Here is a 71,034-nt window from a genome sequence, read left to right as displayed (position 1 = left end):
ATGTATGTATGTATGTATCAATTTAATTTATTTATGTATTTATTTGCTCAATGTAAGTATAACTTTTCTTCCCCTGATGTAATTTTTGACTCAGCAGCTTACTGCCTCAGTCTGCTACCCTAAGCCTAGTCCTGGGAGCTTCCAGTCTCCACACAATCTAATCTAGGCATAGAATCTTTTCTGTGTTCTGGTCTCTTGCTGGCTGGACAACTCAGTTGTTCTGGCTCAAACCTTCTCTCCATGCTGGCATATTCAATCTGGCTTCTCTCAGCTTCTCCTAAATTGCTCTACTTGTCCTCATACTACATCTAGCAATCTGTTTTAGTCTTCTATTTACTTATTCTCTACCTCCTTCTGTCTTCACCTGTGTTTAGTGTGTTCTCTCTTTAACCCGTCTGTATAAAACTCCCCCTCCTCTGCTTCCTCTCCTCTGCATTGCTTTCTCTTAAGTAGCTTCCCTTTTCTCTCTTTTATGAGAGTTGGGCACAACTTATTCTTTCAAATCTTTATCTGATTCATCCTTTTGTCTACCACTCAATTAGGCATCACTTTCAAGCATGGATGTTTCCTTCTGCAAACTAACTTTCCGTTCATGTTTGAGATAAAAGGTATGTACTAAGGGCATGTCTGTATTCCAACCAGGGATTAAAGGTGTGTGCTAAGGGCTGAGCCATAACACAACTAGAAACAAGTTTATTTTTTTCAATAAACACAATCTCTGGGTTCACAGTGTGATCAGATATCCTGGAAAAGCTCATAGTTAAAGTATGGAGTGTCTCTGGAGGTCAGTGGACTACTTGTGGAGTTCTTTTTCTCCTTTGACCATGTGAGACCCAGGAACCAAACATCTGCCAGTTGAGTTTTAAAGTGATATAACAAATTCAAACACTCAAAGGACCTCAGTCTAAAAAAATGTCTGAGAAAACTCTATATGCATGATATCCCAAATTGCTAGTATTTATGAAAACATCTTGGAATCACAGGACGGAAGACCATTCCTGGCTATATACATAAGATGAATGTCCATCAGCCATTGGTCAGAAAGAGACCAATGAACATGAAGCCATAAAAGAAAGGAATAGCATGTTCAAAGCAGCATGCAAGGAGGGAAATCTACTAATGCAATTTTCTCTTCAGAAACTAAGACACATTCTATTACTAAAAAAGAAGAAGCAAGTTATATCTAAGACAGGCCGATATTTCTTTAAGGGCTTAATTTTTTTAAAATATAAGATAAATAAGCTGAGGATATAGCTCAATGTTTATGAAAACTAAGCACCAACTTCAGTGAGAAAGAAATCATAATTTTAAAAGATACTTCTGAGAGAATTGTTCAGGTTTATTTTAAAAACTCATCCTTCAATAAATTGAAAATCTAGAAGAAATGAATAAATTTCTAAACTTTTATATACAATTGAATAGGAATATATAAAATATGAACAGAACAATAAGCATTTCCGAGATTTAGATAATGAAATATTTCCCAGGAAAGGAAAAACCAGAACTGGATGGAGTCCCTCACATCCAGCAATCCTCAAGCCATTCCACAAAATAGAATAAGAGCCAAGGCTCTCATTCTCAATGTTTCTGGGCAAATATTATTCTTATATCAAAATCAAGCAAGGACAAAACAATAAACATAAATAGAGAAATATGACAAATATTCTTGATGGACATAGGCATATAAACAGCACAATGCTTACAAAACAAAGTCAACAGCACATTAAAAAAAATCATTCACTATGATCAAGTTGGCTTCCTTCCAGGCATACAATAATGATTCAAAATTTGCAGATAAGTAAGTTCAATATAGTACACAAATAGGATCAAGGGTCATACCTAAAAAAAAAAAAAAAAAAAAAAAAAAGCTGTGTGCAGCAAACCTAGAGGCCAATATCATGCAGTGTAGGAAAAACATTTTGTCTAAAATCAATAATAAGGCAAAGATATCTACTTTCACCATACATAGTGATTATTGTATTTGCACATTTCTCCAAAGCAATAGTAAGATAAATAAATGAAACTCAATACATAGAGTAAGAAGTAGACTAATTATCTTTATAGACCATATGATCGTATACTTGAAAACACTACAGATTATACCAAAATCTTTTTGACTAAAGGCAAACTAAGCAAAGAAGTCTATACCAAGTTAGCATACAAAAACCAGTAGCTTTTTGATACAATTATTAAAGAATTAGAAAGATACAATTAGAAAGATATTATAAAAACAATTCTCATCAAGATAACATCAAATACAATAAAATTCTTAGGAATAAGCTTTGTCGCTTTGCTTTGCAAAGAAAAAAGAAATTAAGGAAAACTCTAGAAAAAGCATAGTCCCAATTATCATGGTTTCATAGATTAATATTGTGAAAATTGCCATACTCCACAAACTAATTTACAGACTTAATGCAATTGCCATTCAAATACCAATGATACAAGGAAATAGGTAATCATGATTCATACTTTCAAATTATGCTATAGAACCCTAGTAATAAAATCACAATGATACTGACATCACACATACATGCAGAACAATGGAATTAAATAGAGGGGCCAGAAGTAAACTCTCACAGCTATATATGCATGAGATTTTCAACTAAGACACCAAAAATAAATGCTAGAAAATGATAGCATATTTTGAAATGCTCCTGCAAATACTAGTTATTTAAATGTAGAAGATTGAAACTAGGTACCTATCTTTAATTCTGTACTAAAAGCAGAACAAGATATGTAATAGACATTAATGTAAGACATTAGGTTTTTAAACCGCTATAGGAAAGCGATGATGAGACCCTTCAAGAAACAGGAATCAGCAGTGACCTTCTGAGCTCTTACAGGTTGGGATGTAATTGACACATGAGATTTCAAGAAACTGAAAAATTTTTGAATAGCAATAGTGATAGCAGAGTGAAGGGACTGCATGCAGAACAGGAGGAAATTGTTGGCAGTTATTCATTCAAATGCAAACAACCAGCCAAATAGACAAGACTCAAGCACACATGTAATCTAACTAATAAATGGGCCAATGAACTGAGCAGCTATGCTATTAAAGAAGTATAAATAGTTACTAAATATGTGAAAAAGTATAACATATTTAGACACTGGGGAAATGAAAATCAAAGCTCTGTTGAGATCTCATTTTATTCAGTGAGGCTGTTTGCCATCTCTAACACACACACACACACACACACACACACACACACACACACACACTTAAAAAAATAACCCAACAATCTATGTTCACAAGGAAGGGTTTTTTAAGTTTTAGGGTCAGAGATTAGACTCTGGCAGCCTTAAGAAGCCAGTTTAGTTATCTCTCTTCAGTAGGTCAATTAAACAGATAAGTAATAGCAAAAAACAAAAACAAAACAAAACAAAACAAAAAGATGAGATTTATTTAAGAACACTGAAATCTAATAACCCACTAATATCCTTTTGGGGATTCTTATCATGAAGTTTAGTTTGAAGCAGAAGCAAAGACATAGGCATAACTAAGTAGGCCTAATGAAGGTATAGCCATACCTGTCACAATGGTGATCATTGTCTCAACTCCAGTCTTTTCAGTAAGGTTTTGTGACAAGTTGTCAGAACTGTGAAATATCTTTCTGAATGACAAATTGTTGTTTCGTCTGGCATAAGGATTCAGAGTTCATCTTCAATCAGAATGAGATTCCAGGCGAAACTCCAATTCCTTTATAAACCATTGTTCTAATAATTTAATAATCAATGGGGGGAAATGGTGAGGGTAGAGGTTGATACATGTGCCTCTTTAAAATATGTTAATTTCTGCCAACATCTTTATAGAGCTTCCATCAGTTATAGATGTCATATTAGAAGATACTTGAAAAATGAAAAACAAAACTTTTATACAATAAAGCTACAACATTCCTGAGGGTTCTCCCAAAGGAATGAAAGTTGAAATGCAATTAAAATGGCTATGAAATACCATGAAATAAATGCTTATTGCATCACCATTTATCATAGCTGTTGTGCTTTTTCTCCCAAGAAATGTACCGTAGATAGGAAACTGACAATAGACCAAAGTTCATTTTGTGAGCATTTTTAATTCCACCAAAGTCCAACTTGGCCAACCATAAAGTTTTCTGGTCTTGCTTATCTTATATGGCATGAATAAGTGGTTATCTACAAGTATATGAAGGATACCAAAACAGCTGGATGAATGCAAAGTTATAGCCTGTCATGGACAATGGGAGCTGTCTGTTCAGCTAAATAGACCAGGATAAAGTACACCACCAATGCATTTCACTCCTGAAGCTTTCCACATCTCTCCCCAGGGCCCAGCCCTTGCTCCCTCCCTCTCCCATCTCTCTCTCTGTCTCTGTCTTTCTGTCTCTGTCTCTCTGTCTCTTTTTGTCCGTCTCTGACTCTCTCTCTCTCTCTCTCTCTCTCTCTCTCTCTCTCTCTCTCTCTCTCTCTCTCTCTCTCTCTCTTGCTTTCTTGCTCTCTTGCTCTCTTGCTTTCTCACTTTTTCATTGACTTCTGCCCTCTTTGACACAAGTGGTCCAGTTAAGACCTAGAACTCTGGGGCTGGAGAGATTGTTCTTCAAATAAGAGAACTGGCTGCTTTTGCAGAGGGCTCAGATTTAGCTCCAGAACCCATGGTGCACCTCACAGCTGTCTATAAGCACAGTCTCAGGGGATCCAACGCCCTCTTCTAACCTCTGAGGACCCTGCATGCAAGAAAACTGAGGCAGAGAAGCAAACTGGTTCTCTGGATCTCAGCAAATTGAGACCATAGTATTGAAATAGTGAGGGTCTTCAACCTTTCCATAAGGTGTGTGTGTGTGTGTATGTGTGTGTGTGTGTGTGTGTGTGTGTGTGTGTGTGTGTGTGTGATATCACTGCACGTAGGAAATCTGCTGCTTGCTTTTAGTAAAAAGGTTATGCTTTGTTGTACCAAGGTCAGGTATTTCTTGTTCTGGTCAGTTGCGTACAATGTACCTGGTGGAGCTCTATAGCTGTTGAACTGCTAACTTTTGTAGGGTAAGAGCCATTGGGGGACAGAGGGACTTACTAAGAGTCTTTGGGTATATGGGGAAGTTCAGAGGGGAGAAGATAGGATAAAAATGTATGAGAATAAAAAGGACGAAAGGAGTGATCAGGGGAAGAGCCAGAGTGGGAGGGAACTAAAAGTTCATTCCTAGAAGGCTGCTTGTGGTTCAATTATGTGTCTAATTCTCTCATCTTTGGGCCCCATCTCAAACGAGTTGGGATTTGTTGACGTGGAAATAGAATCTTTCTAGGAGGAGGGCAAAAATCCCATTCTTGGCAGTTACAAGTTCTAGTAATAAGATCTAAGTAAAGAACTTAGGCAGCCAAAGACGTGAGTTGGTTCTAAAAAGATGTCAAGCTGGCCTGAAATTTCTCTAAAGGTTTTTAAGAATTGATAAAGTATAGGGTTTAATTGATGTAGAAAAGGCTTCAGTCTGGTTGTTTTAATTCTAAGTCCTGAAAACAATGTCTGGAGTGGCAGAAAGAGGCGGGAGTAGGACAGAGTCAGATCTCCACTTCAGAGGTCATACAAACTTCTTTTAGGGGTTCAGGATACAGATTTTTGTTTGAACTGGAAAAAGAAACAATGTAAAAAGGGCAGCCATTATAGTGCCTCAGAGGAGGGTCCATCGAAAGGGCACAATAAATCTTTAAAAAGGTAAAGATTCAGAACAATAGCCAGGAGGTAATTGCTGTACAACTTTGTCAAGAACATAAACAGAAAATGTTTTGAGTTGTAAGGTTAAATACAGTTTTACAACTGGCTAAACCATGTACCAGAGTTTTGTAGAAGCTTACAGTAACTGTATTTATAAGTTTGTTACATTAGACATCTGCATAAGGAACAAGCAGGTGAAAGCTTTGTAAAAGAAGTCAATTTAATTCAGTGTTTAGTTGGCAATTTAAAAGTGAAATAAAATCTTATTGCATCATTTTAAACGATTGTCTAGCAAACTTTTTAAAGACACCATGTGGATAATCCTAATAAATACGAGAAACTACACATATGATAACACAATGTTGAGAAGTCTCCTTTAATCCTGGAACATGGATGGTTAGGGTGTAGACCATGGAATTAACTTTTGCTTTCTTTATTTTAATGATGGGGGCTTTTTATTTATGTATTTATTTATTTACTCACTTTACATTCCAGTCCCCCTCCCTTGTCTCCTCTCAGTCACATGCTTATTAATCTTTACTACTTTATGTCCTCCCCTTTTCCTCAGAGAGGGGTACCACCCCTATCTCTCTGTTTTTTGACACATTTAAGATGTGTATGTAGACTCTAACTTCCTCCCTTGGGAAAGAGAATCCATCCTCCAATCAAGTGACATATAAGGACTAATTCAACTTTTCTATAGATACAGAGGAGTTTCTTTCCTAGTTTGGCTCATATATCCGGAAATGGTCACACCCATGGAGCCAGAGACTGGAGTAGCAGACATCTTGGTGAGTGGTTGGAGTGTTATTTCCCCATGAATTCTTATTCTGTAAATGAGGCTAGCATGCCACTTACTCTGGAAGGATTCCATTCCATCCAAGGGAACTTCTTGAGCCTGGAGTTTCCTTGCTGTGCAAGTGTATTATAAATTTAGCCCACTTTACTCAATCATTTCACTTTTTACAGCCTCTTCTTTTGGTATACCTGATTTTGAATGTTATTTTATATTTAAAAAAAACGTTAATTAAACTTCAAACTTGTTTTGAGTTACTTGCTTCAGGCTTAAATTTTGCAAGATATGGCAAAGATTATATTATGTAAGATATAAATTGGTCTCTCTCTCCAAGCTTGTCTCTGTAAATGAATTACATTTGTACTTAGCATGACTACAAACACAGTTCTGGGCACATTAAAGACTTTGATCATGTATGTGATTGATCATTAACTTGAATGTCTTGATTATCTTTAGCAGTTTGTAATAATAACTTTTCTAAGATTAGGATTTTGCATTTTTATCTGTTAAGTTTGAGTCTTTTAAAATTATGGTATTAAATTAAAGTTCTTTTAGTATCAAATAAAATTCAAACCATAGGTACCATCCATGGAGAGGCTGGGAATCTCATTTTAAAATTCTTTGATAATGTGCTTTTACAAAAGTCACAATTTTATATGACTTACTTTCTCCAAATAATTAAATCTTAATAAAGTTAACATAGATATTTAAGTCAGATTTTTAAAAACATTACTAGACCACTATAAGCTTAGGAGTTTATACATGGCATTCTGCAGCAAATTAAGATTATCTGTATATGGACTTTTAAAAACAACTACCACTTCTTTTTTTGTGATAGGATTTAAGAATCAAGAAGATTGGACTAGTTTTCAGAGAGCCAGATACCTATAATTATATTTATGGGTCATTTTAGCTTTTATACATACATTTATCTCGATTTAAAAAAATACCATTAGACATAAGAGTAACAAATAAACTCATGTGTTTGAAAAATTTTTTTCTAAGGTGGGGTGCTAAATAATATTTAGGAACATTATTCAGTACATATGTGGACCATCGCCCTAGTTTTAGAATTTATCTCATACACCCAGAAAACATTGAAGTCTCACAGAACTAGAGCAAAACCACATATAACCAACTGGAAGGAATGAATGGATACTCTGGTGAAAGTCTACCAATGGCATTGTCTATCTCCTCTTTGTTTAAAGGAATATTAATATTTAACAAGTTTGGCTGTAATTATCTTCCCCTCCTGTCTTTCATAGCATTGATTGCTTTATTCCAGACTCCCTCCAGTTTCAGCAGGCATTCCAGGGAAAACATAGGCCACTTCAGCCAAGGAAACAGAAGACTTGAAGATCTTTCTGTCTACTGTTGTTCTTTCAAATCCGGTCCCCTCTGTCTCATCTCCAGGTCTGTAGCAGACCTTCTTCTGTGGATTCTCCTCATTCTCTGCCCTTATTCCCAGGGAACTAAGGGAAACATGGTGAAACACCCTTCTTTCCTACCTTCTCCAGCCCCTCTGGAATCCATACTGTCACTTCCCAATACCAGAAACACATTTTACCTGGAACCCCTAAACTGAAGTATGCAGAAGCACTGGAAAGCTAGTTTACAGCTGTGTCTACTAGCTACCCATGGCTGCTGATGGTACAGAGGCTAGAGGAAAACCTAATACTTCAACTTTCCTAAACCAATGTATTTTCAACCTGCATTATAAATACTTACTCTTAGGCCCATAAATAAGTATAGTTCTTACCTCTTGACAAAGAAACCTCTTTTGGCAGCACACAGAGACCAGTATAGAAATCCACAGCTGGTCAAAATCCAGAGAAAAACTGGCTGTGAGATGCTCATCTGAAAAACAACTGTTACAACTAAGTGCAGTCATTTTCCCTCAAATGGTTTGTATACTAGGTGTCAGGCAGAAACAAAAATGGTGGGAGGCTGGAACTTTAAAACAAAAGGAGAATGATTTTTAGAGATCTCATTCACAATTATTTTCACTATAATATTTGAAGGGGAAGGAGACCCATACTTTATACCACTTCCAGTGAAGTTACAAAAAAAGGGGAGAAGGGTCACAGGTGGAAATTTCCACTAAGTGTCACAGTGAATTGCTTTCCAAAGATTCTAGTTCATTGTGGTTACAGAATACTTGGTCTTGGGACCCACTGTACCTGTGGGGAGAGAATGAGGCTCCTATATTTCTATCTTTATTATATTTATTTTGTCAAGATTAGGCAAGGCCATGCTCTAAAGGACTCCATACTTTGTAAACAGTAGTATGGAGTCCTTTAGAGCATGGCCTTGCATTTAGACTGAAGGAGCACATAGGTATATTAATATAATACCAAGATAACCAAGCAATCTTGGATAACACTTAGAGATTCTTTTCCTTGGTCAAAGTTCTGCAGAGTAACTCAAAGGCAGGTATTGGGTAAGTCTCTTTTAATAACACTGTGGATGACTCAGACAGGCTCTAAGGTTTAGATCTTGACAGCAACAGAAGCCCATGAGAGCAAGGAAATATCTTGTTTTTAAGTTGCTAATGAGCCAGGCAGTGGTGGTGCACGCCTTTAACTGCAGCACTTGGGAGGCAGAGGCAGGCAGATCTCTGAGTTTGAGGCCAGTCTGGTCTACAGAGTGAGTTCCAGGACAGCCAGGTCTACACAGAGAAACCCTGTCTCGAAAAAACAAAACCAAAACAAACAAACAAACAAAAAACAAAAACCCTGCCATGCTAGGTAACCTAGGGAACAAAGCAGGGGCTTCTGAGCTCTTTTACTAATAGAAGGAAAGACCCAGTTTACAGAGAGCCTGGCTACTTCCCTTCGATGCCTCAGCACCTGGTCCTATGCAAGAAACAGTTTCAAATGTCCATGAGATAGCAAGCAAAAGAAAATTATTGAACCCACCAAGCCAAGGAAAGGGAGATATAATCTCCCTTACCTGGATTCCCATAAAGAAGTGGAGACCAAGTCCTGAAGTTAAAATGGTTTTCACCAAGAGTTTGTGTCAAAGAGCATCAGCCAGGGTATTCCTGACTGTTTTGTAGTTTTCAGGTAGGCTTCGTCCCTTGGCCTATTTGAATGATATCAGTCCATCTATTTGTTTACCTGTCTGAATCTGCCATCCATCCATCTAACCCATTTTTCATCTAGTTGTAGTAGTACCATTTTTTCCCTGCAGCTGGACTCCATTCTGAAACTTCACCCACAAGCCTTGATTTACAGTCTTCCCACTCACAGCCAGCATTGCTTCTCAGGCTTTCCTAGCTTTGTTTGGTTTGTTATTGTATCAGTGTAGGGGCTCTTACATTCCTATCAGATCCCAAGCTTTGACTTACCAGTCCTTTTTGAAACTCCTTGACCATCCTGGCCTCTTAGCCCTCTGTATTACTCTAATACTGACACAGAGATACATTTACTATATAGTATGAAATGTATGATCTAAGAGTTAACCTTAGGCATTTTCTATATATACTCTGACCTGGGAATGGAATTTCAGGCTATCTCAGACAAGTGCTTGCTTGCTATCATGGTTTGTGCTGCTGTTTCTCAAGGTCTTGCATGAATCATCTTTTCACTGAATCACAAAATCACCAGTCCATGGTGATTTTTGTCTCTGAAATATTTAAATCTCTGGAGCCCAGCTTCTTGAGGAGCAAATGATTTGGGGGTGATATCCTTTATTAGGCAATATTGTTGTTTTAATTATAAGGAGGTCAAAATTTATTTTCAGTGACCTACTTTATCATTGTTAATTGCCCTCACTGATCACACCCAGGAAAGTTTCTTTCATTTAATACTCCCCATTGAAAAATGTTTTGAGTTAGAGAAAGGGCTGAAGGAGCCGAAGGGATTTGCAACCCCTAAGGAAGAACAACAATATCAACCAACCAGACCCACCACCACCACCACCACCCACCCACCAGATCTCCCAGGGACTAAACCACCAACCAAGGAGTACACATGGAGAGACCCATGGCTCCAGACGTATATGTAGCAGAGGATGACATTGTCTGGCATGACTAGGAGGAGTGGTCCTGTGAAGGCTTGATTTCACAGTGTAGGGGATGCCTGGGCAGTGAGGTGGGGATGGTGGGTGGGAGGTGGAGCACCCTCATAGAAGCAGGGGGGAAGGATAGAATAGGAGGGTCCTGGAGGGCACTCCAGGAAAGGGGATAACATTTGAAGTGTAAATACAAAAAATACCCAATAAAAAAGATAGAGAAAAGAAAAATTTGTTTTGCCAAGGCCCAGTAAGTTCAGGCTAGTAACCAGAACAATGTAATCTTAAAGGCCAGTTGCAAATGACACTCATAGCCAACATAGCCAAGTCCTATGAGAGCATGTTTCTGTACAAATGTTTAGTGGAGAATGCTAGGTAAAAAGGTTAATATGGATGCAGGAAATCTTTCCTAAATTGGAATGCTTCCAGAATTTGCTTTACAAGGTCAAGGGCCAACTGCTCTATGTGAATCATAGAAACTGCTTCCATTGCACCTGCTTAGCCTGTCTGCTGGGAGCCATCCTGACATGCTGACTTTCAAAAGAGCCACTTAGAGGCAGAGCAAGGCAAGGCAGCTGCGGATCTGACAAATAGGAGAGCCTTTCGGTGGACATCTATACTGCCTTCACCCATGAATCACCACAACTCTTCTTTACTCTTTTTAGGACATACAGATGAATGCACAACAACGAAAGGAGAAAAGAAGCACGCAAGGTAAATTTATAACTTTTTAAATAATTTTTATGAGTTACATATCCACTTAATCCATTCCCTCATGATCTCTGCAACCATGTTCATTTCTGGACGAATCATTTTTTTCTCTGCAAGTCTTCAGTGGAGAAGCTGTGTTATTGAGCTCACAAGCGGCTTTCTACTTACTGAACCCATAACCTGATTCAGTTTTCTTAGTCTCATTGCACACACTCTCTGTCACCTTAATTCTACCGCCTCAAGTGGGAGCAGGCACCAGTGTCTCCCATGCAGATGCCATTGCTTCATACTTTCCCCCTTCAACATCACAGCCTAGGAATTGCACAAAGGCGGTGACTGACTGGGGAAACGGTTACAGCCATTCTGAACTGCAGACTTAGCTTCTCATTGACTGGGGGCTTGAAGGTAAATTTTTGGAAAAGAGAAGTGATAAAAATGAACAGCTCAAACTTGGCCAGTTGCTCTCCAAGACAAGCACGTTTTCCTATAAGACAAAACAAAACAGAACAAAACAAACAAACAAAAAGTTAATTTATTCAGCTGTCATTGGTATGTCCAGGGACTGGTGCCTCTAACTACCATTCAGAGTTTCAGTGGGTGCTGGAATTTGAGCCCCATAAATTGCGTACTTAGATCTAGCATCTGCCTTGCCTCCTCCAAACACAGGAGGTGAAATCCAGGATCACAAATTGAATACTCTCACAGATCTGGCCATCCTGGGAGAGCATGACACAGAAGACTAGGAGAAGGGAACTGTGTTGAATGGGAGGGTGTGAATAACTCAAGTGCTTTTCACACTCACTTAGCAAACATAAGCAATAGGGCAGATAATGGTGCAACAAAAATCAGAAGGTAGTTTTTAACCTTTAAAAGCAGATACTACAGGCAAAACTGTTTAGTAACTGTGTGTTATAGTAGGGCTGATATCATAGTTTATGCCTGCATGTCCAAGCAATGTATTTAAATCATGTCTGTTCTCTTCATCTTCATCTTATTAAGAATGTCTAGACATATGATTGGTAACTTGCTAAAAAGAGAATAAAAATCAACTACATTGTAAATTCCCAAGATTCTTCTAGAAGAATTCCTCTGTCAGGACAAAACATGACCTGGAAAATCAGAAACCCATGCTCAGCAGCAGGCTCCATCAGGCACTACTGTGTCACTCTGACTAACCCACCCATTTTCAAAGGGCTAAATCTTTCTTGCTTGACAAACATGCAAACAGTCTGTTTCCTGCCACGGCTCCATGACTGGCAGTATTCATAATTAGCCCATAGGGACAAGCATGCATTTAAAAGGATATAGACAAGGGATACTCTCATTTGAAAGCTTTAGAATAAATCAAATAACAGGCCCAAGGTCAAAGGTCAAAATAATTCTTCCTTCCACATGCTTTATGTCAGTTATGCTGCAATGACAGACAGCTAACTACCACTGCCTCGTTAAAACTGTGGTTGGGCCATTTCATGTCACATAACACACTTGAATTTCATCAGTACTAAAATGAAAGCAATGACCCAGGCCTTTATCAAAGTTCTTCCCAAGCACTTTGATGTATTAAGGTGCAGAAGATTCTTGTTAGCATAAAGCAGCCTGAGCTTTGGTCTATAGACAGGCAGGATTTGAGGTTTCAAGAAGGATTGTGCCATCTGTTCTAATACTGCACAGGTAATAACCCAATGCCTTCTTATAGTTGCCAAGAGAAAAATAGCTGATATCTGAATTTCCTTCCTACGAGGATGCTGCACATAGGAAGTGAAGAGAAAGTAGGTGAAAAAGTCGACTTGTACCAAAGGTGAGGCAGAAAATACTGACATCCTGTAGCAAAATGCTAATTCAAGAAGCATTCAGCATGTAGGCTTCTACATTCTGCTCAATTTAACTTGTTTTTATTATACCACACTAGTGTGAAGATCTTTAGGCAACTGAACTTTTTTCCCACTGCATCAGAAAGAGATTGTGAAAGCAAGGGAGATCTCATTGCCCTCTTCTGTAAGTTCCATTTTATGTGTACTGGTTCTACAGTGCTATTCTAATCAAACACTGTAATAATTTCCCTCCCCTCAAGTTCTGAGTGCGTTTGTGGCTTGAATAGGTCACCATAACACAGTGGAAGACATGATGGGACAATTTGTAGCCTGGATCTTACCAGGCCAGTGTGTTTGCGTCCTTCCTTTTGGGATATTATCATTACCTTATAAACAGATGTTTGCCAAAGGGAAATATAGAAATAACACTAATTTTTTTCAGGTGAGGTCATGGAATATTTTCATGTAATCACCTCATCTTTCACACATGTAAGATCACTTATCTCAGCTGTATATTATCTCATGTGAATCATACCTATAAACTAATAGATTAAGGTCACTTGTTATGGAGCAAGATACTGGTACATATGATCTCAGTGAATCTTATAGTAAAAGGAACTGTAACCCAGGAGGTGAGTTACAATCTAGTTGTAATTGAGATCTAGTCTAGAAATGGCCCAAGCATGCTAATACATATTCTTGGCATATACTGCGTTTCTCTATAGGAATAAAGAAAATACCAATCAATTTTCTCTCCAATTAAGAATGAACAGGCTGGAATGCATGAGATTCAATGCTTGCTAATGAAGTGTGTAATTAAGAGGGTATAAAATAAGTCCTAATAGCAAGCACTATTAAATTACTTTGTGTTGGTTTTTTTTTTTTTATTTTTTAAAGCTAATGAAGATGGAAAGATATTTTCTTATAGAAGTGAAGTAACTATGGTAGAAGTGAAGTGCCTATGGTAAGGTGATATTCAAACTAGGAAGAAAACAATCTACATCTCTTGCCTCAGAGCTTTTTTCTGTCTTTCAGTCATGAGTGTCTTACAGTCCCTCTCACCACAGTTACAGCAAACACCAGATAAAACATCTTGTGGAGAGCACAGAGAGACTTGTCAGAAACTGAGTGCTGTGACATAAAAGTTAAAATTATTTAACTTAAAAGACTAGCATGTTTATTTCTTATACCACCTGTTCTATGAGTGAGTTATGTTAGGTGAGAAATTTTATATTTTTTACCATATAAACCCATCTCCTAGATTATAAATAAGAACCTAACATTACAATATAAGACCTTGCCAGAGACTACGACTAGAGCAGAATCTCACTTAGTTAAGACAATGTCATTTAGAATTATTGTCTGTGTCCATTTTGATAAATAGAAAACCCTGCTGCTTGGCATCTTTCCACATCTTTATTAAAGTTCAAGTTTATTTCTAAGTGAGAGAGAGCATGGAAAAGATTAAAAATCAATAAAGATGGCAGCTATCCAGGATTTGTAGGGGTTTTTTTTGTTTGTTTGTTTTGCCTTTGTTTTTGTTTTTTTAGCTAGTTTCTTTGTTTTTAACAAGAGTCAAGGGGCTGAGTCTCTGTGCTTGGTGTTGGGATAAACATATCAAGGGAAACTGAAGCAGTAGTTGTCTGAAGCTGTGATGTACAAAGTATTCTGGCATTCAAACACTGCAATATTAGGCTACATACTCTGAGTAGAAATGTAATCACCAAGCCAGCTTTAAATCCTGCAAACTATAATGCTGATCTGTCTAGAAAACACGTGGTTGCAATGTTGCAGAAGTAACCAAACACTACCTGATTAGATTTGAGGCCCACTCCATGATATGGAATCCATACCTGACACTTCTTGTATAGCCATGAACAGTAGACTAAATAGGCCATAGATCTATAAACAAAAGTAAATACTACTGTACTGTTAAAGGAACATAGCAATAATATGACTCCTTATGATACTCTGCTATCCCTATTGGTAAGTGTCTTCCTTGCCCATCATAAGGGAAACATTCTCTTGTAGTAGGTGGGAACTAACATAGAAACTCACACCTAGACAAAGTGAAAAGACTAAAAGATTTTGACACACTCAGTCCTAAATCTTCATCAAATCCCTTCCCTTAGGGCTCAGGGCTCTATGTGGAAGTGGAGCCAGAAAGATTACCGGGGGAAGAAGGGATGAATGAATCCCAGGAAACAGTGCCTTCCAAATTACAGGACTGATATATTTATAAATGCATAGAGTTTATGGTAGCACACTTGTGGCCTGCACAGATTCAAGCCAGCCTGGGTCCCAGCACTGGGAGGAGGAAGTGGATATAGGCTCTCAGCCTTAAACGAAAAGCTATCTACAATGGCAGCCTCTTGCAAAAAACACATTAGTTTGTTTCAATGAAGTCTCATTGGATATATTAATCAAACTTGACATTAGGTTCCATACCAACAGTAGGCAAAATTAGCTCAATGGTATTTTTTTTTAAAGATTTATTTATTTATTATATGTAAGTACACTGTAGCTATACTTCAGACACTCCAGAAGAGGGCGCCAGATCTCGTTACGGATGGTTGTGAGCCACCATGTGGTTGCTGGGATTTGAACTCTGGACCTTCGGAAGAGCAGTCGGGTGCTCTTACCCACTGAGCCATCTCACCAGCCCTCAATGGTATTTTTGTAAACATTTTGTTTCATATTGCTTTGTTTAGGTTTACTTTTTCAATGCCTTATTGGTCTTTGCCTTATATAAGTATTTTGCTTGTATAATATGGTTTCCTATTTTGGGGAATTTTGTGTGTGTGTGTGTGTGTGTGTGTGTGTGTGTGTGTGTGTGTGTGTGTGTTTGTGTCTGTGTGTCTGTGTGTCTGTGTGTCTATGTGAGTGGGTGTTTCTTTTGTTTATTTTCAGTTCTTTGTTGTGTCTCTGTGTATGTCTGTGTGTGTATGTGTCTCCATGTTTTCTTATTTTCTAAAGAGAGTAAGAGAATGAAAGAACATAGAGTAGGTGAGAAGTTAGGGAGGACAATGGACAATGGAGGAATTGGGAGAGAGGAAACTTATCATAATATATTATATAAAAATTTTAATTAAAAAAAGGAAAGATCCACAATGGACAGGCTCATCTGGAAACATCCCAACTACAGCAAAGAATTATAGTGAAGAAGGAAGGAAAGTATGGGGAGGGGGTTTGAATTCTCTCCTGCAAATCACAACTCACCCATTGAGAATGGCAGAAAGGATTCTCTCTTCTTAAATTGTCCATTCTCGAGAAAATGCTCTGGATTGAATGTATCTGGGGTGGTCCACTCGCTAGGATCCCTGTGCAGTGCAGTTAGGTTGGAAAGAACCATAATACCCTAGAAATGGCAGCATAAAGTAAAGATTCAATGAAGACTTCCACCCGGATATGTGATTCTCAAACTTTATAATGTGAGATACTTGACAACCTGAACTTTCTCTTCTCTCCAACTGATTTACTATTGCCTGATATATTTCACCCATTTACAAATGAAGGTAGACTACACTTCATTAAAGGATGTAGCTACTTTACTAAAGTAGTTAGTATAAGTCTGATAAGAGGGACCTAAAAGCATCCAAGGGACAACAATGAACCCGGCTTCTTAATTAAGACCATAGCAGATGTATGATAGGATATATCATTCATCACTGATTCTACATTATTTTCCATATATTATCAAAGAGATTACATCCTATCTCACTATAGTTAGTCAAAGACCCAGGGATGTATCAAAAAGTATCCCTGTCAAGGCACTTGCATGGCACAATATCCAGAGTCACCAAAGTGAGCCATTCCCTACAGTAGGGAATGCTTAGCCATTAACAAAACTGGTCCACTCTTAAAATGTCTCTTGATTTCATCGCTGCCATTTCAGTTTTCCACTACAACCTTAGTGCAGATTGCCATCCTTTCCTTCTAGACTCTTGAAATCACTCAATATTTATGACTCTGTTCCCAATGTGCACACTAAATGGACTGTGCATATGACTTAGTTACATTGTCCTTCCATTCATTCAGTCTTGAAAAGCAGGCTTCTCATTCTCTTAAATAAAAGACTTATCCTCTGTGCTACCAGAGTCAATGTGTATTGTTCTCCTCTCATTTGTCTCCCACCATAGTAGTATTTGTTTATGATATCAACCGGGCCACGTTCTGATGCTTCTTGTTTTGAAAAGAATATTCCTTCCCATTTTGGCACGTGCTTAATTCTTAACACTCTTTCAGTTCCCAGCTCCATTATCTCTTCCTCCAGACGCACCACTGATGCTCTTTAGCTATTGCTCCTCACCCCAACTTGTCAGCATCACAGAGAAACAGAACTCTCCTCCCAGTAGTTCTCATAGTTTATAAGCAGGATCACCTATTATTCAGGTATCTCTAGTCCAGACTCAAACTTTGTGGGTGTTTAGTAAACATTCCCTTGATTAATAAATAACAACTTCTATTCTGAGTATAAGGTTATGTGATAAAATCTATTTTTATTTCCAAATAGAGCTTATAAATTGGGTTGAATGAATTTTATAGAAGCTGAAGGTATAATTGGGTAGGAAATGTGATATGCTTGTACTGTGGTAGAAAGTGAAATCAGCATTGGAATAGGCCTGTCTGTTTCGAGGCCATGGTTCTCTGCCTCCTTTAAACAGAGTCATTTATAATTCTTAATACCCAGAGAGATGATGTTATCATCTGAAAAAAAAAGTTGGTTTGGTTATTTGAAGATAAATCAATGGACAGAAAAACACAAAGAGCATTGGAAAAATTCAGACTAAACTTCAAGCCATGAATTGCTCTATAGTAAACATAAGGATAGCTCTCTGCTTCAGCAGCAAAGGTCCTTTGCCACTATTAGAACAGAAAAATGCGCCGGACCTAAAGCTCTACTACAGAGCAATTGTGATAAAAACTGCATGGTACTGGTATAGTGACAGACAAATAGACCAATGGAATAGAATTGAAGACCCAGAAATGAACCCACACACCTATGGTCACTTGATCTTCGACAAGGGAGCTAAAAACATCCAGTGGAAGAAAGACAGCATTTTCAACAAATGGTGCTGGCACAACTGGTTGTTAACATGTAGAAGAATGCGAATCGATCCATTCCTATCTCCTTGTACTAAGGTCAAGTCTAAGTGGATCAAGGAACTTCACATAAAACCAGAGACACTGAAACTTATAGAGGAGAAAGTGGGGAAAAGCCTTGAAGATATGGGCACAGGGGAAAAATTCCTGAATAGAACAGTAATGGCTTGTGCTGTAAGATCGAGAATTGACAAGTGGGACCTCATGAAACTACAAAGCTTCTGCAAGGCTAAAGACACCATCAATAAGACAAAAAAACCACCAACAGATTGGGAAAGGATCTTCACCTATCCTAAATCAGATAAGGGACTAATATCCAATATATATAAAGAACTCAAGAAGGTGGACTACAGAAAGTCAAATAACCCCATTAAAAAATGGGGCTCAGAACTGAACAAAGAATTCTCACCTGAGGAATACCGAATGGCAGAGAAGCACCTGAAAAAATGTTCAACATCCTTAATCATCAGGGAAATGCAAATCAAAACAACCCTGAGATTCCACCTCACACCAGTCAGAATGGCTAAGATCAAAAATTCAGGTGACAGCAGATGCTGGCGAGGATGTGGAGAAAGAGGAACACTCCTCCATTGTTGGTGGGATTGCAAGCTTGTACAACCACTCTGGAAATCAGTCTGGCGGTTCCTCAGAAAATTGGACATAGTACTACCGGAGGATCCAGCAATACCTCTCCTGGGCATATATCCAGAAGATGTCCCAACCGGTAAAAAGGACACATGCTCCACTATGTTCATAGCAGCCCTATTTATAATAGCCAGAAGCTGGAAAGAACCCAGATGTCCCTCAACAGAGGAATGGATACAGAAATTATGGTACATTTACACACTGGAGTACTACTCAGCTATTAAAAAGAATGAATTTATGAAATTCCTAGCCAAATGGATGGACCTGGAGGGCATCATCTTGAGTGAAGTAACACAATCACAAAAGAACTCACACAATATGTATTCATTGATAAGTGGATATTAGCCCAAAACTTAGGATACCCAAGATATAAGATACAATTTGATAAACGCATGAAACTCAAGAAGAATGAAGACCAAAGTGTGGACACTGTGCACCTTCTTAGAATTGGGAACAAAACACCCAGGGAAGGAGTTACAGAGACAAAGTTCGTAGCTGTGATGAAAGGATGGACCATTTAGAGACTGCCGTATCCAGGGATCCATCCCATAAGCAGCTTCTAAACGCTGACACCATTGCATACACTAGCAAGATTTTGCTGAAAGGACCCAAATATAGCTGTCTCTTGTGAGACGATGCCGGGGCCTAGCAAACACAGGAGTGGATGTTCACAGTCAGCTATTGGATGTATCACAGGGCTCCCAATGGAGAAGCTAGAGAAAGTACCCAAGGAGCTAAAGGGATCTGCAACCCTATTGTTGGAACAACATGATGTACTAACCAGAACCCTGGAGCTCTTGTCTCTAGCTGCATATGTATCGAAAGATGGCCTAGTCGGCCATCAATGGAAAGAGAGGCCCATTGGACTTGCAAACTTTATATGCCCCAATATAGGGGAATGCCAGGGCCAAAAGAATGGGAATGGGTGGGTAGGGAAGTGGGGGGCGCTATGGGGGACTTTTGGGATAGTATTGGAAATGTAATTGAGGAAAATATGTAATAAAAATATTAAAAAAAAAAAAAAAAAAGAAATGGTGTAGAAATAGGAGTTACAAAAGGCAACAGGAAGTAAATCAGCCCAGGTTATCATCAGAAACAGAATAGTGTGGTCAGAAACAGAAACAAATGTCTTCAAAGAAGTCTTTGTACAATGGAGAATATTAGTTATATAATGACTAGGTTTCAAAATAAAATTTGGAATATGTTCAAAGTCAAAAAAAAAAAAAAAAAAAAAAAGAACAGAAAAATGCTGAGACATCCATTCATTAGCAAACAAAGCCAGCTTCCATCTAAATACATCTGATCTAGGAATCTTCCTTTCTAGACTCCTCATAATAGATTTGAATATCCATTAAGACACATAGAAGCTTTTAGCAAAAAAAATAACTTCTCTTCCCATTGAAATGGTTTCTTAGGTCAGAAATTCATGTCAGTTTTTAAGACTATGTGCCCAAGATAATATGGCAGAGATAAACTGGAGGATCTGAGGCTGGGAAAGTGATTACCTTTGGCAAGTTAAATCCAGCCAACTTGGTGTCAACTGTCACTTCCCTGGGAACATTAAAGGGGATGATATTGCCTATTCTCTGCACCTCGTGGATGACAGCATTGGTGTAGGGCATGGAGTCTCGGTCTGCTAGATTCGGCTGTCTTGCTTGGCCAATCACTCTGTCAATCTCAGCCTGCATTTTTTCTGAAAAACAAACAACAAAACAGAAAAATTCTATGAATTTTAAAACTTTAATTCTTTTTTTTTCTAATGATATAGAATCTGTCTCTGAATACTCACCTGTTTTTATTTCATTTTAGTGTCCAGGATATAAAGAAATAAAAGTTTCCTCAACCCTTCAAATCGCTGTTTTATAAAACTGTCAATTCAATAACTTCCTTTGAGCTTCAACATAATCATAAAATTTGATACACACTGAACTAATTGTCTCATATATGCTCATAGTTGTATCTAATCAGGTTTCTACAAAGAAGCGGTTTCTATAAGCAAGCATCATCCATTGAGTGTCTTAAAAATCAATATGAATGCATTCCATAGTTCTAGAACTTGGAATTTCACAGATCAAGGCACTATATGTTTTCTTGCCTGATAGACAACAACTTTCTGTCTCATAGGTACCAAAGCTTTGCTGTTATCTCATGCCACCAAGGAGAAAGGAATCTCTCTGGTACTTCTTTTGGAAAGGCATTAATCTCCTGAACAATCACAATGAGAATTAGAGTTGAACATGAGTTTGGCAAGGACAGAAATGTTCAGACTATATAGCACATCTATAAAGTCTAATTTCATAAGGAGATATATCTGTGTGGACTGTGGAGAGCAGTCTGTTACTGGACACAGTTTTCTTCTGTGATTATTAAGCATAAGTCTGCTTCATCTTGAGTGTGTTTTGAGATTTACACAAACTTTTTATAGTAATAAATGATTGATTGATTCTGCAAGCTGTCTGTCAATATGACTCCTCTTTCTCAAGAGTAATAGAGGTTTAACTAATTTTATTTGATTGCCTGGCTATAAATTTCATTTTAAATGAATTTGAAACTTTAAGCCCTTTACTATTACTCTACTTATAAAGATTGATTTCATACAAAGTTTATGTAATATAAAATTTATTGCTATTACAATGATGATTTTTGAGGCAGGATTCTACTTATACGGCTATGCTCAACTTGGACCTTCAACACACCAGTTTCAAATTTGTATTAATTCAGGACACTATGCTAAGTTAAAGAATATGATCCCAAAATTATAAATTCTCAACTAACTGAAAAAAGAAATAGTCAAGTATTGAGAAAAATAGTGTGGGCCACCAATCACAGCTCTTCTCACCATTTTTACATGAATAATGTACTAGCCTTTAATATGTTCTTATTCTTGTACACATTATTGCTGGAACATCATCTTGTAAAAAATTTTATGTCCATGCTTCAAATACTATTTTCCCTCTTTCTGCATTCTTGCTTCTGTGTGGGGTAGTATTAGACTGATTTTTTTTCAGTTAGTTGAGAATTTATAATTTTGGGATCATATTCTTTAACTTAGCATAGTGTCCTGAATTTATGCAGTGTCAGAGTTTATGTTTCAGAGCTGTAAGGTAACTCAGTGGTTAAGATCACTTGTTGCTCCTGCCAAAGACCAGAGCTTGGTTCCCACACACATATGATGGCCAACAGCCATCTGTAATGCAAGTTCCAGGAATTTTGATGCTTTCTTCTGACTTCTGCATTTACATAGTATACATACACAGGCAAAGCACATATACACATAACATAAAATAAATCAAAAAATTAGAAAGAACTTCTTATCTGACTATTTTTTTCTCTCAGGCATATTCCATGCTTTATTTATTCAGGGAACTTGGGTGCTCTGGTTTTTACCATCTCTTGACTACTGTGCATGTTGTAAAATGAACATAGTTGTAATTGTATTATTGAAATCTATTGATATTTGATGTCTTATTTTTCAGGAGTCAAATCTATAATCTAAGTGAGTCCATATTAATTTAAAAAAAGAGTAGTCTTAGGACAGCTAGATAGTTGACAGGCTTGAACTACCTACTGACCTGAATGAAACCTTAGGATCTACATGGTGAAAGGGACAATTGATTCCTGGAAGTTATCCTATGACCCCTGCATTTATGCCATGGCATCTCCCACATCCCTTTAAATACAGCCAAAAAGATAAGTGTAATATTCATGAAAATATATTTTAAATGATGATTCAATATGTATGCATACAGTTAAAGATAGATACATATTAAGTGTACATTTTACATTCATAAAGAAAAGAAGTTCACTTTGGGGAGATAGCTCAGTCGGTAAAATATTTCCTTTGCAAACATGAGGATCAAAGTTTGGTCCCTAGAATCTATATGAAAAAGTCAGATGTGATGGCAAAAGCTTGTAGTTCTAATATGCTGGAGATGCAGAGATAAGTGGACCCCTGGGGCTCAGTGGTTATTTGCTGAATCTCAGGCCTATGAGAGAACTTATCTTTTAAAAAGAAAAGTAAACTATGTTTCTGAAGAAGTTGGTTTGTGGCCTCAACATGTATATACACATATATACATACATACATTCACAGAGAGTCACTTACCCAAAGATGAAATAAAAATTATGGACAAATTTTACTTCATCATATTGGCAGAACTCTTTACCTTTTTGGTTTTCAAAATGGACTAAATTGATTTTATAAATAAATAAACTGTGAACCACAATTTGAAAACAAAATATCTCATGGTATAAAAAGAAAAATGGTCCTAATCAGCACCTGGTAAGCTCTTCTAAAATATAGAGGAAGAGAAATTATGAGACAGAGCATGCTTTGTCATGGACAAAAGGCAGTGGAGAGACAATAAAACAATGTATAAATCTCAGTGATGAGGAGCATTGTTCATCTCTGGATGAAGAAAGTGGCAACAATTTGGCAGCCAGTAAATTCCTGGAGAAATGTGAGATACCTTAGAAAGGTGGAGCCTTGTAATATCCTTCTAGATTTGGCAGAAATTGGAACAATAAATTTTTGGTAGATAGAAGACCCATTGTCATGACTTAGATGCAAGAATAAAGACAGCAACAATATAAGACTGTAACACAGGAATGCTACAATGCAGGGTGGGTGGGGTTGAGAATGGGCAGAGAGGAGCATGTCACATGACTCCAGAAACCAGATTAGGGCATTTGCACAATATCCAGGGGAAATAAGAATGTGTTGCTAAAAAGGAAGGAGGAAATCTGTGGATGCTCTTAGGGTAAAGTCATTCTTAGCTGGAATTTACCACAGTGTCATTTCCTTTCTTTGCTTTCTTCTAGGCTCAGTTCTTTGTGAGGTGAACCCATCATGATCCTGACAGAACATGTGGGGAATGTCCCCCTTTCTAAGTGCACATTACCTCCCAGGCACTCTACCTTTCCCCACCCCTCCATGCCATCTTCTGGTCCCATCAGAACCACAGCTTCCAGAAGCATCATTCCACCTGTCCAGGTGCATTCATCACACACTTACCTTGGACTTCTGGGTAGAGGGCCATGCAGAGGAAAGCCCAGCGCAGTGTTGTAGATGTTGTCTCTGTTCCAGCAAAGAAGAGGTCCAGAGTGCTGCAGATGAGGTTTTCTTCATTGAAACTTGTAGTAGTCTTGTCTGGGTACTGGAAAAGAGTGTGTGTGTTTGTTTGTTCAGAGGTTTTGAATTTACAAAGATTCATATAAAGTGATATTCCCTTTGACTGCCTCCTGAAACACTTTCTTGCCCCAAGTACAGCAAGCTGACCAAAGCACTATAGCATTTGGGTGGATAAAAATTGGGACCTAGCCGGGCGTGGTGGTGCACGCCTTTAATCCCAGCACTCGGGAGGCAGAGGCAGGCGGATTTCTGAGTTCGAGGCCAGCCTGGTCTACAAAGTGAGTTCCAGGACAGCCAGGGCTACACAGACAAACCCTGTCTCGAAAAACCAAAAAAAAAAAAAAAAAAAAAAAATTGGGACCTAGCAAACACAGATTTGGATGCTCACAGTCAGCTATTGGATGGATCACAGGGCCCCCAGTGGAGGAGCTAGAGAAAGTACCCAAGGAGCTAAAGGGATTTGCAATCCTATAGGTGGAACAACAATATGAACTAACCAGTACCCCCCTGGAGCTCATGTCTCTAGCTGCATATGAATCAGAAATGGCCTAGTTGGCCATCAGTGGAAAGAGAGGCCCATTGGTCATGCAAACTTTATATGCCTCAGTACAGGGGAACGACAGGGCCAAGAAGTGGGAGTAGGCGTGTGGGGGAGTGGGTGGGGGAGCGTGTGGGGGACTTTTGGAATAGCATTGGAATGTAAATGAAATAAATACCCAATTAAAAATGATGGAAAAAATCACTGCAACTATTTTATTTTCTGACTAAACTCTGTAAAACCTTTGACCTGTGATAAGAAAATGGGATAGAAAAATTATATTTGCCTTCTAGTATCAGCCACATTACTAAGTCTCTTCCTCTGAAGAAAAAAAAGTACAATATTGCTTTTATCAATATTATCCAAGACAAATGAAATAAAAGAGAGGAACCCAATTTATCCATGCTTACACTACTAATCCAGTAATGTGTCCCAGTAAGAGGGCTGGTGACATTGAGGCTGTATAATTTGTGATATGGTTTAGACCTATAATGAAATTCCAGAATTACTAAAGGCTTATGTTTTGGATTCTTGGTTTCTAGTCATCTGAAGTATTTCTGGAGGTTCTAAAACATTGGGGGGTAGGCTATAGCTGGATGCATCCAGTCACTAGGGGCAGGACTCTGAAAGTTATCACCAGGCCCCAGATCTTGCCTTGGTCCCTGTGTCTTAATGTAGCATCATGTTTTGCTACCTTCAGCTTAGCTTGCCTGGCTTTCCTTCTTTGTAGTAATGGACCAAATTCCTGACACTGTGAGCCAAAATAAATCTCTTTTGTGTTGTTTTTGCCAGGTATTATCATAATGATGCAAAAGTAACAACCACAGCAAACTGACCACTGTCTAGCCTCTTGTGCATTACGGGATGCTTTTTAGGGGACCTCATCTAACCATTAAGGTTAAACTTCAGCATTCAGCTGTATTATGTTTTGCCTTGCAGTGGTGTGTGAGATGCAGTCAGTAACTGGCCCTAGACAAACTTGTAAAAAATTGGATTCTGAAGCTTAATTGGAGCTTTCATTTATGACACAGTCATTCACATATGGATAAAAGCTAAGAGACATATAAAGATAGTATCTAGCATCATTGCAGTCTCCCAACAAATGTCTTAGAACTCTATTTTTAATGACCCTAGTAATCCTAAATAAATGACACATATACCTCATAAGTACTATATCCTTTTCATTTAATTTCCCTGTAGTGTGCTATGTAATTTTCCACAGATGTATATCTATTCATTTCTGTGCATATTGCTTAAGACTCCATAGTTAACATTGTACATGAGAATTATTTTTATAAGAGCTCAAAGTTCAGAATCAAAGAGATGAAATATAAAGATGGCAGCAGTGATCAGGGAGAAATAGATGCTACAGTCTTGGCATTGAAGATGAAGGAAGGAGACATAGCAAAAGGTATCTGTGTCCTGTAGAGTCACAATTGAGTTCTCATTACTTCCAGGCAAAGCTTTCCTGGCCAACAGGTATACAAGGATCATATAGTACTGTGATAAAACACATCTGTGCCATGCCAAACAAATAAGCTCAGGGAAACATGTTGTAGGATCAACTGAAAACCATTAAACTGCTACTTCTTCTGCAATCAGAAAACAACACAGCAGGCATCTTCCCCACCTTTGCCATTTCTGTGAGGAAAGCATCAATGAAGTCTCTTGGCTCATCTGGATCCCAGTCTCTCCGGTGATTGTTAACAATATCGGAAACAAACAATTGCAATTTTCTCCAGTTTCTGAAAAGCGTCTGGTGTGATCCAGGAAGATACTGAAGTATCCTTGGAAAAATATTGTAAAGCTGATTGGGAAAAATAAGACAGTCATGGAGACACATGGTGCCACATTTCAAAACAGGCTTGTCTTTCTCTTTGTGTCTTACAGTGGGATAGTCAAGCCAACTTGACTCCTGTTTCTCTCTCTCTCTCTACAACCAAAAAACCCAACTAATTGTATATATTCTTGTTAAAATAGAAGCCAACTAAAAGGCATGAGGGTAGTAAGGTAGACACGGCAGAACTGGTTTATAAAGATCTTGCATTATTTTACAGAGGGATAAAATAGTTATCCCAGATGCTGAACATTTAAAGCTGTCAATTTTATTTAGATTAATTTATTTTGTTTTAAGTTGTGCATGATTCTTGGTGCCTGCAGAAGCCAGAAGAGAGTATTGAAGCCCCTTAAACTGGAGTTGTGGATTGTTGTGAGTCATTGTTTACATGCTGGGGAGTGAACTGTGGTCCTATTCAAGACCAACTAATACTCGAAAGTGCAACTGCATAGGCCATCTCTCTAGCTCCTACAATGATCAAATTTTAAGGCAAGGACTAATGTCATAGAAAAATTTAAAAGTACTTTCAATTTCTACTTGGGGATGTTAAATGAGAACATTTAATAAGTTAAAACATAGGAAAACTCAGATAATTATAAACTATAAAATACTCACAAATTAATCCTCACAATTTAATAATTTAAAAATATTTACTTTATTTATAATTATGTGTATGAGGCAAAATTAATTCATGAGTTCAGGTGCCTACTGAAGCCAGAAACATTGGGTTCCCTGGAGTCACAGACTTTGTGGCCATCCAACCTGAGTGCTGGGAACCAAATTTGGGACTTCTTCAAAATCAGCCTGTGCTTGTAATTGCCAATCGATCTCTCTAGTTTTCTCACACTTCATTATTTCCAGTAATGGGAAATAAGTGTACCAATAAAAAGGGAACAATTATCAAATCTGGTACAGCATTTATAGCTAATTGCCGATGGTTTAAAAGGAAACTTCCAAAACAGAAGCACGTGAGAGTTTAAAAAATAAACACAGAAGGTGGTTTTCTAGATGAAGACTTAAGGAAAGCAGAGCAGCCCATGCATATCAGATGACAATATCTTGAATGGGGAAAAGAGTATTAGGCAAAAAGAACACTCCTAATTAAGAAGAGAGAACATTAACTTTATGTGTATCCAAGTGTGTTGTAAAAAGTGCAAAGTTGGAGTTCTGCATAAGACGGTATACTACAAGTTGCTCCTGAGAGCCAGTAACAAAGACAGACAAGACAAGGAAAGCAGACATTATCCCACAGGGAATTAGATAAAAAGCTTGGGGACCTCCTGGAAGGAGTGAAAGGATCCTCAAAAACGATGAAGACCAAACAGGTCACTTTGATCCAGGGAGTTCCCTTAAGGGGGAAGCTCAGAAGGCTCTTCTAAGTGTCTGGCAGCAGAAAGCTGGCAACCTTATCCACAGGATAAGCCCACAATCCCTGTAAGTGAAGCTGTTCTTCGTACTGATTCCTTTTGTTAATGAGTCAGTGGAGGAGAAAAACCCATTTTGTCATGATATCCAATTTGAAGGGGAGCAGCTGGGTGGCAGTTTGACAGAGAATGCATTGCTAAAAACTGAGCCACCCAGAGGTCTGAAATTATGGAGCATTCATTGGTCAGAGAATCTCAGAGTTGTCTCTCACTGTAGCCTTTGGGAAGAGTAGATTCAGAGAGATAGTTATGGACAGAAGTGAGACCTAATACAAGTAGGCCTAAGTGAGGCTGACAGCAAGAACCAAGATCAAGCAGAGAAGTGGATAGGAAGACTCCCTGCCCTCAGTGGACAGGAACAAAGCCCCTCTGTTGAGTCAGACCCTGGAGTTCAGCAGCTCTGAGTCTGAGGTCAGCATGTTAATGCATTCTGTCTTTCACTATCGTTGAACAAGAGATCTCTGAATATACAAGTCAGGAAGTTAGGAAGGAGATCTGGAGACCTAAGTAGAATGAAAATAGAATCGATGTACACTTGATAAAAAAGCAAACTGGGGGAAAATGGAAGCCAGCTGGTTTACTGAGATGAAACAGTAAGTAAAATAATAGTGGCAAAGGTATGAAGTTATTATGATGACACCCATTGTTATTTAATTAATCTAAATGAAAAAAATTTAAAACTATAAAGTTGACAGAACTCTATCATACAAAAGATAACTCTTATATTTTAGAAGGCAATTTTAGCCTATTAGATGGAATAACCAGCACAGATATAATAGAGATGTTGGGAATTTGCTCTATAGCTCCAGATCAGAAGCAATAGTAGTAGGACATGTTTATTAGTGATGTGTGACTGGACATCTACTGACCCTTGTTGGAGTTGATTCACATGTGTGCTGTGGTCATAATTACATTTTTTCCTACTGTTACATAATCTTTCAGTTTTCAAAATTAAAGCACTTTTGAACACTAAAACAGTTAAAAATTTTTATTTTATTTTATTTAATTTATTTTTTATTAGGTATTTTCCTCGTTTACATTTTCAATGCTATCCCAAAAGTCCCCCATACCCACCCCCCCAATCCCCTATCCACCCACTGCCCCTTTTTGGCCCTGGGGTTCCCCTGTACTGGGGCATATAAAGTTTGCAAGTCCAATGGGCCTCTCTTTGTAGTGATAGCCAACTAGGCCATCTTTTGATACATATGCAGCTAGAGACAAGAGCTCCGGGGTACTGGTTAGTTCATTTTGTTGTTCCACCTATAGGGTTGCAGTTCCCTTTAGCTCCTTGGGTACTTTCTCCAGCTCCTCCATTGGGAGCCCTGTGATCCATCCACTAGCTGACTGTGATCATCCACTTCTGTGTTTGCTAGGCCCCGGCATGGTCTCACAAGAGACAGCTATATCTGGGTCCTTTCAGCAAAATCTTGCTAGTGTATGCAGTGGTGTCAGCGTTTGGAAGCTGATTATGGGATGGATCACTGCATATGGCAATCACTAGATGGTCCATCCTTTCGTCACAGCTCCAAATTTTGTCTCTGTAACTCCTTCCATGGGTGTTTTGTTCCCATTTCTAAGAAGGGGCAAAGTGTCCACACTTTGGTCTTCGTTCTTCTTGAATTTCATGTAATTGATGGGAGGACAAATGGTTCATTGAGAACACATAATTAAAACACATATAAATGTGTACACGATCTCACGTATATTTATTCCAAGGTAGCAACATGACTTCTAGGAAACTTACATGGGTAATCTTAGAAGTTAATTTTCCTTTAAAACTGTCTTACACATATAGGAATGTGACTGAATGACCAGTAATCTGTGGGAAATGTTTAGAAGATACTAAGAATTGAAGGAACAAGAATTTGGACATCGAGTTCCTCAGCTGGGGGTAACGTTTGAAGAGCAAACTTTACGTTATAGTATTGCAAGATCGACAACATGAAGTATTAATTGAAATAAAAATAGGAACGACTTTTGAATTTTTAGTTTTTTTTTTTTTTTTTTTTATGTACTGATGCAAATTCAAGACAAATGAGTGGCTGGGTTCAGATGAACACTTGTACCAGAATATACATTGCAACATTATTAACAATATCACAAGTCTGGAATCAAATCAAAAGCCCAAATATAGAGAAAGGATTGTTACCAGAAAGTCACACATTTTGCCAATCCTAATCTCAGTTAGCCAAAAACACAGAGAAATGTCAAAAACTTTGAGCTAGAAATAGAGTTAATTTTCAACAACAGCAACAGCAGCAACAACAACAACAGCTTTCACATATAAATGGTCATTCTCCAAATGCTGGTACTTTGTTTAAATATTATTTTCATGTACAAATTTTGCATATTATCAGAACATTGAAAGCAATAGAGAGATCTGAATACACACCTGTTTTTTTATTAAACTCAACTTTATATTATATCTTAACTGCAAAAGCTCTAAAATATAAAAGAGGAACCTATCTGTTTGTATTAATCCCATTCTAATATCCTTCCTAAGATACAAGAGTGCTTACTTGGCACATCATTGATGATTCCAAACACATGGCCTCATCCAGTAGCCTCAGCATCTCCTGAAACCGACTGTCATGGTAGTCAAAGCGCTCCCCAAAGGTAATAGAGCAAATTATATTGGAAACTGCATTGCTGATATTGAAGTGAGGGTCAAAAGGCTGTCCTGGAGTTGGGAAAAGAGAAAGTTGGGACAATTAAAGATATCTATGTTCATATTCTTCATAAAGAAAATAATCTCTCAGCTTCGCTTCCCCCACATAAATACTGGAGGATGCAGAGAATGAAATAATTGATGGGTTCTGGCCACAGCACCCACACAAGCTGGTATGAACCGAGGTTTCTGTCAATGGCTGAAAAGTCAGATTGGTGACCCAGATTTAAAGTCAGCAAAGCGATTATTAACCCATTTTATTTGCTAGGCTACAGTACTCTAGGTCAAGGTCATAGTTATAAGTTCACTGTTCAATCTTCAGTGTCTAGCCCAGAGCAGGCCCAAGATAAACACAAAAGCACATAATAAGAATTTGTCTAACAAACATAAGGCCACAGCCTCTTGTATTCACAGTGTGAAATGCCCACCTCCCTCATCTCTTATGGCCTCCACAAGGTAGTGAGCCTCCTCTTGTATTCGCTGCTCTAAGCTCCTCTTTCCTAGTCCAAAGTTCCTCAGTGTCATCAGGGCAAACCTTCTTTGTTCCTTCCATGTCTGGCCACTGGAGAAGATCAATCCTGGAAAGAAGAGATTCCACATTACAGCATTGTGAGTCTTATTTAAAATTTTCTGATGAATTGGATGTGAATGTGTATGATGAAAAGAAGGGTCAGTAAGTCACTTAGAAGCTATCCAGAGAGACAATCCCAAAGCAAGGGAACAAATATTTACTGGTCACCTACAATAGCACTCATCAAGCATTCCTTGTATATTATGTGATTTAGTACTTTCAGAATATCCATGTGCTTATTAACAATTAATGTAGGCCCATTTTACCCGATGAAAAAGCTATAACACAGGGATAAAGTATAGTTTATAAAGAAATATAGTTAGTAGGTAGCAACTTTTTTTCACATTTCAGTTTCTCCAGATTTGAAGTCCGTACTCTGATCACATAAGTCTAGAGGTTAATGCTTGCTGGAAATTGGTTTTTATGGTTTGTCTTAATTCAGCTCCAAAAGCTGTGCTTTTAGACATGTTGGTCCCCGCCCACAGCTGGCTTCGATTACCTTACAGCCCATGACTAGGCATGGAGGAGACAAGGGAGATTCTTTATTGCAAGCAAGGGACAGAGGGAGAGAGGAAGAAGGGGAGAATAGCCATGACTCAGAGCAAAAGAGATCAGATTTAAGAGCTTCATGAGAGAGATCATCCAACAATGTAGGTGGAAAGGGAATGTGGCCCTCTGTGGGGGGCACGGGGGTGCTGCCCAGAAGGTAACAGGGTAGCAAATATAAAATATAGACTTAGAGGTGTTAAGCCAGGAATACCAGAAGGGAGTGTGTGCAAGCCCAGAGAAGCTTTAGAAGTGACCAGCTATTGAGTTAGGAAGGCTTATTAAAATTTTCTCTGCATGTGTGTATATTTTATTTGAGAATCCAAAGAGGTCTTGTAGGGGTGGGAGTGGAGGTGCAGTGTGTGTGACCTGCTGGGATCTAGAGCCAATAACTGATTCAGCGCCACGCATGTTAAGCTAAATAATAGGAATATACTCATGGATAAGACAAGACACACGATGTAAGAAAGTTTTATGGACAATGTTCTAGCCAAAACATTATAAAGTATTGTTTTAGTAAAGAATGGACAAATGACTCAAGAAAGTAGGAAGGATGAGGATCCCACGCACGGAGTCTAGAGGCAAGGAGGAAGATCAGCATCCATCAACTACCGAATCACATGCCAAGCTGCCAAGCTTCCATCAGGTTTGTAACATTAAAAGAAATCCTCAAATTCTTTTAACTGTCCCCTTGAAATAGGTCAATACACTTGAAGTTTGATATTGACCTTCTGATTATTTTTTAAATGATAATAAGTATTCACAGCGGCCTGTTATATTATTGGTCAGAGGCGAAAGGCCCCTCATGCCATCAGTTTATTGATGGAGTATGAGGAGTTTTAAACAAGAAGAGTATCATCAGGAGGAAGGTTGACCCATTTATTTTTCTATGCCAAAGGGTTGGAGTGGGAAAAGGGAAATGAGAACATAGTGTGTCTGGCTGTACTTACTACCAAAGCATCAAGAGTTGGTGATCAAGACACATAGTTTCTCCCAAATCTGAAAAGGATACACGGTAAGTCCTCCTATGGGTGTTTTCATTCAGGAAATCCTGGCATCCTGCTTCCTTTGCAGATGACAGGTGGTTTATGGGAATGTTGCCAAGTTATAGACAGGAAACTTTACCATGTCACAAAACTTATAAAACACACCACATATTGATCAAGAAACTTACCATTTTTGTTAAAGAGATGTTTTCGGAGAAGAGTGACTGGGCGATTCATAAAATTGTGCTCCATTTGAGTAAAGATTTCTTTGATTAAGGGCATGCCAGTTACAACCACTGAAGGTATGTTAGCAAAATCCAGGCTTAGAACATTCCCGTATTTCTTCACAAACTGAAAAATATTACAGTAGTCACAATTGCACGTGCGATGTGTGTGTGTGTGTGTCCAGATATGGGAGGCATGTGTGGAGACAGTGGAACTAATGATGAGATGTCTGTGAGGACTGTGTGGGAGGAGAGGGAAGCAAGCATCTTCCTCTGTGGAAATGTTTAGAAATTTTTACACATAATGCATTAAGCTCAATTTTGAAACACACTAAGAATACAAATTTCCCTATAGAAAATCCCAATGAATTAGCTGTGCAGCTACCCTATGTCCCTAGGAGAAGGCATGAGGATATGTGTAGCAACAAATAGGGAAATTCTCTATCCTGAGGTATCCTGAATTCTAGTGAAGGCAACAATACAGTTTATTTGACAGCCCAAAGATCAAGGAAGGTAGATATGTGTATGTCTACTGTAGTTTGGTAAACATCCCTGTTTAGCCAGAGAATAATGCCCTCAAACATCTTTTATGCACAGAAGATTCCTGTATAGCTAATGTAACTAATTCTGCATGAAGTATGTGCATTTGTGTGTGGAGGTAGCATTTTGATGTGATGGAAAAGTTTCTTCTCTTCTCTACTTTCCACTTCTCCTCACTACTATTAGAATTTCCTCCAAAAATTTCATTCATGTATTCAGTCAATATGAATTAAATTAGCATTAATGTGTTCCTAGACTAGGCTATGAGACCATTCCATTCTGAAGCATCCCTGGAGTCCAGTAAAGGTCAGAGAACTATGTTCATAATCTGCCCAAAGATGAAAGTATATCTTTAAAGTTTGCTGTAGCAAACATGGAATTATTAATAAATAAAACTATCTGTTTAACCGGAAGAGACTGGGCCCGCTTCATACCCTGCTAGATATGGAAAATGCAATAAAGATCACAGGCTGGGGCTGGAGACTTTCATGTACCTCTGGAGTGAAAAGAGCATGACGATTCTGTGCTTCACTGTCTATGGAGTCTTGGGGGAGTTTCTCTATTTTTTAAATTAGAACCTAGTTATTAAAGGTAAATAAGTATCCCTCTCACATTGGATTCTGTAAGGAAGAATTTTAGGGACCCAGCCACCCTACACATTATTGAGAAATTAGCAAGCTCTATATGCAAAGAGTAAAGATGAGAAAAAAATCATGATGATGAGAAGAAAAGAACAGCTGAGTAGTACTCCACTGTGTAAATGTACCACACTGTATCCATTCCTCTGTTGAAGGACATCTGGGTTCTTTCCAGCTTCTGGCTATTATACATTAGGCTGCTATGAACATAATGGAGCATGTGTCCTGCATACTCACAGCCATCTATTGGACTGAGCACAGGGTCCCCAATGAAGGAGCTAGAGAAAAGACACAGGAGTTGAAGGGGTTTGCAGCCCCATATGAGGAACAATGTGAACGAACCAGTATCTCCAAAGCTCCTAGGGATGAAATCACCAACCAAAGAATACACATGGAGGGGCCCATGGCTCCAGATGCATATGTAGCAGAGGATGGACTTGTCAGACATCAATGGGAAGAGAAACCCTTGGTCCTGTGAAGGTTCAGTGCCCCAGTGTAGGGGAATGCCAGGACATGAAAGCAGGAGTTGGTAAGGTGGTGAGCAGGGGGAGGAGGGGTGGGATAGTGGTTTTTCAGAGGGGAAATCAGGAAAGGGAATAACATTTGAAATGTAAATAAAGAAAAAATCTAATAATAAAAAGAGAAAGAGAGAAGGAAAGAACAGTGAGTCTCTTGTCATGAATAGTATTTACTCTGTAATGGGTTGCCATTTCTTATGTCTTATTATATCAACTACATAACTCCTCACCATAATGAACATTTTCCATCTTCCCAAAAGGCAAACAAGTTGTAAGTAAAGTAGTGTAGTCAAGAAGGCAAAGCTGTTGTCTGACAGAGGGAATCCCCAAACATTATGAAAGATGTGAGGAAAAAGACATGATCCTGAGATATACAATGACCTCACAGTTTAGTGATGCAGGCATGAGTGTGAGAGATGGAGAGTTCAGGTGGAAGAAGAGGGAAACAGAGAATCAAAGAAGTGAATGTCCATGATGATGCAGCATGTGCCACTCTGAAAATTGAGCTGAATGACTATGTATGAGCAGTATCAAAGTTTCTTCCCCATGTATACTCAAGAGTTTCTGAAGACCCCACTTCTGCCTTTTGTTCTTCTGAGTCATGTCTAGTTCCAACAGTGGTTTCAAACAAAAGGGCTCCAATCCTCATTTATCATGTTTGGTCACAGAGCTCCAGTCCTATATGAACCATTTCAAATAAATGTAATGTTTTGGTTTCATCTTGGAATCTTATATACACATTACAATACAGCCTATATACAGCCTTTCTTTAACTTTTAACCAAAAGTCCAGTTTTAAGTTCATTCCACCTCTAACAAACTTTGTCCAGTGTCTCTACTAAGGACAGACTCAATAACTGTTTGTTATTTCTTCTAGATGTAAGTAATGTACACATAGAAATGTAGATCAGTTTTTAACTCTGTTTTCATGAATGTGTCCATGAGTGTTTTAAGCTTTTCAAAAACGATTTATTGGCTCATTTATAATATTGACAAGCATGTTCTAGGAATAAGTGAAATTTTAGTTTAAGTTAAGGGGGTCCTAACTGGCAATGAGTGCCATCTGGATCGTATGCTTATTCTTGAGGGAGAAACAGAATCTAAGACAGTGAGTTACAACCCCTTTCACAGTGGTTGCCCGAGGTCATCAAAAACAATTATGAGCTGAGTGGAGAGGGAGCACCTAGCCTGAACATCAGCAGCAGACATCCTGGTTCCGGGACCCCGCCAAGTGTATTCTGCACAGGTAAGAGTACAGAATACAGAAGCTAAAAGCTTCTGGGACGGGGGGAGCCACAGAGCTTCTAAGGCAGCCCCCTTTTCGGGCCCGAGACAGCTGGCCACTTTTCTGGCCAGTGGTTAGGGATCCAACCTGCCCAAAAACGCTTTGCCTGTGCATCAGCAGCAGACATCTTGGTTCCGGGACTCCGCCCAGTGTATTCTGCACAGCCCCAGAGATTACCAGATGGCGAAAGGCAAACGCAAGAATCCTACTAACATAAATCAAGACCACTCACCATCATCAGAACGCAGCACTCCCACCCCACCTAGTCCTGGGCACCCCAACACAACCGAAAAGCAAGACCCGGATTTAAAAGCATATCTCATGATGATGGTAGAGGACATCAAGAAGGACTTTAATAACTCACTTAAAGAAATACAGGAGAACATTGCTAAAGAGTTACAAGTCCTTAAAGAAAAACAGTGAAACACAACCAAACAGGTAGAAGTCCTCAAAGAAAAACAAGAAAACACATCCAAACAGGTGATGGAAATGAACAAAACTATACTAGACCTAAAAAGGGAAGTAGACACAATAAAGAAAACCCAAAGTGAGGCAACACTGGAGATAGAAACCCTAGGAAAGAAATCTGGAACCATAGATGCGAGCATCAGCAACAGAATACAAGAGATGGAAGAGAGAATCTCAGGTGCAGAAGATTCCATAGAGAACATGGACACAACAATCAAAGAAAATACAAAACGAAAAAGGATCCTAACTCAAAACATCCAGGAAATACAGGACACAATAAGAAGACAAAACGTACGGATAATAGGAGTTGATGAGACAGAAGATTTTCAACTTAAAGGGCCAGCAAATATCTTCAACAAAATTTTAGAAGAAAACTTTCCAAACCTAAAGAAAGAGATGCCCATGATCATACAAGAAGCCTACAGAACTCCAATTAGACTGGACCAGAAAAGAAATTCCTCCCGACACATAATAATCAGAACAACAAATGCACTAAATAAAGATAGAATATTAAAAGCAGCAAGGGAGAAAGGTCAAGTAACATATAAAGGCAGGCCTATCAGAATTACACCAGACTTTTCACCAGAGACTATGAAAGCCAGAAGAGCCTGGACAGATGTACTACAGACACTAAGAGAACACAAATGCCAGCCCAGGCTACTATACCCGGCCAAACTCTCAATTACCACAGATGGAGAAACCAAAGTATTCCACAACAAAACCAAATTCACACATTATCTTTCCACGAATCCAGCCCTTCAAAGGATAATAACAGAAAAAAAAAACCAATACAAGGAAAGAAATCACGCCCTAGAAAAAGCAAGAAAGTAATCCCTCAACAAACCAAAAAGAAGACAGCCACAAGAACAGAATGCCAACTCTAACAACAAAAATAAAAGGAAGCAACAATTACTTTTCCTTAATATCTCTTAATATCAATGGACTCAATTCCCCAATAAAAAGACATAGACTAACAGACTGGCTACACAAACAGGACCCAACATTCTGCTGCTTACAGGAAACCCATCTCAGGGAAAAAGACAGACACTACCTCAGAGTAAAAGGCTGGAAAACAATTTTCCAAGCAAATGGCCTGAAGAAACAAGCTGGAGTAGCCATTCTAATATCGAATAAAATGGACTTCCAACCCAAAGTTATCAAAAAAGACAAGGAGGGACACTTCATACTCATCAAAGGTAAAATCCTCCAAGAGGAACTCTCAATTCTGAATATCTATGCTCCAAATGCAAGGGCAGCCACATTCATTAAAGACACTTTAGTAAAGCTCAAAGCACACATTGCACCTCACACAATAATAGTGGGAGACTTCAACACACCACTTTCATCAATGGACAGATCATGGAAACAGAAACTAAAGAGGGACACAGTGAAACTAAAAGAAGTTATGAGTCAAATGGGCTTAACAGATATCTACATAACATTTTGTCCTAAAACAAAAGGATATACCTTCTTCTCAGCACCTCACGGGACCTTCTCCAAAATTGACCATATAATTGGTCACAAAACAGGCCTCAACAGATACAAAAATATTGAAATTGTCCCATGCATCCTATCAGACCACCATGCACTAAGAATGATCTTCAATAACAACATAAATAATGGAAAGCCAACATTCGCATGGAAACTGAACAACACTCTTCTCAATGATACCTTGGTCAAGGAAGGAATAAAGAAAGAAATTAAAGACTTTTTAGAGTTTAATGAAAATGAAGCCACAACATACCCAAACCTATGGGAAACAATGAAAGCATTTCTAAGAGGGAAACTCACAGCTCTGAGTGCCTACAAAAATAAACTGGAGAAAGCACACACTAGCAGCTTGACAACACATCTAAAAGCTCTAGAAAAAAAAAAGAAAATAATTCACCCAAGAGGAGTAGACGGCAGGAAATAATCAAACTCAGGGGTGAAATCAACCCAGTGGAAACAAGAAGAACTATTCAAAGAATTAACCAAACGCAGAGTTGGTTCTTTGAGAAAATCAACAAGATAGATAAACCCTTAGCCAGACTCACTAGAGGGCACAGGGACAACATCCTAATTAACAAACTCAGAAATGAAAAGGGACACATAACAACAGATCCTGAAGAAATCCAAAACACCATCAGATCCTTCTACAAAAGGCTATACTCAACAAAACTGGAATACCTGGACGAAATGGACAAATTTCTAGACAGATACCAGGTACCAAAGTTAAATCAGGATCAAGTTAATGATCTAAGCAGTCCCATATCCCCTAAAGAAATAGAAGCAGTCATTAATAGTCTCCCAGTCAAAAAAAGCACAGGACCAGATGGGTTTAGTGCAGAGTTCTATCAGACCTTCAAAGAAGATCTAATCCCAGTTCTTCACAAACTATTCCACAAAATAGAAACAGAAGGTACTCTACCCAACTCATTCTATGAAGCCACAATTACTCTGATACCTAAACCACAGAAAGATCCAACAAAGATAGAGATCTTCAGACCAATTTCCCTTATGAATATAGATGCAAAAATCCTCAATAAAATTCTCGCTAACCCAATCCTAGAACACATTAAAGCAATCATCCATCCTACCAAGTAGGTTTTATTCCAGGGATGCAGGGCTGGTTTAATATAGGGAAATCCATCAACGTAATCCATTATATAAAAAAACTCAAAGACAAAAACCACATGATCACCTCATTAGATGCGGAAAAAGCATTTGACAAGATCCAACACCCATTTATGATAAAAGTCTTGGAAAGATCAGGAATCCAAGGCCCATACCTAACCATGATAAAAGCAATCTACAACAAACCAGTAGCCAACATCAAAGTAAATGGTGAAAAGCTTGAAGCAATCCCTTTAAAATCAGGGACTAGACAAGGCTGTCCACTTTCTCCATACCTATTCAACATTGTACTTGAAGTCCTAGCCAGAGCAATTCGACAACAAAAGGAGATCAAGGGGATACAAATTGGAAAAGATGAAGTTAAAATATCACTTTTTGCAGATGATATGATAGTATATATATGTGACCCTAAAAAGTTCCACCAGAAAACTCCTAAACCTGATAAACAGCTTTGGTGAAGTAGCTGGATATAAAATTAACTCAAACAAGTCAATGGCCTTTCTCTACACAAAGAATAAACAGGCTGAGAAAGAAATTAGGGAAACAACACCCTTCTCAATAGTCACAAACAATATAAAATATCTTGGCGTGACTCTAACTAAGGAAGTGAAAGATCTGTATGATTAAAAACTTCAAGTCTCTGAAGAAAGAAATTAAAGAAGATCTCAGAAGATGGAAATATCTCCCATGCTCATGGATTGGCAGGATCAACATTGTAAAACTGGCTATCTTGCCAAAAGCAATCTACAGATTCAATGCAATCCCCATCAAAATTCCAACTCAATTCTTCAACGAATTAGAAAGAGCAATCTGCAACTTCATCTGGAATAACAAAAAACCTAGGATAACAAAAACTCTTCTCAAGGATAAAAGAACCTCTGGTGGAATCACCATGCCTGACTAAAAGCTTTACTACAGAACAATTGTGATAAAAAATGCATGGTACTGGTACAGTGACAGACAAATAGACCAATGGAATAGAATTGAAGACCCAGAAATGAACCCACACAGCTACGGTCACTTGATCTTCGACAAGGGAGCTAAAACCATCCAGTGGAAGAAAGACAGCATTTTCAACAAATGGTGCTGGCACAACTGGTTGTTATCATGTAGAAGAATGCGAATCGATCCATTCCTATCTCCTTGTACTAAGGTCAAATCTAAGTGGATCAAGGAACTTCACATAAAACCAGAGACACTGAAACTTATAGAAGAGAAAGTGGGGAAAAGCCTTGAAGATATGGGCACAGGGGAAAAATTCCTGAACAGAACAGCAATGGCTTGCATGGTAAGATCAAGAATTGACAAATGGGACCTCATGAAACTGCAAAGCTTCTGCTAGGCAAAAGACACTGTCAATAAGACAAAAAGACCACCAACAGATTGGGAAAGGATATTTACCTATCCTAAATCAGATAGGGGACTAATATCCAATATATATAAAGAACTCAAGAAGGTGGACTCCAGAAAATCAAATAACCCTATTAAAAAATGGGGCTCAGGACTGAACAAAGAATTCTCACCTGAGGAATACTGAATGGCTGAGAAGCACCTGAAAAAATGTTCAACATCCTTAATCATTAGGGAAATGCAAATCAAAAGAACCCTGAGATTCCACCTCACACCAGTCAGAATGGTGAAGATCAAAAATTCAGGTGACAGCAGATCCTGGTGAGGATGTGGAGAAAGAGGAACACTCCTCCATTGTTGGTGGGATTGCAAGCTTATACAACCACTCTGGAAATCAGTCTGGTGGTTCCTTAGAAAATTGGACATAGAACTACCGGAGGATCAAGAAATACCTCTCCTGGGCATATATCCAGAAGATGTTTCAACCGGTAAGAAGGACACATGCTCCTCTATGTTCATAGCAGCCTTATTTATAATAGCCAGAAGCTGGAAAGATCCCAGATGCCCCTCAACAGAGGAATGGATACAGAAAATGTGGTACATTTACACAATGTAGTACTACTCAGCTATTAAAAAGAATGAATTTATGAAATTCCTAGGCAAATGGATGTACCTGGAGGGCATCATCCTGAGTGAGATAACACAATCACAAAGGAACTCACACAATATGTACTGACTGATAAGTGGATATTAGCCCAAAACTTAGGATACCCAAGATATATAATACAATCTGCTAAGCACATGAAACTCAAGAAGAATGAAGACCAAAGTGGGGTCATTGTACCCCTTCTTAGAATTGGGAACAAAACATCCATGGAAGGAGTTACAGAAACAAAGATTGGAGCTGTGACGAAAGGATGGACCATCTAGAGACTGCCATACCCAGGATCCATCCCATAATCAGCTTCCAAACGCTGACACCATTGCATACACTAGCAAGATTTTGCTGAAAGGACCCTGATATAGCTGTCTCTTGTGAGACTATGCCGGGGCCTAGCAAACACAGAAGTGGATGCTCACAGTCAGCTAGTGGATGGATCACAGGGCTCCCAATGGAGGAGCTGGAGAAAGTACCCAAGGAGCTAAAGGGACCTGCAACCCTATAGGTGGTACAACATTATGAACTAACCAGTACCCCAGAGCTCTTGACTCTAGCTAGCTGCATTTGTATCAAAAGATGGCCTAGTCGGCCATCACTGGAAAGAGAGGCCCATTGGACACACAAACTTTATATGCCCCAGTACAGGGGAACGCTAGGGCCAAAAAAAAAAAAAAAAAAAATGGGAATGGGAATGGGTGGGTAGGGAAATGGGGGAGAGGGGGGAGGGTATGGGGGACTTTTGGGATAGCATTGGAAATGTAATTGAGGAAAATACGTAATAAAATATATTTAAAAAAACAATTATGAAATAGCAACCAATAAATGTTATTCTTGGGGGTCACCACAATATGAGAAACTGTGTTATAGAATCAGGGCATAAGGAAGGTTGAGAACCAGTGTTCTAAACCTAGGTACTAAAGTTAATGTCTTCTTTCCACAAGTGCTGCAAGATTGAAGGAGTGAATGTTCCAAATAAACAAAAGTAAGACACCTAGAATCAGTGAGGCATGGCACTGAGCCATAAATTCCAACCAATGTGACCTTGAAAGACTTCCCTGACTTTAAGTTCCTAAGCCTAAGAAGTGTCAGAGATACACAGAGAGAAGAGAGAAAAAAGTGTTCCAATTTACCCTGCCACCAGCAGAGGGGAGAAGGGCTAATAATCTGAATTTGTTTTATTTTTTTAAATATAAATGTTTGATTTTTAGAATCTCATACACAAATATGTATTGAAATCATTCCACCCCTCTCTCTTTACCTTCCAACCCCTTCAGGGTCATCCCTAATTCCTTTTTCTAAAATTCATGACCTCTTCTTCTTTAATTAGTATTGATTATATATATATATATGTATATATATATATATATATATATATATATATATATATATATCACATGTATATGAACACACATGCCACACACACACACACACACACACAGACATATATATGAAATAAAAATATTCATCAACATCCAATTGCCCCAGAAAAACAGGAGGCAGGTATAGTCAATAACTTTTCCAGAAAAATAGTGTGTGTATGTGTATTTGTGTGGAGGGGGATATAGACAATAATTTGTGTGAAGAATAGCTGAAACTTCTCAATTTGGCAACATAAAAAAAATCTATGTAAAAGGTGCATAAAATCTGCAAAGGAATCAAAAACCAAATAAACATCATAATCAAAATGAAAGTTAAAATAAACAAAACCGATTGAAAGTAGATGGCCGGGGGGAGGTGGGGATGTCACTTAGAAAGAAATTGGAAATTATTTCTCATCAGAAACTACAAAGTCCAGAGTGAAGTGGGAGACATCTAAATCTGTTAAGAGCAGCAGATTGACAAGCAAGAGTCCACAATCAGGAGAAAGACAGTGTGGGAATTAGTGGGGGGCATTCTGAGGTGGGGTAAAGGTAAGAAATTTCCTTCTGCCAAAGCCTCCTCTGAAGAAATAGGGAAAGCAAGTACTGAAGGTCAGAAAAAAAAAAAACAAAACTGAACATGAAATGTCAACAAAACAAAACAAAACAACAAAAACAAAAACAAAACAACAACAACAAAAACCAAAACAACAGTGAATCTATGGGGGGAGGAGTAAGGAGCAAAGACAAGAGGCTTTTCTGCCTTTACGTTCCAGCTGCACAGGACACTGAAGAGCAGGTTAGTGTCTGGTGTGGGTCATAGTGTGTGTGGAGGAAACACCTTAGGCAGCTGCGCCGTAGAGGGAGGATAGGGTCCTCTAGTTTTGTAGTTGTTTTGCTTCCCCTGAAAAAATAGTGTTCACAAAATCCTGTCAGCTGCATGTGAACAATGAATAACAAACACTGAGCAGCTGCTGGGAGGATGATACAAGGATATCCAGGAGATATGAGAAAAGAGCAAATAGGAATAGAGGCAAGTATTTGGAAAGTGTCTAAAAACCACACAGAGAAGGCAGAATTAAAAAAAAAAAATGAGTGGGAGAACAAAAGGAAAAATATGGGTTTAAATCCTCAAATTAGCAATAAATAATCAGACATAGCCAATCTTCACAAATACTGGAAAGTGACAGGGATGGTCACACATGGCAGAGTATTCACTATCTAAACAGAGAAAATTACTGTAGATAACGAGAAATATCACGTAGGAAGAGGGTCATAGAGCAGAAAGACCTTCCAGTCCTATATGGGTACTATGTACTCATAACCGTTTGTCCAGGACAAGCGGGAGAGCTTCAACAACTGCGTGGGAAAACAGGCAGACTTTTAGTGGAGCTGGAAACTTCAGTGCATCTTTCTCTGGATTTGATAAAGTCAGTAGGTGAGCAGTCATCAAAGATGCAAAAGGACCAAACTAGGTTCAATAAGACAAATCAGAGAACTGATATGTACACAGGTCAAGAGGAGAACACACATTCAAAACAAAACAAAACAAAACAAAACAAAACAAAACAAAACAAAACAAAACAAAACAAAACAAAACTGGTTAGGTACTGTAACCAACATCTGGGACATCCCATTTCTTACTCCAACATAACGTGTTTATGATGATAAATTATTGTGTCATCAAATCTACCTTGACATACTTAAAAGACTTTAAAATCAGAGACAGTATGTTTTCTGGCCATAAAATCACACTGGGAATCTTTCATCGACAGATATCAAGAAAATCTACAACTGTTTGTAACCTGAAAGACCTTATCTCTGGGTTAGTGGGCTGTCAGCAACAGCCTTTGGCTAAGTCCCCCAGTTCCTGGTGGCAATATACAGTTTCAGGATGCAGCCAGGCAGTGTTGCCTCTTCCTACCTGCTGAAGGGATAGGTGGGGCTGCTTGAGGTCCAAATGGAACAAGCAACCCACGAATGGCAGGCGCATTGGCCCTGGCGGGTAGTTTTTGGGGCGACGGTTTTTGAGGAAATCAGCCAGGAACAGAAAGGTGACAGCAGACAGCAGCAAAATCCAGAGATGGAGCGCAGCCCAAATGGTAGCCACTAGGGAGCCGGCTGCCGCAAGCATGGCTGATATCAGAGCAGGCTCTTGGAGGAATGAGAATCTGAACTGAGGCAGTTCCCAAGGACACTGCCTGTAGTTCCCAGAATGAACCAGGCCTGTGGTTTAAACCCCCAAATCCCTACAGGGCCCCGCCTATCTGTCGCCTGCAGACTCCTCCTCCTGGCTCTATTAACTTCAGCAACTCCTCCTCCTGGCTCTATTCACTTCAGCAACTCCTCCTCCTGGCTCTATTCACTTCAGCAACTTTGGCCTGCCTTGTTTATCTGCTTCCCTAAGTCTTAACAGAGCTTTGTCCCCAGAGCTCTTTCACTTTTACCCAGTCTTCCTAAGGACCCAAACATCCCCTTGGCCCCGCCTCAAGGCTCTCGGTCACGCCCTTCTCCAAGTTCCAAGTCTTAGCCTTTGGAGACTGGGGGTGGGGAAGGGGTTGATTCCAGGAAGAATCCACTTGAGCATGTAGGGACTAGCTAAGAACCTTGCTCATAAACAAAGTCTTTCTCTGGTTCTAGGCTTGTGATTTTCGTGCAACCCAGAGAATATCATGTGCATCTGATCTCCCGTTTTATAAACAATCTTTCACCACTGAATGCAATTTTCAGAAACAGGAACAGTATCAGCCAATGTTTCTGGGCTGTACGCCAGGGAGCGCTCTGGCCTCTTTATAAGAGCTCACTAGCTTTCAGTGCTTTGGTTCAGAGTGAATTAAGTGAATCCACAGATTTCTTCACCGAAAGAACACCGTGGTCTTGATTCTCCCCTACTCCCTTTTGTAGTTTTAGAGAACCGAACACTGCGGCCCTTGTCCATGCTAAGAAACCTTTCCATCATCACTTTGCATTCTTCCTCCCTCCCTATTATCTTTTAGGGTTAGTATGTAATTTAGTGGATTTGAATAATGGGCACTTTCATGTCCATGTATTTTCACAAATATTTATGCATATATTTCCACTCATTCCCTACACTACTGTTGTAGGTCCTGCTCTTCCCCAGATTATCCCCTCCTGCATTTTGGCCTTGTACCTTCCTCAAGATTTGCTCCTTTCCTTCCATAGTTCCATTTCTAGTCCCAGACCGTGAGCCCATTTACTCAAACACAGTTTAATCTAGTCTAGTACCACAGAAAACAAGCTGTCTTCACCTTTCTGCATCTGGTTTGTTCCACTTTCTATCAAGATCTCCAGCTTGTTCTCTCTCAGCTCTTCCATGGGAATCTCCAAGCACATTTGGTCTCCAGCATGCAACTTTCCACCCTATGCCACATATAGGAGACCCTTAAGCCACGTATCAGGCTAGACATGCATAGGCACTAAACATATAGATATACATTCTGCTTACAAACTTTTTATTGATAAAAAAAAAGATAAATTGAAGTTTCTAACTCTCCAAGATCTTAAGAGGGAGACAGAGGAATAAGAAGAGAAGCTTAACAAAGCTTAGCTTGTTTGTATTCTTTCAATCCTCTTTTGATTTTTTTTCCTTTTGTTGAAAACAGATTATTTTCTCATACACTATTCCCGGATGATAATTTCTCCTTCCTCTCTTCTCAGTTTCTCCCAACAGGCCCTTCCCTGTGAATCTACTCTTTATCTCTCAGAAAAGAACAGGTTTCTAAGAGATAACAAAACAAGACAAAACTTAGGGTATCAAAGTTGAACACTGCAACCCAACAGTAGGAAAAGAGTCCCAAAAACAAACATAAGAGCCAGAGACCCACTCATTCTTTCACTCAAGAGTCCCATAAAAAATACAAAGCTAATAGCTGAAATCCGTGTCCAGAGGCTCTAACCCAGACCCATGGAAGCCCTGTGCTTGCTGCTGCAGAATCTGTGCTTGCTCATAGGTACTTACTTATCTTAGGGGATTCAGAGAGGTCCTTGCTCTCCTGGTGTCCACCATTTCCTCTGGCTCTTTCCCTCTTTTGCCTCCTCCTTTACAGGAGTCGCTAAGTTCTGAGGGTAGGGATTTGATGGAGACATTCCATTTAGACTCAGTCCACATAAGGTCTGGCTGTGTGCCTCTGCATCTGTTCCCATCTGCTGCCAGAGGAAGCCTCTCTAATGATCACTGTATAAAGCACTGATCTATAAGTATAGCAAAACATTATTAGGAGTCATTTAACAGAACATCTTTTCAGACTCTGGTTTCCAGGCTATCTAGTCTCTGGTGCTGGGTTGTCCAAGCAGTGTTAGATATGGGTTTCTTCTTGTGGAGTGGGTCTTAAGTCAAAGCAGATATTACCTCTCTGTTATCACAAGTGCCCCATTGTTGTACCATATCTTACAAGAAGAACAGACTGTAGGGCAAATATTTTGTGGGTGGGTTGGTATTCAAGTTTTTTGATAGCCTGAAGAGTACCTTTCTGCAACACAGAGACTAGAACATAGTGGAAAAGGCTTCATGTAGGTAAAAGATTGACTTTTCCATATTCAATGAGTTGTGTGGATGCTGTCTTAGGCAATAGGGCTCCACTTTCAGTTTGCTGAGAGCAACTCATCTGACTAGGTTATTTGGGGATTTCAATGGAACCTCTTTGTCCAACAACTCAACTGGATGCAATGCAGTCCCACTGCTGGAAGTCTTGGCCAATTTAAAGTCTGTATCTCCCATAACTCTGAGTCTTTATTAGGATCACCTTCATCGATTCCAGAAAGTTGTCACTGTACTAGGTTTCCATGCCACCCTCCAAATGCCCCCAATTCTATTTTCTACAGTTGCTCCTTCCACCAAATTGTCCCTTTGCCTGATGATATCCCCACTTCTGTTTCCACCTGCTCCAGTCTGCTGTAAAATTTATTCCATTTTCCTCTTCCTTACCTAATTTTCCTGAGTCTACAGATTGTAGCTTGCTAATAAGTGAATACATATCATATTTATCTTTCTGGGTCTGGGTTAACTCATACATGATTGTTTTTTTCTAGTTCCATCCATTTCCTACAAACTTCATGATGTCTTTTTTAAAATGAGTAAATATAGCATTGTGTAAATATACCACACTTTCTTAATTGTTTTTGTTTTTATTGTTGTTGAGTGATATCTAGGTTGTTTCCAGTTTCTGGCTATTATTAATAGAACTATAATGAACAAAAACAAGTATCCTTGTGGTAGGATGAAGTGTCCTTTGGGTATGTGTGCAAGAGAGGTGTAGCTAGGTCTTGAGGTAGATGGATTCTCAACTTTCTGGGGAACCAGAAATATTGATTTCTGTGGAAATTTGATTTCCATAGTGACAGTACAAGTAGGTACTCTGTTGAGAAATGGAGGAATGTTCCCCTTGTTCCACATTCTTATCAGCATGAGCTGTTGCACATGTTGTTGATTGTGACAAGTATAAGATGAAGTTGCAAAGTAGTTTTGATTTGAATTTTCTTGATGCCTGAGGATGTAGAACATTTCTTTAAGTGGTTCTCAATCATTTGATATTCTTCCATTAAGAATTCTGTATATCTGCACCCAATTTTTCAATTGGATTATTTGGGTTTTATGTTTGTTTGTTTGTTTGTTCGCTTGTTTGTTTTGATAGCTAGTTTCTTGAGTTCTTTAAATATTTTGGATATTAGTCCTTTGTCAGATGTGGAGTTGATAAATATCTTTTCCCATTCTGTAGGCTGCTACTTTGGACTATTGACATCATCCTTTGTCTTTCAGAAGCTTTGCAAATTCAAGATGCACTATTTATCAATGGCTGATCTTAGTTCCTGTGATATCAGTATTCCGTTCGGTGTATCATCTCCTATGCCAATGCATTCAAGGCTATTCCCTACTTTCTCTGCTATCAGGTACAGTGTATCTGGTTTTATGTAGAGATCTTTGATCCACTTGATCTTGAGTTTTATGCAGGGTTGTAAGTGTGAATCTATTTGCATTTGTCTACAAACAGACATCAAGGTTGACCAGCACCATTTGTTGTAGATGCTTCCCTTCTGCCAGTGTATATTTCTGGCTCTTTGCCAAAAGACATGTGTCCATTATGTGTGTAGATTAATGTCTAGGTTTTTAATTTGATTTTATTGATCAGTATGTCTATTTTCATACTAATACCATGCATTTTTTATTGCTGAAGTTCTGCAGTACAACTTATAATTAGAATGGTGAGACATGGCAGTATTTTTATTGTTCTGGATTGCTGTAGATATCTTGGATTTTTTGTTCTTCTGTATGCAGTTGAAAATTGTCCTTTTAGGGTCCATAAAGAATTGTTTTGTAATTTTGATGGAGATTGCATTCAATCTCTAGGTGGCTTTTCGTAGGATGGACATGTTTGTTATACTAAACCTACTGATATGGAGATCCTTCTGTCTTTTGATATCATCTTCAAGTTTTTTTTCAAATATTAGAAGTTTTTATCATACATGCCTTTTACTTTCTTAGGTATAATTACCCCAAGATATTTTATATTATTTGAGGCTATTGTCAAAGGTGCTGCTTCCCTGATTTCTTTCTCAGTACACTTGTCATTTGTGTATAGGAGGCATACTGGGTTTTTATTTTTAATGTTGTTGAGTTTCTTTCCATTTACTTGGAATTGGTTATGGACTTGCTGTAAACTGCTGTTACTATGCTTTGGTATTTCTCTTGTATCCCCAATCTGTTTAAGACTTTAAACATGAAGAATTGTTAGATATTGTTGAAGGCTTTCTTGGATCTAATGAGATGATCATTGGATTTTTTTTTCTTTCACTTTCTTTTCAGTTTCATTTACTGATTTTTGTATTTTGAACTGTCCATGCATTTCTGGGATAAAGTTTACTTGGTCATGGTGGATGCTCTTCTGTATGTGTTCTTGGATTTAATTTCCAAATACTTTGTTGAGTATTTTTGCATCTTTGTTCATAAGCTTAATTGGTCTATAGTTCTCTTTCTTTGTTGAGTCTTTATGTGGTTTGAGTATCAGTGTAACTAGGAGCTGATAAAATAAAATAGGCAATGTCCTTCTGTGTCTAGTTCATGGAATAATTTGAGGAGTATAGACATTAACTCTTCCTCAAATGTCCAGTAGAATTCTGTGCTAAAACCATCAGGGTCTGGGCTCCTTTTGGTTGGGAAACATTTAATGGGTGCTTCTATTTCACTGTGGGCTATCGGTCTATTTAAGTTTTTTATCTCATATTGATTCAACTTAGGTAAGAAATACCTATTGAGAATTTATCCATTTTTTTTAAGATTTTATAATTTGATGGAGTACAGGTTATTTTTTTAATATGTTCTTGATTCTTCGTATTTCCTTGATGTCTGTCGTTATGTCCCTTTTCACTCATGATTATTTTTTTAAAAAATGGATATTCTCTTTCTGTTTTTTAGTTAGGACAACAGTTTTTTGATATTGTTGATTTTCTCAAAGAACCAACCTTTGTTCCACTAATTTTTTTAATACTACCATCCTTGCTTCTATTTTATTGATTTATGTCCTCAGTTTTTGTTTTTTGTTTTCTGGTTTTTTTTGCCTCTTGGTGTGTGCTTGCTGCTTTTTGTTCTAGAGCTTTCAGGTGTGCTTTTAAGTTGCAAGTATCTATGTTTTGTTGCAAGTATCTATGTTTTGTTGCAAGTATCTATGTTTTCTTGTTGTTGTTATTTTATTTTATGTAGGCAATTAGTATATGAACTTTTCTCTTAGCATCACTCTCATTATGTTCAATAAGTTTGGGTATATTGTGTATTTCCTTTTTATTGACTTTTAGAAGGGAAGGCTTCCAGGGATGTTTTACTGCAGAACTAGTGATTGGATCTGGGGCAACAAAGCAAGAAGAGAAGATTGACAGATAGACAACCTGGTATTCACCCTGTCATGGCCTGTGGGTTAGTAGGAGGTTCTTTTTGGCATGGGAGAAAGGAGGTAAGGAGGGGATGATTGGTGGTATCCAAAGGAGATGTGGGAATGGGTGAAGGAAGACTAAAGGTGATGTTCTGCTACAGTGTTAAGGAATGAGACTGAGGGATTAGTTTTCAGTGGAGGAGGGAAAGGTGGGGCTTTTCAGTTACCTTACCTATTTCTCTATTCTGTTTATTTGGTGTGTTCCTAGTGAATGCCTGCTAGGGTTGGAGGCTGAGATAGTGGGATGAGTTCGGAGAAGTGATGTTGGGGAAGATCATTGTAATCCATTGGTGTCAGAGTCAGAGTAGAAAAGGTGATAGAAGATGATTTCCTGCTACAGACCTGAGGGTTAGATAAGGAGTGAATGGGTGACTGTTGGATCTCAGGAGCAATAAGAGAGATGAGGTGTTGTTCTACCTTCAGCCTACTTGTTACCCTGCATGAGCACTTGGGTTAAAAGTGGGTGCCTTCTGGGGTTGGGGTTTAAGAGAATGCAACAAGTTGGTGGGGGAAGATTAGAATGGGGGAGATCTTTGGGATCCATAGGAGATGGGAGTTGTGGGGTCAGGGTGCAGGGAAAGTCACCAGAGGTGTTAGGCTGCCTTTACCAGGATTGCTTAATTGTTCATGCTTCTGGTCCTTGCTTAAAAGTAGATAACTTGTTAAGACACAAAAGACTTGCTTGGTGATGTGGTGAGGTGACTCTACTATTTTATTTCTTCCTCAATTGCTACATTGATCAAATATCCCTTCTCTGATTTTCATTATCATTTGTTTGTTGTATTGGCTTTATGAAGGAGCTGAACAAACTTGTCATATTAGGTACGACCATAGGCCAGACTCTGATGCTAGGAGTTCCAGGAAAATTATAGCCTTAATTCAAAAGGAGCAGGATATACACAGCTCTCTAGAAGGACCTATGTGTTCTGTCTCTAGATCCTCATTTCTAAACTAACCAACATCAGAAGCTGAGGTAACTTGAATATAGGAAATGTATTAATGAAAGTAATTAGGTAATTGAGTAGTTGGGCAGGACAAAGTATTTTCCTCAAATTACTACACTTCCCCAAGAGTTCCTAGAATCTATGGACCTCAGAATTCTCCGCAATAACTCCATCTAATCTTCTTGTAGTCCATGGGGTAGCTAGCACAGTGATTCTGTGGCAGCAATATGCACTCAACATTGACACCAACATAGTAGAGACAGTCAGACACTTGCCTCCAAATGGCACCTCATTAATTACAGAGATTGGCCTTGGGGCATGTTGAGGCTGAGGTTAGCCAACTGCTCTGGTATTGTGAGAAGGAAATCCACTGAAAACATGATACAGGTAGCCAGACACAGGCATCAAAGACACCGCTATGCAACTGAAGCAGCCATGAGGAGCTATGATTCTTATACTTGAAGTGATTCCACAGATGAGATCCAAACACAGAGATCATAGTTCTAGCTATTGGAGATGGCAGCATCCCTCTGGAGAAGCAGTGTACTGCTGCCAGTCCCCATTATGGTTCACTGGGATAACTCTCACACACATGAATCTATAAAACTAACTTCTCATTTGCCACTGCCATCCTTCTCCCTGAGCATATGGATCCCTACCATCCTGCTGGACACATGGGGATACTCACAGACTACAGATATTTGAATCACTCCCCCTACAAGACAAATAAGAGAAAGTCTATAATTGATAAAACAAAATCATTTCTAAAACTCCAAATATTTCATAGAACCCTCTAGAAATTATTCTAACAGAATGTAATAAATAAAGGTTTACTGAAGAAGAAAAAAACACAAAACACTTGGAAAAAGCAGCAACTCTCACCCCACCCCCACCCCACCCCCAGCCTGGGGAAGCAGAGCTCTTACTGAAGTGGAACAGGAGTGAGGTTTAATCCTTTCTATGAAATTTGCTATGCAGCCAATAAAGGTGAGCAAAGGGGTTTGGAGCTCTATATGCTTGATAAATCCTGTCTCTTGCTTACTTTTTTCCAGTTGGAAACTGTGGATGAGCTTCTTGCCTGCTTATTCCCCTTATTCCAAATTACAGCAGGACTAGGTAGAGTTCTGCGGTGGGATGGTCCTGTATCTTCCTATGTTAATTACTGAATAGCTGACATAATATACATGGTCAATAAATATCTTTAAATTGACTGCAATGTATTGTTCATTCTCTTTTCAGAGTACAGATCCAAATACTCTTCCCTATTAGAAGAAATGTTTTTATAATTTGCTTGTCCACTTTTAGAGAGATATCATTAATATATAGTGGCATTAGGGAAATGATGAAATTTTTCTCAACAAGAACACACCAGGTGAGTAGATGTATTCTATCATAGTGTCACATATCCAAACCTAATCAGAATGACAAAAGGTTGATAATCCATTTACAATAATATTTGAAATTTTACTTTGAGACAACAAAGAGCTACCTTGATATCAAATCTCATTATTCATCCTTATGCTTACTTACTAGCTCTTCTTCCTAGAATGCCTTCACCAAGAATCTTATCAACTTGGTTTAGTCAGGACTGATGATAGTTTCCACTGATGCAAAAGGCCAGATCAGACCAGATTAAAAACAGATAAATCTAGGTTTATTTGCTGCTGATCCCAGGTGGACCCGGGAAGTCCCATGCTCTGGCTAGGGTAGGGAGGTTGTATAGACCTTAGGGGTTGGGGAGGCATTGATGACATGTCAGTCAGGAGCTGGAGCTATGTCTAGGTATGGTCAAAAGCTAAGCCTGTGGGCAGGCATTTGGGCAGACTGGTCATGTGATAAAGGTGTGTTGCCTAGGCTGACAGAAATATGGGACTGGCCTTTCTGCACAATTCCTTGGTTCAGAGTTTTCTCAGTGTGGGCAGGGTTGGGAGAAGGAGGGTAGATGGGCTTTTCTCATTTATGCGCGTGGGAGTGGGGGGAAGCAGGGGCTCCAACTAAACAATGATTGATAACTACTTTTAATGATTTTTTTCTAATGATAGTAACAAACACATCCTGGCTACAACTAGAGCTTTGTCCAGGTTTTACTTGCAATTGAGTCCATTTCAATACATAGATGACTTATCTTTTTGTTGTTGTTGTTCATTTTTTTATTAGGTATTTTCTTCATTTACATTTCCAATGCTATCCCAAAAGTCCCCCTCCCCCTCCACCCCAACCCTCCCCAACCCACTCCCACTTCTTGGCCCTGGTATTCCCCTGTACTGAGGCATATAAAGTTTGCACGACCAATGGGCCTCTCTTTCCACTGATGGTTGACTAGGCCATTGTCTGATACATATGCAGCTAGAGACACGAGCTCCGGGGGGTACTGGTTAGTTCATATTGTTGTTCTACCCATAGGGTTGCAGACCCCTTTAGCTCCTTGGGCATTTTCTCTAGCTCCTCCATTGGGGGCCCTGTGTTCCATCCAATAGCTAACTATGAGCATCCACTTCTGTGTTTGCCAGGCCCTGGCATAGCCTCACAAGAGACAGCTACATCAGGGTCCTTTTAGCAAAATCTTGCTAGTGTATGCAAAGGTGTCAGCGTTTAGAGGCTGATTATGGGATGGATCCCTGGGTATGGCAGTCTCTAGATGGTCCATCTTTTTGTCTCAGCTCCAAACTTTGTCTCTGTATCTCCTTCCATGGGTGTTTTGTTCCTAATTCTAAGAAGGGGCAAAGTGTTCACACTTTGGTCTAATGGTCTGAGTAAACTGTATTTACTACATTAACCCTATTTCAACTCTGTATTTCATTGACAGCAAGAACTTTCTCACTTTTCACTTACTTCCTATGAGGTATCATCAACAACTGAATTTATTGTCCAGTGCAGTGTAGATTCTCTGAAGTTCCAAGAATCAGGGGCACATGGAGAATTGAAACTGCATTCTGGAAAAAGCTTTTAATTCTGATAGTGGTTTGTAATTGGCTTCCATCAAGGAGATACTATATTTCCCTCCACTTCATGTCAAGGTATGAGATTCAGTGTAATTCTGTGGCTTCATGCAGTTCAGGGACATCATAGATCACAATGAGGCACAGCCTGGTAAGTTAATGTGACATGAAGAGGTACTGAAATGGCAAATGCCCAGGGAGAAGGAACACATATTTTCTTTTTTTTTCTTTTCTTTTTTTTTTTCCCACTGTTTTTTTTTATTACATATTTTCCTCAATTACATTTCCAATGCTATCCCAAAAGTCCCCCATACCGCCCCCCACTTCCCTACCCTCCCATTCCCATTCTTTTGGCCCTGGCATTCCCCTATATTGGGGCATATAAAGTTTGCAAGTCCAATGGGCCTCTCTTTCCAGGGAACACATATTTTAAATGAAAGGAAAAGTACTGATACTCCTTTTTGTTTATTTATTTATTTATTTATTTATTTATTTATTTATTTATTATTATTTTGCTTTATTTTATTTTGAAGGCAAAAACCTGCTACTGAACAGATGATCATAGTTGGGAGTCTAAAGTGTATGAATCATTAGAAAATAGGGAACCTGTGGCAGAAGCAGAAGAATGTATTGAAGCTATGGACACTGAAAGAAAGAACCTACCAATTCTAAAACTGGATTAATCAAGGGAAGCAAGTCTGCAGTCTGATGGATCTGTTTGCCAATTTAACTTAAAATTGTAATGGACAAAGTGAGTGCTAGGAAGGAATGTTTAATAGAACATTTACTAGAGACCAGTCTGCAAAGGTCAGTTCAAGGACTGCGATGGGTAAACAAGCAGACTGCAGAAGCAACACAGCTTCTGGGACAGACAGAAGCAACAAGCTTCTGGAACAGACCCCGTTTAGGGCTCCAGACACCCTGACACCTTCCCCGCCAAGGGAGAGGTGTCCCACAGGAGGGCTCTGCCAGGGCAGGCGAGGGAGCCACCTTGGGTCACAGATCCCTCAGAGACTAGTCTGCTCAGGTGAGAGTGTGGACTACAGAAGCTACACGGTTTCTGGGAGAGGCAGAAGCAACACAGCTTCTGGGACAGACCCCATTTCGGGCTCCACACATCCAGGCACCTTCCCCACCAGAGGAGAGGCGTCTGCCTGGGAGGGCTCTGACCACAAGAGCAGGTCCCATGTCCCCCTGTGACCAGTCTGTGCAGGTGAGCATGCAGACTGCAGAGGCAACACATCTTCTAGGACAGGCTCAGTTTTAGGCCTTCATCTTCAGCCAGGAGGCAGGTCCAAATGCCAGATATCTGTGCACCTTTCCTGCAAGAGGACAGCTTGCCTGCAGAGAGTACTCTGACCACTGAGACTCAGGAGAGAGCTAGTCTCCCAGGTCTGCTGGTAGAGGCTAACAGAATCACAGGAGGAACAAGTTCCAATGAGAGACAACTATAACAACTAACTCCAGAGATTACCAGATGGTGAAAGGCAAACATAAGAATCTTACTAACAGAAACCAAGACCACTCATCATCATCAGAACCCAGCACTCCCACCTCAGCCAGTCCTAGATACCCCAACACACCTGAAAAGCAAGACTCAGATTTAAAATCTTATCTCATGATGCTGGTAGAGGAGATCAAGAAGGACTTTAATAACTCACTTAAAGAAATACAGGAGAACACTGCTAAAGAGGTAGAATTCCTTAAAGAAATACAGGAAAACACAACCAAACAGGTGATAAAATTTAACAAAACCATCCAAGACATAAAAAGGGAAGTAGAAACAATAAAGAAAACCCAAAGTGAGACAACACTGGAGATAGAAACCCTAGGAAAGAAATCTGGAACCATAGATGCAAGCATCAGCAACAGAATACAAGAGATGGAAGAGAGAATCTCTGGTGCAGAAGATTCCATAGAGAACATGGACACAACAATCAAAGAAAATGCAAAATGCAAAAAGATCCTAACTCAAAAAGATCCAGGAAATCCAGGACACAATAAGAAGACCCAACCTACTGATAATAGGGGTAGATGAGAATGAAGATTTTCAACTTAAAGGGCCAGCAAATATCTTCAACAAAATTATAGAAGAAAACTTCCCAAACCTACAGAAAGAGATGCCCATGAACATACAAGAAGTATACAGAACTCCAAATAGACTGGACCAGAAAAGAAATTCCTCCCGACACATAATAATCAGAACAACAAATGCACTAAATAAAGATAGACTATTAAAAGCAGTAAGGGAAAAAGGTTAAGTAACATATAAAGGCAGGCATATTAGAATTACACCAGACTTCTCACCAGAGACTATGAAAGCCAGAAGATCCTAGACAGGTGTTATGCAGACCCAAAGAGAACACAAATGTCAGCCCAGGCTACTATACCCAACAAAACACTCAATTACCGTAGATGGAGAAACCAAAGTATTCCATGATAAAACCAAATCTTTCTACGATATCTTTCCACGAATCCAGCCCTTCGAAGGATAATAAAGGGAAAACACCAACACAAGGACAGAAACTACACCCTATAAAAAGCAAGAAAGTAATTCTTCAACAAACCTAAAAGAAGACAGCCCCAAGAACCGAATCCTAACTTTAACAACCAAAATAACAGGAAGCAACAATTACTTCTCTTTAATTTCTCTTAACATGAATGGACTGAATTCCCCAATAAAAAGTCATAGACTAATAGACTGGCTACACAAACAGGACCCAACATTTTGTTGTTTACAGGAAACCCACCTCAGGGAAAAGGACAAACACTATCTCAGAGTAAAGGCTAGAAAACAATTTTCCAAGCAAATGGTCTGAAGAAACAAGCTGGAGTAGCCATTATAATATCGAATAAATTTGACTTCCAACCCAAAGTAATCAAAAAAGACAAGTAGGGGTACTTCATATTCATCAAAGGTAAAATCTATCAAGATGAACTCTCAATTCTGAATATCTATGGTCCAAATACAAGGGCAGCCACATTCATTAAAGAAACTTTAGCAAAGCTCAAAGCACACATTGCATCTCACACAATAACAGTGGGAGACTTCAAAATCCTTCTCTCACCAATGGAGAGATCCTGGAAACAGAAACTAAACAGAGACACATGGACACTAACCAAAGTTATGAACCAAATGGATTTAATAGACAGAACATTTTATCCTAAAACAAAAGGATATACCTCCTTCTCAGTGCCACATGGTACCTTCTCCAAAATTGACCAATAATTGGTCACAAAACAGGCCTCAACAGATACAAAAATATTGAAATTATCACATGCATCTTATCTGATCACCACAGACTAAGGCTGATCTTCAATAACAACATAAATAGTAGAAAGCCAACATTCACGTGGAAACTGAACAACACTCTACTCAAGGATGAAATAAAGAAAGAAATTAAAGACTTTTTAGAATTTAATGAAAATGAGGCCACATTATACCCATACTTATGGACACAATGAAGGCAATCCTAAGACGAAAACTCATAGCTCTGGGTGCCTCCAAAAATAAACTAGAGAGAGCATACAGTAGCAGCCTGACAGCACACCTAGAAGCTCTAGAACTAAAGGAAGCAAGTTCACCCAAGAGGATAAGATGGCAGGAGATAATCAAACTCAGGCCTGAAATCAACCAAATGGAAACAAAAAGAACTATTCAAAGAATCAACCAAACCAGGAGCTGGTTCTTTGAGAAAATCAACAAGATAGATAAACCCTTAGCCAGACTAACTAGAGGGCACTGGGACAGTATCCTAATTAACAAAATCAAAAGTGGAAAAGGAGACATAACAACAGAACCTGAGGAAATCCAAAACATCATCAGATCCTCCTACAAAAGGCTATCCTCAACAAAACTAGAAAACCTGGATGAAATGGACAACTTCCTAAACAGATACCAGGTACCAACATTAAATCAGGATCAGATTAACGATTTAAACAGTTCCATTTCCCCTAAAGAAATAGACACAGTCATCAATAGTCTCCCAACCAAAAAAAGCCCAGGACCAGATGGGTTTAGTGCAGAGTTCTATCAGACCTTCAAAGAAGACCTAATTTCAACTCTTCTCAAACTACTCCAGAAAATAGAAACAGAAGGTCCTCTACCCAATTCATTCTATGAAGCCACAATTACTCTGATAGCTAAACCACACAAAGATCCAACAAAGAAAGAGAACTTCAGACCAATTTCCCTTATGAATATCGATGCAAATATACTCAATAAAATCCTCACAAACCGAATCCAAGAACACATCAAAACGATCATCCATCATGACCAAGTAGGCTTCATCCCAGGGATGCAGGGTTGGTTTAATATATGGAAATCCGACAACATAATCCACTATATAAACAAACTCAAAGACAAAAACCACATGATCATCTCATTAGATGCTGAGAAGGAATTTGAAAAAATCCAACACCCATTCATGATAATTGGAAAGATCAGTAATTCAAGGCCCATAACTAAACATATTAAAAGCAATCTAGAGGAAACCAGTAGCCAACATCAAATTAAATGGAGAGAAACTCATAGCAATCCTACTAAAATAAGGGACTAGATAAGGCTGCCCACTTTTTCCCTGCCTATTCAATATAGTACTTGTCATTCTAGCCAGAGCAATTCGACAACAAAAGGACTAGACTGCAGGCCTAGAGCTCTTGAGTTTCCTAATAGAGCTGGCTCCTAATAGACAAATCCATCTTTGATACTTAATCACCAGTCTAGAACTTGCCTAGGGTCTATCATATCCTGGACTTCCTCATGGTGTGTGGATTGCAATTATATCAAAAAGGACATATTTTGTAAATACTAAGGGCATTTTGGGTCCCCTTTTTCTTCTCTTTTCCAAGACCTTAAAGTTTTTTCCTAACTTTAAATTTGAGTGTAGCACACCAAGCCTATGTTTTTGTAGTAGAGGGTTGGAGAGAAGATTAATACTCAATTTTTGGTAATTATTTGCTGTCAAAGTGCTTACATGCTACATATCAGACAGAAATGAAAAGGGGAAGACTGATGTGCCCTGAAAGTGATCAGTACAGAACAATTAAAGTAGAATTTGACATTAAACTGAACAATAAAACTCCAGAGCCCTTCACTGGGCTTCTATGAAGCTTTTATTCCAAGATAGCTCATGGCTCAAGACAGGGCAGAGAGGCAAAGATAAACATACTGAGTAGTTTGTGTTATTCTCTCCAGATGTGCTCAGAGAGCAGAAAGCCTCACACAAAATGGGGGTTGTTTCCATATTGCCATTTGCTGTCTAAGATAGGGACAATGTAACCTCTTACATGCTATGTTCCTTGTTCCAAAGCCTGACTGATTTCCCACCCTTCTCCTGGGTTAAGTTCTTTCTCTCCAGCCCACCTGAATTGTTGCAAATGGAAAACCTCAGACAATCTTAGGTAAAAATCAACAGATGACACAAGTGCTGGGCATGGGATCTATCATCCTAAACGCATCAACTATTTTATGTTGGAAATCTTTAGGTAGTGGAATCTGCCATCAATTCTAAGTGTTCCTGGTCTACATTGTGCTCTTCTTGCTCCTTGCCTTGACATAAGGACCAAAAGGCCTACCTGCTCCTCTTCACCCAGCAATTGGCTTCTTGTCATCTTTAATATCTAATCAGTTAGTTAGGGGATAATTCCTCTACAACATAGTAACATCTATCTAGGATCACCCCACAGCACAGACTGATAAATGGATTATTCTTTGGAGAAGGAAGCATACTGTTTTATAAACTGATCAGCATGACTGAGATCACAAGGGCATGTAGGAATGTTAAAATCATATCCCAGTAGTCAGGCCTAGGAAAGATGGAACTCTCTCACACATGGATGCCATTAAGACACAAATAATTTGCACTGTGATAGTGACAGCTCTTCTGGGCTTGTAATTGTACCACCTGGTGTGAAATTAAAGACAGACATCCAGAGATTGCCAGATGTCCCAGAAGATTTATTCTGGTTCAGTTCTACCACTAAGGCAGCCTATTCAAATTAACTTATGTATGTTTGGCACTTGAAACTGCCTTTTCTCTTCCACTGATCACATCTACCAGGATCTGGCATCATTATGCCATTTCTGATGATTTGCAAAACCTGTGATTTCAGGCCTGTGATGTGACTCAATAAAGTGTACAGACTAGTTAGTTGCAAGAGATGTTTATACCTACACAGCTTAGTCTTATGTGGGAAGGCAGGACATACATATTTAAAGGAAAACTCCAAGCTATAAGGTGTTGTGTAGAGAAATTTTTTCTCATGTGCTTACCAAACCCACTTCCATGATTTGAATATCTGTGATCACAGCCTAGTTGATGCTAGGGCATTGTTAAGGTCTTTCTACCATATGTAAGCCGTGGAACTACTTCAACACCGCTTACTTTCCTACCTTAGGGAATCACTCTGCCTTGTTGACTTCCAGGAGAACCATTCAGGCAGAGCAAGATGAGGCAACCATAGATCTGCCAGTTGGGAGGGCCTTTATGGCCAGCCACTGAAGCTTTCCCAGGGGCTAAGTCTAACTCTTACTCATTTTTTCCTCCTTTAGATAAATTACTTGAACAGGCCAGAAAAAGTACACATATATGATGGGATGAGTAAAAGATGGAAATTAAATATATAGTTTTTATGATGTTATATACAATTTAGATAGTTTTTGCTCCTCGATTTCCTCTGACTCATATAAGTGTTTTATGAAAAGAATAATCATTTTCTGCACCTTTTAGATAAAAAGATGTGTCACTGAGCACATATGTGATTTATCAAGAGACAATATGGAGATAAATAGTTTTCTAGGAACTATATCCAATTCCTTAGAGGACATCTTTCTGTCTTTCCTCTGTTGCCTTCAGTCTTTCACTGCTGATGTGAGCAAGCACCAGGTGTATGTCAGTTCTTCTTGTTCTTTCTCTTTTTTTCTTTGACATCACTGTTGAGGGACAGAGCAGATGTGATAGCTGACTGGGAAAAGAGTGAGGCCATTTCTGAACTCAGGCTCAGCTTCTGATTGATTGGGGCCTTGAAAGTAAAGTTTTGCATAAGAGGAGTGAAGATAATGAACAGCTCAGACATGCCCAGTTGTTCTCTGGAGCAAACTCACTTTCCTGCAGGAACAAAACAGAAGACTAGTCATATTCTCAGCTAGTATAGTGGCTCCAGGGACTGGTATCTCAAGTGCCTTCTTCAAGTCTTGAGTTGACCCTTAAATTTGTATTCAATTGCTCATTTACATCTGTCGTCTACCTTGATTATTCAAAGCACAGAATCTGGAAGCTCTAAATTTCAAGTCCAATAGCTTCATGGGCAAGTAGTTCTTGGTTAGTTCAGGGTGTAGGATGGTAGAAATGGGTATCCAGGGGTGACAGAGAAAGCCTGAAAGCTTTTAAAACTCAGTTAATACACATCATTGATACTATAGTCTGTTGTTCAGTGACAAAATTATTGATGCTTTTCAACCAATAAAAGAAAATCCAAACAAGTAAGTGTATCAGTAAAGTCTGCCTGAAGTAAAAGTCATCTTTCTCTTATGCCCACTTAACTCTTCAACCTTGATTGATGTCAGTGGTATTGATTTCTTCAGGGTGACTCTAAAAATGGAACTGAATGGAGGAATTTAGGACATTGGTGGGCTAGGGGTGCCATTATCTGCCTGGCTTCTCCTTGAGACAGATTAGACCGCACTATCTTATTCTCACTGAAATAAAGGCTGGAACTGTCCTTTAGACTGGCTACAGAGGTCACATGGAAGTAAGAATAAACCTACCTCCTAAACATCTCTACCATTCCTCCTGTATCTTCTTATAGATGTGGCAAACTGCACTCAAAATTTTTCCAAAGTTACCACTCAGTTGTCCCCATAAAAGTCTGGGGAATATTAAATCTTCAGAGCCATAGAAAAAAAGAACCTAATGTGTTTGCACCAGGAAGCAATGACTTCAATATCCCCTGGGATATAGGATATATAGGATATATAGGATATATAGGATATATAGGATATATAGGATACATAGGATACATAGGATACATAGGATACATAGGATATATAGGATATATCCTATAGGAGACAGTGGGAAAATTTGAATCCAAATATGTTCACAGTCCTTTTTTTTTGAGCCTATGGAAGAAGAGAGGCTTATGAAAATCAAAGATCAAGCCTCCTTATTCCTCTTAGGTAATGGTCATTTGACAGAGAGGAAGTAAACTTCCTACACTTCCTGTATAGGAGAGAAGGTACGTATTAAGTTTTCAGGTTGCCGGCCTTCATTTTCTACATTTTTTTTTCAGGAGTTGGTTGACCCAAATTTATTGTGGGAAGTGAGACATGAGGAAAAGCAGATATCATTGTCAGTTTGATCCTGATTCATCATGAATGAATGCAGACAGCCAGGATTTCATGACTTTAAAGTTTAAAAAAATCATAGGATGACTCTTGAAAAGCAAGTGTCTATCCCTTATAGAGTTCTGAAAGGAAAACCAAAACATAACGCCTGACTGGGAAGGAGTCACTGTTTTTGTTTGTTCAAGAGAGACCTTGCAGACTACAAATATGAGGTTCCACACAGAGGAAAAATGTTAGCTAATCAGGAAATTTTTATCAAAAGTTTTGGGCAAGTCACCTTTGCATTCTTCATCTCAATTGACCAGTTCTAATTTAGGGAAATACTTCATTCCAGTCCACAAAAGGCCTTTAAAATCTCAGTCCCCCTAGAGAGGAAAGACTTCATTTTCTCTACCCCTCCACCTGTCTTTGAAGAGTATTTTTCTCTTGGTGAAATTTCTCCACCTGTAATAAGTTTTTTTTTTTTTTTTAAAATCTGTGAATTCTAGTTTCTCTTTTGGAGCTATTCCCTGCTGCTACCTGTTCTGAATTTTTTTCTTGCCTTTTAATTTCCTAATAGGACCAAATAACACACAGTATAGGACACAGTAACAATGTTTGTTTTAAAAGTTCATGTATGTAAACTGATTCAACTTGAATTTCTCCCTAAGGACTTGAGGCCATTTTCCCCAAAGAAACATCTGTTTCAAAACTTTTGTCCTATAGTACCACACATGATTACCACAGAAATCTCTCTTATGTACATTGCTCACCCCTTCCTTTATTTTTAAGTGATATATAGTCACTATAAAATAGGAGAAAAGAAGCATGAAACATTTTTCACTATAAATATAGAAAAATATATAGTAACTATATATTTTGATAAAATATATATTTGAAAATAATATAGTTTGATATAATATATAGTCACTATTTAAAAACATAAAGAAGATAATTAAAGCTGTTTCTGTTTCTGCAGTCAAAACAAAAACCTTGAATTGATGTGAACTCAGTGTTATTGTGTGGATTTTCATAAACATTGCAATAAACATTATGCATGGCTACTCTAAAGCTGATTTTCCACCTTTATCTTTAACCATGAAATTAAATACTAGTTCAAAACTAACCATGTATTCAGGCTTGCACTGTGCACTCTAACTTCCATGGACTGTTAAAGAAATAAAACAGGTATTATAGGAAAAATCTCTTCATGTAATTTCATGTCACAATAACACTGTTGCTATAATTTGTGTCTGTGTGGTACATGAGTCCACTCCTTTTATCTTTATCATGTTACAGGTCTATTCCAGCTAGTTTTATGTCAATTTGACACATGCTAGATTTATTTAGGGACTCTATGAGAAAACACCAGTAAGGGTCAAGTCTGTTGCATACTCTTAATTAGTAATAGATGTGGACACACTCAAACCATTATAAGTGGTGCCAGCCTTGGACACATGATACCGGTGTGTATAAGAAAGCAGGCTCAGCAAGCCTTGGAAAGCAGGACAGTAAGTGTTCCTCCATGGTCTCGGCTTTAATTTCTACCTCCAGGTTTCTTCCTTAAGTCTGACTTCATTCAGTGATGATGTGTGTCTTGAGAGCTATAAGGAGAATAATCCCTTTCTTCCTAAAGTTGTCTTTGGTTATGCTAATTCAACAAAGATTTTTTAAGATAATTTTAAGATAGAGAGATTGCTGACAGGTTTCTGTAGGAGATCTGACCATATGTTCTACAGAGGATTGTGGACAGACTTGAAACTTTAGGCTAGAAAAGCCATTGAGTGTTCTAAGTTTGTTGAGTTGTTGTGAGGGCTTGGAAGAGAATCCTGGAAGCAATGCTACAATAGAGCCACAGTGGTGAAATTTTACAGGGAGGTTTGAAAGTTTCTTAAAGATTCTTTCCCTCACCAAATACCAGATCAGGTTCTCCTCTCCCCCTAACTCCCCAAGCCCTGTCTACTTTCTCTCCCAGATTCCTCCCTCTCACCCCACTTGTGATTGATTTCTTCTGGTATTGGGTGAGGGAAAAGGACTGAAGCCCTGAGGGACAGCAGAAAGAATGGAAACAGGCAAACTCAGGAAATAGGAGGTTGGGGCACCCCCCAGAATGCACCAGACACCTGGGAGGTCAGAAACTCCCAGGATTCGAAGTGTGTGTGTGGGGGGGAGTCTTAGAAGAAATGCCAAACAGTAGGGAGAAGGAACTTATAGAGCCTTTCTCCAGCAGAAGACAGGGCATCAAATAAGGGAGAGGGGGCCATCCCATAGTCACAACTCTGACCCATAATTGTTCCTGTCTGAAAAAATAACAGGGATGGAAATGGAGAGAACCCTAAGGAAAAAGAAGGTCTAGCAATAGGCCCAAAGTGGTATCCAGCTCAAGAGTAGGTTCTGGAGCCAGACACATTACTGAGGCTATGGAACACTCACAAAAAGGGATCTATCATGACTGCCCCCTGAAAAACCCAACAAGCAGCTGAAAGAATCAGATGCAGATATTTGTACCCAAGCAATGGACAGAAGCAGCTCACCCATTGTTGAATTAGGGAAGGCTGAATGTAACTGAGGAGAAGGGTGATCCTGCAGGAGGACCAGAAGTCTCAATTAATCTGGACCTCCAAGATCTCTCAAATACTGGACCACCAAACAGCATGAAACATCTGATATGAGACCCCACCCCACCCCCAACACACATACAGTAGAGGGCTTCGGGGTCTGTGTTCATTCAGAGATGATGTACCTAACCCTCAAGAGACTGGAGGCAACAGGGAGTTTAGAAGTCAGGTGGGGTAGAGGTGGGGGTGGGAGCATTCAAGTACATGGGCCATCTACTTACATGGGGGCATGTAAATAGACAGGGTTGGGTGGGGAAGAGGTGTGGAATGTGGAGCAGTCAGAGGGTGGACAGGGTGAGGGGGGATAAAATATGGAGTATAAAAAAGATAATAAAAAGATTTTTAAAAATTAAAAAAAAGACTCTTTCAGAGACATTCAGTATTTTAAATTAATAGTCTAGTTCTAGTCATCTAGGACTGAAAAATACCACTTTTTACTAGAACAGTTGGTGCTAATTAGCTAGAACTGAGAAGATAGCAATGATTATGTAGAAACCAGCATCACTGAGGATTATAAATCTGGGGGTATTTCCTCCGGGTTAGCACACGGTATCTGTCATGCAGAAAGAGTCAAGACTATGTCTCATGTTGGCATCTGAACTTGGTAGTATAAGAGTCATTCGGGTGTTAATGGCTTTGAAGGCATGAGGAGTCATGGAGAAAAGCTGAGGCTTGGCACCATGTGTTAAATTCAGAGTCTGTGGAGAAAGTCAATGTTCAGATACAGCCCTGTGGCAGCAGAGACTCCCAACCTATTGAACAAGAGACAATACCACAAAGAAGCAGCAGCTGGGAAGTGGAGCCAGCCTGATATGGGAGACAGATTATTTGTTGATTATACAGATCCTATGGAGACAAAAAGATGATGGACCCCAGAAGTCTGGCACTGAGCTGTTGAAATTTGTTTTTGCTATGATTTAAATATAAGTATGTCCTGAATTTTTCCTTGAAATAATACAGTATAGGACTTAATTTTTATTTCACAAAAGCATACAGTTGAGACATTTTGGAAGTTTAGAGAAGACTTTGATATTTCAGAGAAGCTTTAAATATTGAAATTTGAATTTTTAAAATAAGGCTGAAATTTAAAGTGATCAAATTTTTAGACTGTGCTATGGGATTTTTAAAAGTTGGAATGTGTTATAGTGTGAGATAAGATTAACATGAGCTCTAGGGACTAAAGAAGAAAGGAAAGGTTGTGGTTCAAGATTGATGGGTTTCTGTGTCGGAATGACAACGTATCAGTATTGTTGTCTACTTTTATGCCAGTTTGACACAAGGTAGAGTCATTGTAGAATAGGTAATCTCTATCTAGTCAATACCTCCACCAGATTGGCTTGTGAGGGAAGCTTGTGTTGTCTATTTTAAATTCATGTTCAATGTGGGAAGGCTCATATCATTGTGGGTGATGCCACCCCACAGCAGTTGGTCTTGAGGTGTATAAGCAAAACTAGCTGAACAAGTTATGAGGGGCAAGACTGTAAGCAATACTTTTCTAAGGCCTCTACTTCAGTCCCTGGTCCCCACCCTCGGTCCCTGATGTGCTTGACTTCCTGCCCTGACTTCATTTAGTATTTGAGTGTGACTAGAGAGCTTTGAGCCAAAGTAAACCTGTCTTCTCTAAGGTCATGGTGTTCTATCTCACCAGTAGAAACCCTTAGACATTATTATCAGTAAAATGGCAATCAACTCTGTTGTAAATTCTCATGATTCATCAGAAGAATTCCTCTTCCAGAACAAAACTTGACCTGAAGCCCATGTTCAATAACCAGCTTCATTGGGGACCACTTTGGTATTGTGACTAACCCTCTCATTTTCAAACAATCTTTCTAACTTGAAAAATAAGCAAAGAGGATGCTTCCTACCCAGTCTTCATGGCTGGACAATCATGACAATCATCCAGCAGGAACAAGCATGCTTTAAGAGGACCAAGTAAGAAATACCCAGTTGTTGTTGAGGAAGGAAAGGCTGGCATACCATAAGCTGTCCTTAGTTTTATTCTATAAATAGAGATGTAAGGATCAGGAACTATTTTAGTTTGCCCCAATAATGCAATGGTAAAAATTTAGACAAAGTTTTTGTCTAAATTAATAAATAAGTCTGATATTAAGAACAAATATTATTTCCCTGCTTCAGACTCTTTATGTCAGGTATTTTGTTGCAATGATGGAAAGGTTTGATTTAAAACTATACTTGGGGATCAAGCCTGAGATGCCCACTAGTCTGGTTTCATGCAGACCTGGGTGGGCAGACCACACAAGAGATGACCACTGCCCAGTGCCACATGGCATTGGTAGGGCACAGCACACCTGAGACCACTCGATAGATTACCCTAGACACTCAGATACACAAGTGGCCATTAAGATAAACAAGTAAGTAGTGGAGAGATGAAAGAGAAGCAGAATCATGTGTGCACAAGGAAGAAAGGGAGAACTGAAGACTCAAGTCTAGTGATGAACAGACTGATGTGAGTAGCTGGTGATGTCACCTAAGGCCATGATGAGGTCCTGGCCTATACGACCATTGAGGGCCATGTCTGGGTTGGTGGCTCTGCAGCAGGGGAAGGGGGTTGTTATCACCAAAGGCCAGGCAGACTTCACTGTCTGGGCTACTGCCTGAGAGGACATGTTGATGTGGGAAGGCTCTGCAGAATTGGCCCCACCTCTTACCTGGGTATTGTTTGAGGCCTCATCCCACAGGTGTGAGAACAGGAAAGCTAGCCCTACTCCTTGCTTGCTGCAGTAATCAGGAAAGCTCCTCTCAACCCCTACCTCCACCCCTGTGCAAATATTGGACAGGTAGCAGAGTAGATCTGTTCTCCTTAGTCCCTGCTGTCTACAGCAGGCTGAAGGCCTGGCTCCAAACTCATGAGAACGGGAGAGATGGCCCTGTCCCTTACTTGGTATAACAGTCAGGAGAGTTCCTGACCTGACTTCTCTTACTGAAGAACTATAAACTATAAGATGAAATAAATTCTGTCTTCCCCAAGTTACTTGTCATCATAGTGTTTATCATAGCAATAGAAAGTAAACTAAGACAGTGCACTTGGTAATAAAATCTGTACTTAAATGATTTAACACAATTTCAATAACAAGACACCAGTGAGTCATTGCTTACTCTCTTCTTATCATCTAAAGCTAATGAAAATGGGGCGGGGGGACTATACACTAGGAGAAAAGGAAGCACCTATAGGGAAGAGACTTTTAAGATCTAAAGACAAATCATCTATTGCAGATTCTCTTACCTCAAGGTGCTGTTTCTCAGTCTAAAGGCATTGGTAGGGATGGCAAGATAGAGCAGTGGCTGTCACCCAAGAATTACAACATTAGTTTAATATGGTGGAACCACAGGATTGAAGGGAAGAGTCTATTCTTACATGTTGTCTTTTGATTACAAACTCACATTATATGTGTAAACCATTCCCCCAAATAAATGTTAAAGGCATGAGCATCTGAAGATTGCTCCAACCATCACTGTAGCAAACATTGAGGGGGAGTGGATTCTCAGAATTTCTTGTCATAACCATGAAGCAGAAAAAGTTTTAGCAATGTGGCTTAAAGTATGTGCTATGATAAAAATCTGAGACTATTCTCTGCAGAAATATTGGAAGGAATTCCTACACTTTATACCATCTACTTTGTAAGAAATGGTTTATGACAGGTGGCATCCTTTATCCTGTTACCATGCATATGTGTTAAAAGGACTTTAAAAGGGTGGTTAACACTTATTGAAAGAATTGCCTTGTCCAGGTGCCATTTAAAACTGTTGTCTCCTGTTCTCATTGTGTTAAGTATGAAACCTTTCTTCATAGTCTCATCAAATGTTATTACTAATACACAGATCTATTTCTGAGTAAAAGGTAAAAAAGCATCTCCTTAATATAACTTTGATCATTTGAAAAACTCTAGAAATATGGTAGCCATTCAGACTTCGTTGTGATGAAAAGGCACCATTTGGCTCTCTTCTGCATGTTGGAGAAAATAGAGCCAGAGAGAAACAAGGGTGATCTGAAGCAGTCCCTGTTCACAGCAACAGTGAGATGAAGCAACAAGCAGGGCCACATGGAGAAGATACAATTAAAGCAGAGGTCTACAGAGTGAAGAGTGTAGAAGAGCTAAGGAGGAGCTTTGAACTCTTTTCTGTTCATAACAACTCACCCATTTAGAATAGCAGAAAGAATTCTCATCTTAAACTGTCCATTCTCCAACAAATGCTCTGGATTGAACACATCTGGAGTGGCCCACTCTTTCAGGTCCCTGTGTAGCCCAGTGAAATTGGTTAGGACCATGGTTCTGTAAGGAAGGCAGCAAAGTGAAATATGGATCACACTCAGTTAGATTAACAGGGGTAGTGACTCTCAACCACTAATGTCTGAGATTTTTGACTTCCTAAACTTTTCCAGCCTTACCAATACACTTTCCCACTGACATTTGAACATATATCACTATGTGTCCTTTATACCTGCTATTTTTGCAGTAGCATCATAGGAATTTTTATCAGCAGAGCTAGGCTACTATTTGCTATAAAATATTTCTACTTGATAGGAAGAGGTTAGTATATGTATGTCTAGGGAAGGATCTGTGACTATCCAAGGGGTGATGAGGAGTTTGTTTCTCTCTATCAACAGTTCCATGGTTATATCACCTCTGCTTCTCTGTTCTCATTCATCCAATGTTAAGGGGATAACACCCAGTCCCACCAAGGTTAGTCAAACATAAATGGATGCATCAGAAGGCATTCCTGTCTAGGCAGGTACTTATATGGTCCCTAGTTATGAGACTTTTTCTTCATGGTGTCATTCCAACAAGAAAGCTGGACCATTCCTTAAATCTGGATTCTCTTGCTGCCTTTCCAGTTTATCCCTTCAAACTCTGTGACACTTTTCACCTTGTTTTCCTGGACTAGCTTTGAGTTGATAGCACAGCCTGGAACCTGGGTGGGTTTGTCACATGACTTTCTTTTATTGTTCCACATTCACTTCCCATACCTGGTAAACAGGCTCCTCATACTCTTAATGCAAAATTTTTATGCTATGTTCCACCAGAGCCAATGTTCACCTGTAGCTAGGATCCTGCCATAGTAACATTCTTGTAGGCTTTCAACGAGACAATATTTCAATACGATCTTTCTTATTGTGTGTGTTTCTCTTCCTGTACACACAGAGCTAATTCTCAATGCCCCTTTAACTTTCAGCTCCAAAATATTTCTACTTCTAAAGCTCAGCATAATTTCTTTCCAGGTCATGCCTCTCACTTGCCATTGTCATCATGCACAGAGTAGCAGGGTATTTTCTTCTGGGAAGTCCTCATGGCCTCTAAGTAGATATTCCTTGTTATAGTTTTCCTTTAAGTCCAAACCAATATGTTCAGAAGTTCAACAAATATTGGCTTGATTAATGAAGACTAGCTTAATTTCTGAGTGTAGTGCCATGCAAATATAATCTCATTTTATCCCCATTTGGATCCTATGAAGTGGGCTGAATAAAGACTCTGAAGCTTGATTGGTTTGGTAATATGTTTCCATAGTGACAGAAAGTGAAGTCATCACTGGAACCAGGCCTTTCTGCTGCCAAGGCAACTGTTTACATCCTGTGTTGCACATAGCCATTTAGATTCCTCAATACTCAGAAAGGTGTTAGAGCTGATCTTGAAAGTTTGTGGACGAAGTTTCATTGGTTTCCTGGATATAAATGAACAGGTAGGAAAAATGAAAACAGCACTTGGGGAATCCAGACCTAATGATCTTCTCAGTGACAAGAGAAGAATAGTCACAGTGGTTGTTCCTCAGCCTGTGCAGAGAAAGTGGCTGTGCTGTGATACGTAGATATACACTTCTGGGTCTAATGCTGGTGAGTATTCCCAAGAACAATATATTTGAGTCCTAGAAAATAATTCTAGATCCCCAAAGAATATTCGGTATACGGCAAGAATAGATCTGCAGTTCTATGAAGTAGAGAGGAGATGACAGTGGCCAAGCGAGATAAGGAGTCATGTGATCAGCATTTAGTCTGTAAAGACAGGGAGTTGAGCATGGAATCATATAGTAAAATGGAAAAGGGATACTTTAATGTCAAATAAAGCAACTCTTGTGGATGGATTAAGAGGATGAATTCTCAGACCAGGGTTGGTTTTAGATCCCATCAACATCACTTCAAA

At 39.0% G+C, this 71,034-nt stretch overlaps 1 protein-coding gene and 1 pseudogene across 4 annotated transcripts; both read right to left on the bottom strand.

The window, feature by feature from the left end:
* Nucleotides 1–11,221: 11,221 nt before the first annotated feature.
* On the bottom strand, nt 11,222–44,421 carry LOC110292662 (cytochrome P450 2J3). Of its 4 annotated transcripts, XM_021160136.2 has the most exons (9): nt 44,040–44,416; nt 32,647–32,809; nt 30,784–30,933; nt 30,207–30,367; nt 26,057–26,233; nt 23,772–23,913; nt 20,263–20,450; nt 16,229–16,367; nt 11,222–11,682 (listed from the first exon to the last, which is right to left on the bottom strand). In XM_021160136.2, the coding sequence occupies exons 1-9, from the start codon at nt 44,247–44,249 to the stop codon at nt 11,504–11,506; spliced, it is 1,509 nt and encodes a 502-aa protein (XP_021015795.1). In that variant the 5' UTR covers nt 44,250–44,416; the 3' UTR covers nt 11,222–11,503. The 4 variants fall into 4 exon arrangements, with proteins under 4 accessions (XP_021015795.1, XP_029331695.1, XP_021015796.1 ...); XM_029475835.2 differs by lacking the exon at nt 26,057–26,233 and having other exon boundaries at nt 44,040–44,419; XM_021160137.3 differs by lacking the exon at nt 16,229–16,367 and having other exon boundaries at nt 44,040–44,417.
* Nucleotides 44,422–60,753: 16,332 nt separating this feature from the next.
* The window catches only part of LOC110293366 (cytochrome P450 2J5-like), a 15,963-nt pseudogene continuing 5,682 nt past the window's right edge, over nt 60,754–71,034 (bottom strand).

Source organism: Mus caroli, unplaced genomic scaffold (genome assembly GCF_978045245.1).
Source record: "Mus caroli unplaced genomic scaffold, Mus_caroli_1 scaffold_6, whole genome shotgun sequence".
Taxonomy (NCBI): domain Eukaryota; kingdom Metazoa; phylum Chordata; class Mammalia; order Rodentia; family Muridae; genus Mus; species Mus caroli.
The sequence above is the reverse complement of the archived record's forward strand: the minus strand, read 5'-3'. Positions and strand labels throughout refer to the sequence as shown.

Excerpts from the sequence above, each read along its gene's own strand:
- LOC110292662 (XM_021160136.2), bottom strand. The coding sequence starts at position 44,249 with ATGCTTGCGGCAGCCGGCTCCCTAGTGGCTACCATTTGGGCTGCGCTC. Across the intron at positions 32,810-44,039 it reads CCCACCTATCCCTTCAGCAG|TTTGTGAAGAAATACGGGAA; the intron begins GTAGGAAGAGGC and ends AATATTTTTCAG. Across the intron at positions 16,368-20,262 it reads CTGGATTTAACTTGCCAAAG|GGTATTATGGTTCTTTCCAA; the intron begins GTAATCACTTTC and ends TGCCATTTCTAG.